The sequence below is a fragment of the Zalophus californianus genome, unplaced genomic scaffold (assembly GCF_009762305.2).
Source record: "Zalophus californianus isolate mZalCal1 unplaced genomic scaffold, mZalCal1.pri.v2 scaffold_23_ctg1_1, whole genome shotgun sequence".
NCBI lineage: Eukaryota > Metazoa > Chordata > Mammalia > Carnivora > Otariidae > Zalophus > Zalophus californianus.
Window position 1 is genome coordinate 2,055 of NW_023365531.1, and position 72,089 is coordinate 74,143.

The 72,089-nt window shown below is 39.7% G+C and overlaps 3 long non-coding RNA genes across 4 annotated transcripts in view; 2 read left to right on the forward strand and 1 right to left on the reverse strand.

Moving 5' to 3' along the window:
- The first annotated feature begins 4,444 nt into the window (after window positions 1-4,444).
- Window positions 4,445-9,413, forward strand: LOC118356672. The gene is made up of 3 exons (XR_004819879.1): window positions 4,445-4,501; window positions 7,780-7,919; window positions 8,888-9,413. It is a non-coding gene; the product is annotated as an uncharacterized LOC118356672 (long non-coding RNA).
- An 8,427-nt stretch (window positions 9,414-17,840) lies between these two features.
- On the reverse strand, window positions 17,841-33,528 carry LOC118356671. Of its 2 annotated transcripts, none has more exons than XR_004819878.1 (4): window positions 33,383-33,528; window positions 31,159-31,239; window positions 24,389-24,437; window positions 17,841-18,024 (listed from the first exon to the last, which is right to left on the reverse strand). It is a non-coding gene; the product is annotated as an uncharacterized LOC118356671 (long non-coding RNA). The 2 variants fall into 2 exon arrangements; XR_004819877.1 differs by lacking the exon at window positions 17,841-18,024 and adding an exon at window positions 21,517-21,786.
- A 26,924-nt stretch (window positions 33,529-60,452) lies between these two features.
- The window catches only part of LOC118356670, a 57,848-nt gene continuing 46,211 nt past the window's right edge, over window positions 60,453-72,089 (forward strand). The window contains exon 1 of the long non-coding RNA XR_004819871.1: window positions 60,453-60,657. This is a non-coding gene — a long non-coding RNA (uncharacterized LOC118356670). The remainder of the gene's footprint in view (window positions 60,658-72,089) is intronic.

Consider the following 72,089-nt stretch of genomic DNA (forward strand, 5'->3'; position numbering starts at 1 on the left):
CCAAAATCTATAAAGAACTAATCAAATTCAACACCCCCAAAATAAAAAATCCAATCAAGAAATGGGCAGAAGGCATGAATAGACATTTCTCCAAAGAAGACACACAAATGTAAAACAGACACATGAAAAAATGTTCAACATCACTCAGCATCAGGGAAATACAAATCAAAACCACAATGAGATACCACCTCACACCTGTCAGAATGGGTAAAATTAATAACTCCGGAAACAGCAGATGTTGGCAAGGATGCGGAGAAAGGGGAACCCTCTTACATTATTGGTGGGAATGCAAACTGGTGCAGCCACTCTGGAAAAGAGTATGGAGGTCTGCAAAAAGTTAAAAATAGAACTACCCTACAACCCAGCAATTGCACTACTAGGTCTTTATCCAAAGGATACAAAAATAGTGAAAATCTTCGTGACTGTGGCTTAGGTAAAGATTCCATGCATATGAAAACGATCTGCAAGAAAACTTGATAAATTAGACTTCATTAAAATTAGAAACTGCTTTTCAAAGACACTATAAGAGAATGAAATGAGAAACCAAAGAGTGGGAGAAAATATCTTCAAAGCCTACATCTGATAAAAGATACATAATCCAGTTTAAAAACAGGCAAAAGATTTGAACAGAGACATACCAAAAATATATTCATATATAAAATAAACAAAAGATGCTCAACATCATTATTCATCAAGGAAATGCAAATTAAAACTACAGTGAATACCACCACACACCTTTTAGAATGGTTAGAATGAAAAAGACTGACCCCATCAAGAGTTGAGGATGTAGAGGAACCAGAACTGATATATGTAAAATGGGAATGTAGGTGAGTACAACTAGTTTGGCGACTAGTTAGGCAGTTTTAAAAATGCTAAACATACTCTTACCATATGACCTGGTCATTTTGCTCCTAGGTGTTTACCTAAGAGGAAAGAGAGCTTGTGCCTATACATAGACTTGAATATGGTTGTTCTTAGCAGCTTTATTTATAATAGCCCCAAACTAGAAACAATCCAGATATCCCTCAATAGGTGAATAAATAAATTGTGTTATATCTACGCAGTGGAATACTAAGATATAAAAGGGAGCGATGAGTACAACACAGGTGTATCTCAAAATAAATATGATGAGTGAAAAAAGCAAGACATAAATCATACCACTTACATAAAATTCTAGGAGGTGCAAAGAAATTTAATGTAATACGGTGCCCTGATGAACATAGGGGAAGGGAAGGAAAAATAAGATAAAAACGGAGGCAAATCATAAGAGACTCTTAACTCTAGGGAACAAACAGGGCTGCTGGAGGGGAGGTGGGTGGGGAGATGGGGTAATTGGGTGATGGGCATTAAGGAGGGCACTGGATGTAGTGAGGAGTGAGTGTTTTATGCAACTGATGAATCACTAAATATTACCCTTGAAATTGTATACTATATGTTAACTAACTTGAATTTAAATAAAATCTAAAAAAAATAAAGTGATACAGTGCAGATCCATGGCTGCTTAGAGATGAGGGAGATAGGGCTAGTGAGGGACAGGAATAGAGAATACAAATAGGAATGAGGAAAAATTGTGCATGCCTATAAATATATGTTAAAACTTGCCAAATTGTACATTTATATATAATCGGTTTATTGTATCATATGGCAATAAGAGGTTATGTTCATTGTTAAATAAGATTGTTTTTTTCCCACAGAAGATGCTATATTCATTTGTTATTTGTTCAACTGATAATGGGTTATGATTGTGATAAAAAATGCTTGGAATATGTTTTGAGCTAATTTTTATATGTAAAATGTTAGTTTGGGAGAACACAAAAGTTCACGAGACCATCTTTTTTCATTGTTTCCCTTTGAGTGAAATACAGCAGTCTTACTATGCAATTATCTTTTGGTTATTATCCATGGAGTGTTAGCCAAGCGTTCTAGACCAACCACAAATTTCAAAATCTTTTTTCTTTCAATGTTATAAATAATAGTGATAAACACTTTCCAATGGTCACTTTGACAGAATGTGAAGACACCTGAAATTGGTTCATTATCTTCTCTGACTTGTCCCCTTTCACATCCTCAGCAGGCGGCATGTGCATGTCACAGAATTCTAAAAAGCAAGCACACTGAGGTGGTATTTGGGCTGTTTGGGTTCCTGGCAATCCCATGATGTTTTTATTCACACACAAAGGGGGTCCTGAATCACTTAATTGCAAAATCAACTGATAATCAAGATTATCCTGGGTGGGCCTGACTTATTCAGGTAAGAGCCCTTAAAAAGGAGGGTCTAGGCCCTCCTTAAGGTAAGACACTCTCCCCCTTGTTGGCTTTGAATAAATAAACTTAACAAAGCAAGTGGCCATGTTGGAGAAGCCCATGTGGCAAAGAGCTGTGAGTGACTTTTTAGGAGCTGAGGGTGGCCTTCAGGAAGAAACTAAAACCTTCAGTCCTGTAGCTGCAGGGAAGCGAATTCTGCCAACAACATAAGGGAGCTTGGAAGTGGCTCTTTCCCCTATCGAGCCTCTGGTGACTCAGCTGACACTTGGATTGCAATTTGGTGAGGCCTGGAAGCAGAGGACTCAGCTAAGCTCAGCTTCTACTCTATTGAAACTGTGAGCTAATAAATTGTGTTGTTTTAAGCTGCTAAGTCTGTGGTAACTTGTTACACAGAGATGGGAAACTCATACAGTCCCCTTATCTCTATTTTCTTCTAATTTTTTTTTCTTGTTTCAGCTAGCATGGCCTTTCTGAATGAAAATTTTGACAGTATTTCTCTTCCTGCTTAAAATCCTACAGTAGCTTCCTATGGCCTAAAAGATGAGGTCTAAACTTGCCACAGGTGTTAAGAGTCTTCATGATGGGCACTCACCTGACTTTTCCTCCTTCCCATGCTTCCCTTATGTACACCCTATGCTTTTATCATCAAAACCACCATTACCAAACACTCTTTCACTCCCATTCCTTTGCATATGTCCTTTGTCTTTGGTTTACTTATCTTCTCCACCCTTTGGTAAGCATTAGGGTTATTCTCTTACCCCTGGGTAGATAGTAGGATGGCACTTCCGTTCCCCATCAAAGCTAGGTGTGACCATGTGACTTGCTTTAGCAAATGAAAACAGAGCATTGGTGACACATTTGTTAGAGATAGAGACTTGGAGAGCCAGTGCAATATTTACGACATCCCCTTCTGCTTAGAGCAGCTGGTGATGCTCCAGATGGTGGAAGCTCCGTCAGTCTGGGTCCCAGAGTGAGAAGACATGAAGAGCCCCCAAGCTAACCTGATGGGTTTTGTGAACAATTATAAATCTTTTTACAAATCAACAAGATTTGGGGGGTTTTGTGTCCTGTGGTCTATCTTACATTATACTGACTGATACATCCCTCCTTCTTGTGGACATATATATCCTATAGGACTCAGCTCAATTGTCTGGCCTATCTAGATAGAGTGAAAGGGCTTTCTTTTCTGTGTTCCAACAATATACCTCTTTATCTCTTTAGTATCTATCTCATAGATTGTTGTGAAGATTACTTGAGTAAACATATAAGGTGCTTATTAACAGTGACTGGCACACTGCAAGTGCTCAAAAAGGATTAGCTGTTATTATTTTATGGCACTTCCCTTGATTGCAATTACCTTTTAAATGTTTGTCTTCTTTTAGACTGTGCTCATTTGGAGGGCAAGGACTATGTTCTCTTTCATTGTTATATCATAGACACCTGGTCCAGTGCCTAGAACATGATAAATGTATATTTAATATATACCAGAAATCCCTATTTCTAAGTTCCTTCATTTGGAAATGTAGTGCCAATGTGTATTTGGTTACCATAAGTCTTAGTGTGAATAAGAAAGTTATGTTTTTCATAGCTATTGAACAATGAGGAACAGTTGCTAGACTACACTGAAGATTTGAGTAAACTTGAATTCAGTCTGTGACCTTGGAGAAGTTATTTAACCCTTTATTTAACCCTTTAAGCTTCTTTTTCCTCATTTGTAAAATGGATACCTACCTACCTCATGTGGGTGTTATAAGGAATTAATTAAGTAATTTTTGTAAAATAACACAGTGCTTGGCACGTAGGGAAACATTTATTTATGATTTTTTAATGGCTTGACTTACATATATTGTGAAATAATTAACGCAATATCTTTCGTTAGTATCCATCAGATGGATATAATAAAAAAAACCAAAAAAAAAATTTTTTTTTCTTATTTGTTATCACCTTTGTTTTTGTTTTCACCTTTGACTTTTCCCTCAACTATTTGTTTAGGTATCTGTTTACAAAAGTACGAGTCTAATACTTTCCTCTTTCTTTTTCTTTTTCTTTTTTTTTTTTAAAGATTTTATGTATTTGACAGAGAGAGACACAGCGAGAGAGGGAACACAAGCAGGGGGAGTGGGAGAGGGAGAAGCAGGCTCTCTGCAGAGCAAGGAGCCCGATGCAGGGCTCGATCCCAGGACGCTGGGATCATGACCTGAGCCGAAGGCAGACGCTTAACGACTGAGCCACCCAGGTACCCCTTTCCTCTTTATTTTTCATAGAAATGATTGGATAATAAATAACTTTTACCACACACCTTGAGTTTCACACTCTAATTGCAAGTAACATGAAATAATACGGCGTATATTTAACCGTTTGAATTAAAAATGACACCAGGTGTTTCTACTGTCATTGTATAAGAAATTCACTAATGTACTTAGCATTCTCAATGTAATAAAATTCTATAAAGAAAACTGTGCTTGTCCAAAGAGATGTTATAAGTGAAAAGCACATCTTACATATCTTTCCTGCCAATATCACAATTACACCGTTTCTATCTCAAAGAACCAAGTATTATCTGTATTAAATCTAGATGTACCATTTTTTACAGATCCTTGCATCTTTAAAGGTAGCTGCCAAAAATAGTCTCAGTGGGTAATCTTTAACTCATTCTAGAAAGCCTGTTCAATTCTTTTCAGATGAAATTGCAATCTAGTTAAAACTAAGTGTCCCTTTAGAAACAGAATAGAAGAGTGAAGAAGATTAAAAAAGAAAACGGTCCCAAAATGTGACTCATTCCTCTGGTTTGAGGTTTTAAAGAGACATGCAAGGGAGAGCAGAATATAGATTTTCATTTCGTGGTGAGTAAAAAATTACCTTAGTGGTAAAGTGGATACCGTTTTGCATGAAATACTGCAATTTCTTGAAAGAGTAATCTAAAAACTTATTTGGATTGTTGTTAGCAAAGTTCACACCAAGTTTCTTCAAAACATAGCTCCTAATCTTTTCCCAGACTTTTTGCAGTACTATAATGGTAGAATGAAGAAAATATTTTGATACTAGAAAAGATTTCCTCTGCATTGTAATGGAACCCCCAATTATCACAGTCCATTATTCTAGCAAGGTTTGTATTGTGAACTCTTAGTCCTTTTTTCTTTCATATACCATGTTCCAAAATTAATTGCAATACTCTGAAATGTTAATTGTGGTTAATGAGCATTTGGAGTTGATTTGTTTCTTATAAAACATTTTAAAAGTTAGAAGTATCCTTAAATGGTTGGGCCAGTTTTTCATTCACCTAACTTTTAGAAGAAATTGAACTACTTTGTTTCACCACCTCTTACAACTTTTCTGTGACACAGATTTTTTTTTGTAAAGTAGAAATAGTTTATTGCTGGGCACCTGGGTGGCTCAGTCGTTAAGCGTTTGCCTTCGGCTCAGGTCATGATCCCAGAGTCCTGGGATTGAGCCCCACATCGGGCTCCCTGCTCGGCGGGAGGCCTGCTTCTCCCTCTCCCACTCCCCCTGCTTGTGTTCCCTCTCTCGCTGTGTCTCTCTCTGTCAAATAAATAAAATCTTTTAAAAAAAATAGTTTATTGCTACCGTAATCAAAAGTGATACGATGGATATTTGAAAAATAGGATTCTTATAAATTCTTAACTAAAATGATTTAGTGAAAACTTTTGTTTATGGTTCTGTTATTTTCATATCAGGAAATTTCCAGATTAGAAAATTCATATGTAGAATTGGTAATTATATATTTATTTGAATACGTAATAGCACTTGATTATAGTGTTAACTGTCACCAATATAGTCTGGTGCCATAGAGGTTAATATCAAATATTTAAGAATCTAATTTTTTTGTAAGATTTTATTTATTATTTATTTATTTTGTAAGACAGAGACACAGTGAAAGAGGGAACACAAGCAGGGGGAGTGGGAGATGGAGAAGCAGGCTTCCCACGGAGCAGGGAGCCCGATGTGGGGCTCGATCCCAGGACCCTGGGATCATGACCTGAGCTGAAGGCAGACGCTTAACAACTGAGTCACCCAGGTGCCCCTAAGAATCTAATTGTTAACAAGTAATGATGTGACAGCTTGTGTTTATAGCACTTACTGTACTCATCTAAGCAACAAAATAACAAAAGCAGTTTCTTCTAGGGTGCAATATTTACTTTTCTATAAAAGTAAATACTGCATAAGAAGAGTCATTTGGAAAAGGCTTTTATGAACAAAACATGCCATGTTTCAGCTTTCTAATTTATAATAACATCTGCATTTTCAGACGTATAATTGTCAGTCATGAAAAAGCACCATATCTTTTTAAAATTTTTTATTAACATATAATGTGTTATTTGTTTCAGGGGTACAGGTCTGCGATTCATCAGTCTTACACAAATCACAGCGCTCACCATAGCACATACCCTCCCCAGTGTCCATCACCCAGCCACCCCGTCCCTCCCACCCCGCTCCACTCCAGCAACCCTCAGTTTGTTTCCTGAGATTAAGAGTCTCTTATGGTTTGTCTCCCTTCTAGTTTCGTCTTGTTTCGTTTTTTCCCTCCCTTCCCCTATGATCCTCTGTTTTGTTTCTCAAATTCCTCTATCAGTGAGATCATATGATACTTGTCTTTCTCTGATTGACTTATTTCGCTTAGCATAATACCCTCTAGTTCCATCCACATCATTGCAAATGGCAAGATTTCATTTTTTTGATGGCTGAGTAGTATTCCATTGTATATATATACCACATCTTCTTTATCCATTCATCTGTCGATGGACAGCTAGACTCTTTCCATAGTTTGGCTATTGTGGACATTGCTGCTATAAACATTGGGGTGCATGTGCCCCTTCGGATCCCTACATTTGTATCTTTGTGGTAAATACCCAGTAGAAAAAGCACTGTATTTTAATATGGGAAAAAGGTCATCGCTGCTGTCACAACAATCCGTCAATTAGGTTAGTGTGGGTCATGTGCTTGGGTTTGGAAATCAGACAGACCTGGGCTTCTTCCTTGGTTTCTCCTTCTTGCAGTGTGGAACAGGCAAGTGCCTCAGTGTCTCTCAGGTTTGTCACTTCTAAAGTGGCAATGTTAGCATCTATCTCCAAAGGTTGCTGGGAGGTTTAAATAAACCCTTGTCGAACATATTGCCTGGTACAGGGTAAGCACTTAATACCTATCACTATTATTATTACAAGTGTAGTACTTTATACTTTACACTTTACAAAGTACTTTCACATACAGTCTCTCATTTGAGATAATTAGTTCCTGGATGACGGTACAAATTTTATCACAGAAAGAACTACGTGCAAATATTTAATAAGCATGATTGCTATTGGATTTGTTCAGATGGAAAAGCAGCAGATTACATTCCCTTTGCTTTGATGTAAGATCACAATATGTTAAAGGTACTTTTTTTTTTTTTACTTAAATTGCACCTGACTTCAAATCGTTTAAAGACACAATTTCATTCATTCACCCTTGCCAGCCTTTATCCCACATAGCTATCTTTTATCCCCACTTTATATTTAGGGAAGAGAAATGTGAAAAAACTTCCTGAGGCCAGAGGGCAGTCAGCTGTATAACCAGCCGTCACCAGATGATGGAATACTCAGAATACACTATCTTCTGCTCTGGCGCTGGACGAATCCTGAAATTTTCAAATCTTGCTGGTAAGCATTTGAATGCACAGAAATGAAAAGCAAGACACCAAAACAGTGGTGGTGTGAATGAAGGCTGATATCCAGTCTTGTCCATTTATGCCTTTCATCTTCTCAGTGATCAGCAAGTGTTAAACCCATGTTAAAAAGTACCCTGTAACCTCCGACCTTAAGAAGATGAACAATGGTGTGGGGAGCAGTTAAAGGCCCCGTTATACAGGAGTAATTTTTTTTTTTTTACGAGATTTCCAGAAAGTACTCACATTTCACCCACAGGTTGAGAATTTTGTTCTCTCTTGGTCTGTATGGAGTTAGGTTCTTGCCAGAAGGAAGCAGGGAAGTATTAGTAATAGTCTCAGAATAACCTGTGAGGACACTGTGCTGTAGGGGTATTTCTAGAGGCAGAGGACAATGGCTGCCATTCTCTCACCCCGAAACGTGCTGGGGATAGGAGTGGCCAGTTTGCATACTCAGCAAAGGTTACAGTTGAGCTTGTTGACAAATTTCAGTTTGTTCCTGGGGAAAAACTGTTCTAAGAGCCTTGTGGGAAAACAGGACATATGTGGAGCCACTGTTATTCCATTCCGATTTCAGCACATTGCTATTTATGAATGGCTTCCTTTTAATTAGGTGTTTAATTTAAAACAGAACTAGTGACTATAACAACCCCCAGAGCACAAACTTGGAACATTAACCATTTGATGGTGGGGGCAGGGGTTCAAAAAGTCTTTCAATCATAAGGTTATAATTGATTGTGCAGCACATGAAAGAATTCTGTATTATTTTACAGGATAATTAAGAGAACATGGAAAACAGCTTCCCCTGCTAAATAAACCGAATTTGTTTCTCAGAATTACATTTTTTTTTTGGTAAAAATTTGTACCTCAATGAGCATTTATTTTTAATTTTTGAGTGGGGGTAAATTAGAAGGGATCTTTAATTTGGGTATAAGTATTTTTAAATTTCTTGTTCCTTTGCAGGTAGTTTCTAAATCTAAAGCCATGAGGAAGGACAAAAGCAAATGGAAAGGGACATTACATTACTAATGGTCACAGGAACAAAAGTGCACTAAACTGAGTCATCAGTAAATTACTATAACCCCAGGACTCTAACACCCTTAAGGAAAAACATGGCATGCATGGCAAATAATGCTTTAAGGATTTATTTAACAATTTTCTCCCCAGATGAAAATTAAAAGTGTTTCATGGAGTCATTTTGAGATAATCTCAGAAGTATTAGCAAAAAGGAACTGGTCTTTTTTATACTTAATGGGGGAAAATGTTCGTATTTTAGAATAGCATTCTGTGATTATTTTTAATGGGAAAATAAAATATAGGTGACTTCTCCAGGAATCAATATCCTCTTTTCTCCATCCGTGGTGTTTTGCAGGCTGATTAATTTGCAGAGGTTGGGTTTGATTGCTGCTGAAGTAGAAAGTGTTATAGATTCTCTGTTACTCTTCACTCCACTTGGCTGAGGTCTGTGGTTCTATCTCTATGTATTTATCTACCTTTCCACATGGTGCTTAGCACTGTAGCTCTGGGCCTCTCCTAAATATATTGTGAAAATCTATTGTACTGAACTCTCAAGTCTCTTGCTGTGAATAGGTAACTACTCTGCGTGCTGCCACCCCCCCCACCCCCCAGAAGAGCTGTTCTGTTAGGTAAAGGTAAATGAGCCAGACAGAAACAGGCATTTAGAAAACAGCTTTGTGTGTATACGAAGGATGTATCCAGTTAAGTTTTGAAAGCGAAAAGGGGAGGCACTGAAGGTCATACAATTTATATAATTCCTATAGCAATTAAATGATGACAGAGGCAACTTGCTCAACATTGAACGTGTGGTATTCATAAATGGTTGAAAGAGGAGCTCGGTATCTCCAGTCTCTGACACTCTGGCACACTTTCCCAGTTACGGTTATCCCAGATACAGATTTTTTTCTGTTTCTGGTGAATGGCTAATTCCATGAACTATATCATCAATATTCTCTACATCACCTCTTTTCAAAAGTTTGAGAGAAATAAAGCATAAAAAAAGGGTTGGTGTTTTTTTGTCTAGCCTAGCCAGAAATGTTTCTGACAGATCACTTCTTTAATCAAGTATTTCTCTATATTTGAAATATTTCAACTTTAACTAGCTGAATTATTGAAAGTCCTCTCACTTTTAAGTGTAGGTATCTTGAAGTTGTGTGAATGTGTGTGTTGAAAAAAAACTGGGTAACGTTTGTATAGCTTCAAAGGGTAAGTTGATGTAAATACAGACTGAATCAAGTATAATATAAAAGCCTTTCAGTATACTTGATCCATTTTTTATGTACTTATTGTACAGCTTATTAGAGTGACCATCAGAACTGCATTAAAAATGCAAACTGTTTAAAGTCATGCCATTTAGAAGGATAACTTGATGATAAGCTAAATATATCTCTTAGTCAGGAAGAGACTGATGCCTTAGTAATTATGGTGATCTATAAATAATGAAAAATTTAAAAATTCCTCAATTGGGGTTGTTGAAAATAATAATTTATAATATTTAATTCATTGCATTTTCTGAAAAATATAGCATTAAGTATTTTGATATAAAGTCTACATATAAAATACTCTGAATTCTTTCCCAGAAGCAAATCCAGAATCATATTGGTGAATAAACACCATTATTGCTTCAGTAAACAGCTACTTAAGAAATCTGCTCCCAATTAACCTTATAGACAAATGAAAAGCCATCTTCTAAAAATGGACACATTTATTTCTGTAAATATGTGAATTCCTTAGCATTTCTACAATGTTGAAATAAACTGTTTTCCATCTGTATGTGTAGATCAGAGTTGGGAGCAATCTCTCTGTCCCTTACAAACAGCCTTGACTGCCTACTCTGAGTTCAAAACTGCCTTAAAATGTGTCATTTTTTGGTATACAAAAGGCATTCTAAAATTGTATTATGCAGTTATTGTGCTGAAAGAATGACCCTTGCCATGCTTTGTTTACTGAATGTCAAATTTTCATTTGTATTACAGCTGTGCACCATAGCAGTTTCGGTTTTGTATGAAGGGCAACTAATGCACAAAACAGTCAAACCACAGAGCAGTAATTAGTCTGGAAAAGATCAAAGTGTGCTCTTCTAAATCCAGCCAATTTGCTCTGGGTGTGCAAAACCAATAGTCTTTCTTTTGCTAAGGTCTCTTATTAATTTTTGCTTTCGTTTGTTGCAGAGCAGCTGCTTTACTGTCAATCCAACATCCTGCTTTAAAAAAAATCCATTTTGATGCCACAAATGCAATTTCAGTGGGTTTAGGAATAATAACCAGGTTTTTTTTCACGCCACTTCTAGGAGATAGAAACTTGAAATGAAAGTTTTTAGCATCTGTAAAGTGAAAGAAAGCAACATAAGGCAGAGCCCTGTTTAGATTCGTTGCTCTAGAAAGAGCTGAAGCAGTGTGATCTGTAAGTACTTCTGCTTTTAGTGCTTTTAACCAGCTCTACCCTTATCACTATATGTTTATTGCTCTCTTCTCCTCTTAATATGAGTTGTTTTTTTTTTAATACCAGCAGAAAAAAACAATCCTTAAATGAATAGTTCACACATCTCAGGATAAAAACACAAAAATAAGTACTATTGCTTGCTATTTTCTTGATGTAATTATTATTATTTTTGAATGAGTATGGAAGTGGTAGTTGAAGATGTTGAATAAATTTCATCATAGGAGGTAAGTGAATATAACTTGTGAAGGGAAAGAGTACAATATCATCACTTACAAAATGAAATATGATCTTGGAGAACATATTTTAAGTGTAGTGTATACATTTCTCCCCTTCTACATTTTTGTCATTTCTCCTCTCAATATTCTCTCTGGCAAAGGGAGGGAGATAAACAAACTGGTTAGTTTATTGATTCCTATTAATATGGCAGCTTTTCTGTAATTGTTACCTTGAACTCTGCTCTCAAATATTTTATATTTGAATGTATATTTAAATTTCTTGAATGTTAACATGTATTAGCTGAATGAATATATTTTTATGTGTCTGGTGTTGCAGCAGTTTTCCTGGCTTCACAACAAACCATTTAAATTTGATTCTGGGTTACAGTCTACTCCAAACATGTGCCAAATATTTTGTTTAGTGTGAATGTCACTAGCTAACTAGACACTAAAATACAGCCAAGTAGGATGCCTGAGTGGCTCAGTCGTTAAGTGTCTGTCTTCGGCTCAGGTCATGATCCCAGGGTCCTGGGATCGAGCCCCGCATCGGGCTCCCTGCTCAGCGGGGAGCCTCCTTCTCCCTCTCCCACTCCGCCTGCTTGTGTTCCCTCTCTCACTGTCTCTCTCTGTCAAATAAATAAAACCTTTAAAAAAAATAAATAACATAAAATACGGCCAAGTAAAACAAAAAATGTAATGATAGAATTAGCATAATGAAAAGAAGCATATATAGCAATTTTACAGTAATTGATTCATAAACAAATACAGAAAAGACAACTAACAGACTCTTAAAACTAATAAAAAGAGTTCAGTGAGGTTGCTGTATAGAAGACCAACAGTAACAACAACAAAAATATCAACAGAGTTCTTCTATACTTGCACTAACTAAAAATAAAATGGGAAATATGATGCCTTGCATTATAGCAACAAAACTTGAAGTATCTATCTAGAAATTGACCTAAGAAAATGTAGAAAATACTTTTGAAAAATATTAAAATTCTTATATTAAAAGATACAGACTTTTGTCTAATATGATCATAGCTTTTAGAGGAGAATTTGGAACAGGGCAGCACTGAAGAAATATTCATTGAATGAATGAATCTGAATAAATGGAGAGATGCCATTCTCATCAATGTTAAGTTGTAGAGCACTCAATTATTTTATTTTTTCAGTGCAGATCGAATATGATGGGGGAAACTAGAAGGAAAAGAAAAGAGTTTGGAAATGTGGTATAAGGAAGAACAACAAAAAAGGTAAAAATAAAATAGTTGGCATGCAGCTTACTGATGATGATAGGGTGCCATAAACCAATCAATTCAGTAATAGGTGCCTGAGAGCCAGGAGGGGCAAAAAGACATGCCATGAAATTTTCAATTAATAGACATTAGCAAGTGATGATAGGAAGCTGGAACCTGTGGTTGGTGTGCTTGATAGTCATCACCATCCAAGGAGAGCTTCATAAACCTTTTGGTGTGTTGACTTGAGCGAGGCAAAATGAGATAAGCACAAGGGGAAAGTCCTGTTCTTAGGGCCATATACTTAATGGCAAATACACAGCATAATGAGAAGTGCCTTAACAATATCACATGTGAAAAAGATTTAAAAGTTAATTTTAAACTCAGTATGAATTAGCAGGATGATATAACTGACTTTTCCTCTCCTCAAAATAAAGAAAAACAATCTATTTTTAAGCTTCATTAATAAAGTAACGAAGTGTAATCATACAAGCTGACAACTTTCAACTCTGTAAGCCCAGCCTTCTGCCATCAGTATTGATCTCCTATAGCATCTTAGATTTAGCAGGTATATTAGGTTTTTCTCCTAACCCTGATGTTCTCTTGGTATTTTTTGTCTGGGAGGGCCTGTCTTGGTGAGAACACTACTACCAATGAAGTCACTTATGCCCCAGACTAGGGAGTCAACTCATCCTTATTTAGCTCTTTCTCTGACCCTCACCTGCAATTGGTCTTCCAAGTTCTAGTCACTTTAGCCACTGTTCATCTCTCTCAGTAGCTACTATTTTAATTTAGGACTAATTATCTCTACTTGATTGTCAGATAGTTTCCTAATTCATTTGTCTCCAAATTTGCAAGGCTATCTACACCATTTCTAGTGTATGCATTCAAAACACAAATGTGATCATGTTATTTCCCAACTCTAAACCACTTCAGTAGACTTTCATCCGGTCTTCCCATTGTCTATGTGCCATATCTATAAGAAATGTTTGGAGGGGCACCTGGGTGCCTCAGTCGGTTGAGTGTCCGACCCTCGATTTCAGCTCAGGTCATGATCTCAAGGTTGTGGTATGGAGCCCTGCATCGCCTCTGTGCTCAGCGTAGAGTCTGCCTGTCCCTCTCCTTCTCTTCCTCCTCTCTCTTGCTTAAGTAAATAAATAAAAAAAAGAATGTTTGGAGGATGTATATTCAACATAAATATGTAAAAATAAGTATACAATGTAAATATTTCACACGTCATAAAACACAAAACGAATTTAAAAAGGATGCGATACAATAGGGATTTAAATCATGCAAAATATCATTTACTAATAGAACAAATAAAAATAACCTATTTTTGCAGTATTCTGAAATGTGTTGCATTATTTTTTTAAATGTGTTTCATTTTTTAAAAACTTGGCTTAACATTTTTTTGATACAGTGACTCAGCTCAGTTTATTTTGAGATTTGCTTTTGATTGCTGCAGTGATTAAACATAGGATACTTCAAAAACAAATAGAAGTGCATCAATGGCTATAACTATAATATAATTTTTATTTTTCAGTCCCATCCATCAGTTCACATCTTTTTTTCTGAAATTTGGGTAATACATTTTTATCTTCCATAATTTCAATCAGTTCTTGTGAGCTAACTAAAGGTGTTATATTTCAGTATTTTTTAACAAAAAAAAGCCCCACTGAAACCTTTTATTTACAAAATTTTAGAACAAGTTAAACAATTTAATTTTCATGCTTTTAAATGTGGAGACATGAGAACGATGCTTTTGCATTGCTTTTGGTAATGAAATCACACAATAATGGAAATATTGCCATTTCGAGTATGCTCTGTCATCCATACATGTTTCTTTTGAAAAACAGTTGCTTTTTCACTAATTGCTAAACTCTCACCTTTATTCTGAAAAGACAGATTGTCTATTTATTAAAGACTTAATTTTTTAGAGCAGTTTTAGGTTTACAGCAAAATTGAGAGGAAGGTACAGAGATTTCCCATATGCCTACCGCTCCCACACATTTCCTCCATTAGCAATATCACTCACCAGAATGATACCAAAATAACAAAATGATATCAAAAATGATATTTATCAAAGATGAATCTGCACTGACATTATAATCACCTCACCCAAAGTCCATAGTTATCTTAAAGCTCACTCTTGATGTTGTATAATCTGTGGGTTTGGACAAATACGTATTAACATACATCCATCATTATACCATCATGCAGCGTCTTTTCACTGCCCTAGAAATCTGTGCTCTGCCTATTCATTTCCCCATCCCCCACCCCTGAGAACAGCTGATCTTTTTACTGTTTCCATAGTTTTTTTGCATTTTCCAGAATGTCATATAGTTGGAGTCATACAGTATGTACCCTTTTCAGATAGGCTTTCAACTTACTCATATGCGTTTAAGTTTCCTCCATGTCTTTTCATGACCTGATAGCTCATTTCTTTTTAGTGCTGAATAATATTTGATGGTCTGGATGTACCACAGTTTATCTGTCCATTCACCTACTGAGGGACCTCTTGGCTGCTTCCAAGTTTTGGCAATTGTGAACAAAGCTGATACAAATGTCCCTGGGAAGATTTTTGTGTGGACATAAGCTTTCAACTCCTTTGGTTTACATACCAAGGAGGGTGATTCCTGGATCATACGGTGAGAGTTCGTTTTGTTTAATTTTGTAAGACACTACCAAACTTTTCCAAAGTGGCTGTATCAGTTTGCATTTCTCACCAGCAATCAACAAGAATCCTTGTTACTCCACATTCTCTCCACATTTGGTGTAGTCAGTGTTCCAGATTTGGGCCATTCAAATCGGGGTATAGTGATATCTCATTGTTCTAATTTATATTACTCTGTTGAAATATGATGGGGAGAATCTCTTCATATGCTTATATTCTGTTTATGGTGAGGGGCGTTTCAGACTTTTGTCCATTTTTCAATTGAGTTATTTGTTTTCTTATTGAGTTTTAAGAGTTCTTTGTATATTTTGAATAACAGTACTTCATCAGATGATGTCTTTTGCAAACATATTGTCCCAGTCTGTGGTTTGTCTTCTAATTCTCTTGATACTGTCTTTTGCGGAACAGAGGTTTTAAATTTTAATAACGTTCAGCTTATCATTTATTTCTTTCATGGGTCGTGTCTTTGGTGTGTTATCTAAAAAGGCATCACCATGGGCTCCTGGGTGGCTCAGTTGGTTAAGCGACTGCCTTCGGCTCAGGTCATGATCCTGGAGTCCCGGGATCGAGTCCCGCATCGGGCTCCCTGCTCAGCAGGGAGTCTGCTTCTCCCTCTGACCCTCTCCCCTCTCCTGCTCCTCTCTCTATCTTCATTCTCACTCTCAAATAAATAAATAAAATCTTTAAAAAAAAATTAAAAAAAATAAATAAATAAAAAGGCATCACCATACCCAAGGTCATCTAGGTTTTCTCTTACGTCATCTTCTAGAGTTTATAGTTTTGCATTTTACATTTAAGTTTATGATCATTTTGAGTTAATTTTTGTGAAAGATGTAAGGTCTGTGTCTAGATGATTTTTTTTTGCATGTAGATGTCTAGTTGTTCCAGCACCATTGCTCCTTTCAAAGTCAAAGAGCAGTGACTGTATTTATGGGGGTCTGTTTCCGGGCTCTCTATCCTGTCCATTGATCTATTTGTTTACTCTTTTGCCAAAACCACATTGCCTTTATTACTGTAGCTTAATTGTAAATCTTTGTTCTCCTCCTTCAATACTGTGTTGGCTATTTTGGGTCTTTTGCATCTCCAAAATACCTTAGAATCAGTTTGTTGATATTCATGAAATAACTTGTTAACACTTTGATTGATGTTTATTTATTTAAAAAACCCCATCTGCAAGGTAGTATGCTAATGGCAAATTATTCTCATCATAGGAAAGGTAAGCAAATTTTGACTGCTTGTAAAAGGAAAATGTGCAACTCATCTTTATATGTGAAAGTTCTTTTTCAGTTCTTTGCTGTGAGATAAAAATCTCTGTGTAATACCTCAGATTTTCATGATAATTTTTTACCTCATTAAAAGGTGATATTGAAATATTATCAAGACATGGACATTTTAAAGTCTTTGTTTTTATAAAATTAATGCCATCAACAAAATAAAATGTTCATCTGCTTTACCATTTTTGCACCTAAATTTGCTTATAATAACATAGTTAATGAATTTTGCTATGGTGCTAACTTTGTCACTTTACCCTAGGGCCTTTTTTCTCTTTCTTTTTAGTCAACTTTCTATTTATACCCACTATTTCCCTGACAGAGTGTTTTCGAAAGATATCAATACTAATGAGAATATATATATTCTTCGCTACATTTCACTTTACTGGCTCACCAAAGTTGTTCATGTATTTCATTATTGAGAGAGTAACAAATATCAAGAAGAAACATTTTAGAAACATCCATAGTTTTGTTCTCAAGTGTTTAGCGAGTGTCTGATACTCATTTCTTCAAATATTTAGCTTTGTTTTCCATTTATTTATCTGATGCATTTTTTTTTAAAGATTTTATTTATTTATTTGAGAGAGAGTGAGAGAGCAAGAGAGCATGAGCCGGCAGGGAGGAACAGAGGGAGAGGGAGAAGCAGATTCCTCACTGAGCAGGGAGCCCGATGCAGGGCTTGATCCCAGGACTCTGTGGTGACCTGAGCCGAAGACAGACACTCAACCAGTCGAGCCACCCAGGCGCCCCTTATCTGATGCATTTTAATCAGTCACTGTCTTAGGTTGGGTTCCCAAAGAAGTAAATCTTGAAAGAAGGATTTGAGTGTAAGGAGTTTATTTGGGAGAAGGAGATCCCAGAAAGCATGGATAAGGGATGGCAGAAGTGAGAAAAGGAAGAGAATGATCCAGTAAAGGAGGTGTCACCAAGCAGGTTCCTGCTATGAGCAAATGGAGCTCACTCCAGCTGGAGAGCTCAGGAGCTAGCATAGAATTTTTCTGAGTTGTTCCACTTGAGACACAGTAAATATTCTCCAACTCTTATCTGTCATCAGCAGACAAAAGTTACTGAGCTCTTCTGGCCTACCTATTTGCGGATCTAGAGAGCCCTCAGATGGAGGGCTACCGTGTATTAAGATGCAGTCTCCAAGGCTCAGGGACAAGGTTATGAAGAAGGTATGTGAACAGGGTCACTGCATCATCTGCTAAGGTCAACAGAGGGCTTCAGAATGCTTTGGACCATGTTTCTAAGGAAGAAAGAACAAGTATTTTTAACCAAAGCTATTACTGTTAAGTAAGTCCTGCAGAAGAGGGGTGCCTGGGTGGCTCAGTCGGTTAAGCGTCTGACTTTGGCTCAGATCAAGATCTCAGGGTCCTGGGATCCAGTCCCGCTTCAGGCTCCCTGCTTGGCAGGGAGTTTGCTTTTCCCTTTCCATCTGCTTATCCTCTTGCTTATGTGCTCGCTCTCTCTCAAATAAATAATTTTTTTTTAATCCTGCAGAAGAAGCTATTAATCTTTATCAAATTTAGAAAAAAATTTGTAAGGTCTTCATATTCTAGATGTAAATCTATACCTTAAATAAAAATATACCTTCTTTATGTATATATACATATATATATATATACACACACATATATGCATCTATATGTCAATGATTTAATAGATCTGAATGTATCATTAGTATTTTTACCTGACAAAGAGTTTATACAAGGAGTAGAAGGATCAGCTCTGCCCTTTTCTTAGGTCTTATTTTGCTTACCCTGTTAGTGTTATCTTCAGTTTGGGGTTTCTTTGAAGAGATCTTTCTTAAGTCAGTTGTCTATTTTATGAGGGTTATTTACTTAAAAGTAGATAATATAATCCATACATCTACTTAACTAGGCACCATAAAATGCAACATTTTTGATCAAAGTAAAATGAATAACAGGGTGATGGCCAACTGTTCAGCCCTCCATGTTGTGGAATTCCCATTTTTCCTTCAAGATGCTTTGCTTGCTTACGGTGTATGAGATGTGACAGTTGATATTCAAACTTATTGAGGTTGCCAGTGTCAATTCCAGTGAAATATTAGTAAAGCTTAACATTTTCCTAATTCTTGGGGTAAAAATCAAATAAACTGGAAGTTCTCATATTTTACCCTGCTGGATCATTTCCTGCATCCCCTGTGGTATGTACACCCGAATTTGGAGACCACTAGACTGTAGGACAAAGTTCAGATGCCTTAGTTTGGCGCACACAGTCCTCCACCATCTGGCCCTTGCCTACCTCTCTAACCTAAGGTCTTGCTTTGTCTTGCCTTATACCCTGCATTTCCGTTATAATGAACTTTTTGGAGTTCCCTCAATTTATCATGTTGAATCATAATGTCAGAACTTTTGTTTATGCTATTGCTTCTTCCCAGAATGCTCTTTCTCTTTGGACTACCTGGGAAAACCTCCTCTCTGAAACTTTTTCTATCCTTTTTCCACTCCCCAGGGAGCACTGAAAACATACTCTTTGGAACATTACTGTATTGTCAACCTTAACTTTTGTTGAACCTCTTTGCTAACATTCTTGGCTCCTCCTATAGATTATCATCTCCCTGAAATCAAAGATGTTGTCTAGTTTGTCTTTGTATCTTCAGCATATAGCCTCAAATAGGCACACAACCATGCTCATTGAATTAACTATGGGGTCATAGTCCTATTGTACATAGTCTTGATTAGCCAGCTCAGAGGATTGTGTTTAGGTCATGATGTCTCTTGAAGAAGTACTTGGAAACCTGATGTGTAGTCAGAGGAAAAGAATTCCAAACAATGTTATGAGAGCAACTGTAGCCTGGGACCAATGTATAGAGTAATAGGGAAGAAGGATTTGGTTTTAATATAAGGAAGAATTATCTAACTAGAGCTGCTTGAACACAGGATGAATGGCTTTGGGGTATGGTGAGGGTTTTTTGGGGTTTTTTTGTTTTGTTGTTTTGCCAGTGGAGATGTTGAAATAAAGCCTGGATGGATAACCTTCTTGAGCAGACTGAACAAGCGCTTAAAGCATCTGGAGTGATCATGGTAAATGGAGGAGAATTTAGCTGATCTTTCGATTGTAAACAATCAAGTTGTGACCTGAAATCATTTGGTATGTCGAGTGATAGGTCTAAACCTTAATAGATATTGTTTCAAAAAGAAACAAAAACAAAAACAAAGCGGTGATGGTATTTTAAGTAAACAATTCCTCTGTAATTCAGAATGTCTGGATCTGGGTGAGACACCACCATAATGCTTCTTTGCCTTCTTATGAGCCAGGCTAAGCAAATCTTTGAGCATGTGCTAATGCTGTTTATTTTTCTTTGTGAATATACTCACAGACATTTAACTTGCTTCCTCTCTTCTGAGAGGTAGGATACTTTCACTCTGCCTAACCATGGATTTAAAATTTATAGTCTGAGAGTCCATAACAAAGTGATAGTGTCTCTAGAGTATTGGAGAAGTAGCAGGTACCTTAATCTAGATGTTCAGGGCTGCCTGAGACAGAATTCTAAAATAAAATATTGAATCAATTAAATTTAATTCAGGACATACATAATAAGCATATATCACAGGTTTAAATAACACTGTTGATAGTATACCATAATCTAATTTTAACACCTTTGAAAGGCATGAGTCTTATAATATGGAAACTGAGGTTCAGTGAGGTGGAAGGCACTTGGCTCAGTGGTGTACAACTAACTGGTTTCCGAACCTAGGCCACAATCCATCACATCTAATTCCTCTTCGATGGGTTTCTCCGTTTCATCACACTGCCTCCAAAGTATAGCGTGTGGTCCTGACCCTGAAGAACTTTTGCAGTCTCATGAAGGGATAAGACATATCCATAAAACAATTAGAGAACAACAGAAGTAAAATCAAGTGCAGTAAGTGCATTAGAGCCGAGGAGGAGTTTGGAAGGTCAACAAGGTGAGAAATCACAGGCTAAAGGATACGGAAATTTTTATTAAGAGCAACTTTGAAAATAGCTCTGAAAGATAATTAGGCTTACAAAATTTTTTCTTTGGTTCCTGAAGTGCATGTTGGCTTTGTCCACATTCACCCGTGCCTTTCCTTCTCTTTTACTTCTTTTTAGTTTTACTACTCTCTATTATACTGGCCAATGGGACGCAAGCATCTAATTGCAGCAAATTCTTATACATTCCAAGTGACCCCCACAAAAACAGGTTGCCATGGTAACCAAACAAAAAGGGACTAGAAAACACAAGCAAAGTATTTACTTAATGTCTGATGGGCTCTCTGCACGATTTTCATTAGACTTGTTGCTGGCTTTCTTTTAGGTTTGGGTGCCAGTCACTGCTTATTTTTTTAAACTGTTAAAAAAACGAAAACTTTATCAGGCCCTTTCGTATAGAAAATTGTATCAAGCTGTGAAGTCACAGCAACTGATTTTTTAAATATATGAATCTTATTTAGAAATGTTGATTTATTACATAGAATTAACCCAGAAGCTTGCAACTCTTGCCAATGGCATTCGAGAGAACAGCAGGGCCATTTGATGATAGTTAAGAGTTGTTTAAGAATGCTACAAAAAAGGGAGGCTCATAGTAGCTTTAAAAATAATTTTGTTAAAGATCCTATTTATTTTTGCCGCCACATCAATAATAAAAGTCTACACTAATCAGTTGGCATAGATACTTCATTGCTAATTATTTTACATACAAAGTCTAATTAATAGACTATATAATTAATACAATCTACTGTGTTCTAGCTAGTTTTAATCTTTTGGTGAAGAAAGATTTTGACAATGAGACACAAAGTCCTTTAGGCTCATAAAATATGTCTGACATTTTTTGAATTGGGGAGGAGGACCCACTCCCTTCATCCCTACTATTGTCTTGGTACCTTTTTGAAGTGCTAAAACATGAGATTTCAGAGACAGTCTAGGAAGATGGCATCTGTAGCTATGGCAAGCTCTGAAGGTGTAGACAAATACACTGCGTGTCACTAGGTGGTAGGTTTGCTTGGGATCTTGGCGTAACAGACTCTTGTAAGAAAAGATAATTAGAAGCTGCATGCAGTAAATAGCTTCAGCTGACACTTGCTTTTAAGAATCACACTCACATATATCTTGCAAAAAAGTGATTCTACAACATCAGTGACATTTGTAGGAGTAGAAAACAAAGCTGGATGCTTGTTTGGAAGCCTAGTTAGGCAGGGGGAAAAGTTACTCCATAAAGGCATAGGTCTTCTATGCAGTGTTGCTGCTCTGTGATACAGGTCCACCCACTTGCATATACAGAATTTGCAATTTGCTGTATTGTACTAAAATGCCTTTTTTTGCATCTTTCTATGTTAATTCTCTTAGTCTAGCAGCTGAGTGTGGGGTTCTTAAAGCAAGATTCTCCTTCAATGAAGGGATTTGTCTCTTTGGAATAGAGTCAGTTCAATGCCAAGTTGATTCTACTCTTGGGTCACAAGAGAAAAAGGTAAGAAAATATAATGCAATTTTTTCCATATAAGGAACACTTGTTTGTAACAACAGTGACAAAATACATAGGAGAATGTTCATTATGTATGTCTGTATTAATGCCTCACATGTGATCTATCCTGTTTTTGTACTTTGGGATGTCTATCTAATCATTCTTCTTTTTGAATTGGGCTGTTTATGTGGAAGGTGTTAATGTGGGCTTCACCAGTGTCATTGCTACATTGTATCCATACAGGAAGGTTAGAGCCAGTTAGCCAACGGCTAATTCCTATCTGAAGTATTTCTGTGTTGCAGTCTCTACTTCAGTCATTCTTTGGAAAGGAGGTGGTAGGTTTGAGTGAGGATCCAATGAGAACACACAGCGTTGAGTTCTGGCCTAAAGGTGCGCTGGGGCAGATTCTGCTCCGAGGGCAGCGTTGGTAGGTATACCCTATCCGGAAGTTCGTGCATACGATCCCCAGGACGTGTACAGAAAAGGCCGGGCCTTAAGGGCCTGAAGTCAACATCAGAAGAATCCTGTGAAGAGTTCTTTGCTGAAGTTAGGGAGATTAGGAGTGTAACTTTGTCCTTTGTTTCCAGTGAAAAATGTAGGCTGGAGAAAAGAAAGGATTTCTTCTAAATTCAGCAGCACTTAAATACTTGGTTTTCTAACTTATGAAATGATTGCTATTGACTTTTTCTTGTTTAACTAGAATTTATTCATTGTTCCATCTCTGTCTAGTGAGCAAAATGCTAATGACTTTTCCTGGGTGTAGTCTTAATTAATAGTCTCAATTATCTGAAACATTTATTCAGAGTCTTCAGTAAGTGGCCTAAGGATAATTTAAAAAATTACTCCCCTCCCCCAAACAACAAACCACCACCATCTCCACTTCCACAGTGGCCTTTCCTTGAGTGCATAAAGGATCTAGTAAAACAACATCAGCTGCTTTCCATTTTTTTTTTTTTTAGTTTGTTAGCCAGAGTCTGCTGAGGCTCCTCAGTAATTCCCTTAAGTATCCAAAGGAATCCCTCTCTCTCTTCGGCTGCCTCTCTCCCACAGGGCCCATTACCTCTACTAGCCTGCCGTAGAGAAGACATCCGTGACATGGTCTAACTTCTCTGAAGTCAAGGATGCCTTCAAAAGCAAAGTCTGGGTGGCTGGGGGAGGAGAGCAGGGCAGGGCACAGCAGGGAGGAGGGAAGGAATGATAAACAAAGGGACAGCTGGGGATTGGCCCATTCTTTCTGGGCATTTTGTGGAGCCTCTTTAGAGGCAGTGAAGAACGTAAAATCTAGAGGCATCTTTTAAAAACTGCTTGATAAATTTGTGACGACTTTTTTTTTTTAAGATTTACTTATTTATTTGAGAGAGACGGGGGTGGGGGTGGGAGGGACCGAGGGAGAGGGAGAGAGAGAATCCCAAGCAGACTCCCCACTGAGCGCAGAGCCCTGGCTCGGGGCTTGAGCTCACCATTCTGAGATCATGACTGAGCCACCCAGGTGCCCCTAAGTTTCTGACTTCTTAAGCTGATCTACATAAGGAATAAAGATGAGAGAAATAATGCAAGCCAGGTGGCTGGGTATGAACCTAATCCAGTTTTCATGTAAGTTTGTAATAGTTTTGAAGGGATCCTTGCATTCTCTGTTTAGAAATATACCAGAGGAACTAAAATGGGTAAGTTCTAACATCTCATGGGTGTAGTTCCCTGGAGCAAGATCTAAATACCCTCAAATGCTACCCCAGTTAGAGGAGTGTGAGCTTTACAGATACCAGTTCCAACAAGAAGCCATAGATTTTTTTTTAAATTTAAGTTTACACCTTAAATAGCGTTGGGTGAAGTATGATCAAGGAGGAGGGAAATTATGGAGAGAGAAGACGGGAGATTTTTTTCTTGATTGAGTAATTTGAATTTCATTTTTCAAAAATTAGCCAGTAGTTTCTCTTAGTAGCATGTTACACAGATATTTAGTTTCTCTTAGGGAATTGAGGGCAAAATTCCACTTCCAAGGAATAAAAGATTGAGGATCAATTAACTTTCCTATTAAAAAAAAAACAAAACTCTTTTTCTGAGTATAAAAACAATCCATATCCATTATAAAAAATTAGGGAAAAGAAATGAATTCCACATTACATAAAAATTATAATAATTTGCAAAACCTTCTGTAGTTGCTTACCAACGTTAGAAGATGAGGGACAATGAGGGAGAAACCTTCTTTTATGTGGCTGCAAAGGAAAAAGAAAAAAGATTTTTAGGCTAGAGGCTCTGTGGGACCCCTTACCTTCTCTCTAGTGCCCAAGAACCACTGTCCTTGAATCTTATTCACCATAAACCCCTTAATATATGTGAGCAACAGGACTGTGTGGGAGTCAACTTGGGGCTGCCGTTCTAAAGAAGTCTCCTCCAGGGACAGCTGTCCAGCACCAGCTGCTGGCTTGGCAACCAGATATAAAGCCCTGGGGAAGACCTCTGTTCAGGGACCAGATAGACAACGTGGGCCTCAGAGAGTTCCCTCCACAAAAACCATCCCTCTTTAACCTGGATCGAAATGAGTTCTCAGGGCTTACTCTCTAGTTGGGAGATCCCCAAGGTTAGCACTCTGGAATAGTTAAGAATCACTTCCATGTGGGTTGAATTCCATTTTGGATATGTGTGTGCATCGTGTGCTTTGGACTTTATCCCCCAACAAAATGACAGTTTTCCAAAGTTAGCCGACATGGGGAGATATCCTGTACTCTTTGGCGTGTTGGTATTTTTTTTTTAAAGATTTTATTTATTCATTTGAGACACAGAGAGAGAGAGAGAGAGCATGAGCAGGGGGGAGGCAAAGGGAGAGGGAGAAGCAGGCTCCCCGCTGAGCCAGGAGCCCAATGTGGGGCTCCATCTTTGGACCCTGGGATCATGACCTGAGCTGAAGGCAGACGCTTAACCATCTGAGCCACCCAGGTGCCCCGGCTTGTTGGTATTTTTGATTCAGGAGTGGAAAAATGGTTTTGAGGGAGCTGAAGAAATGAAAATTGTTTTTGTACATGTTGACTTGTAGTGAGTGGCCAAGCAAAATGTTGGGTGTTCCTGGAAGGCTGAGGTTGTCATGACCGTGGCCTGGCTCTGCAGACTGTCACCAGGATTTAAGGGTTAGGAGTCTGGGAGGCAGTGGTACTGGTTCATGTTGGTGGCAAGTTTGGGTGACAGTGGGACTATAATTTTGGGCTATTCTTCCAGGTTGATGTGTGGGCATACCGTATATTGGTGAATAATTCAGAAATCCAGGGGTCTTCAGTGAATTGAAAAATAATTATGGAAATCCTGACTGGCTGGTTGCTTTTATGTTTCTTCTCAGACACCTTTAGAAGGAAAAATGGGAGTTGTGCCCTCCTTTCCTTTCCCCTTTCGTTTGCCCCAGTTAGAGGAGGAGGGGCTGCGGGATTGGTTTAGTCATCATACCTTCATAATTTCGTTGCAGTTCAAGATGTTCTTTTATGAGAATTAGCAGCACGGGGCTGTAATGTGACATCTGCTTTGCATGATCAAAATAGTCTTTTGCTGAGCGAAAATGTCTCTTTAATGCTTTGGGGGTGACCCTCGAGACAATGCTTTCTCTGCTTCTGTACGGTCCATGAGAAAATAGAAGGGCGCTAAGAAAGCTTTTCAACAGAAGTAAACCTCAGAACACTTGGAAACAAACTGCCCGTCCCCTTTCCCACCCAAAACGTCTTCCGTGAGCCTGCCCCACAGCCAGAGGGAGAAGGAGGTGTAACTGCACATTTATCTGCAGGTTGGAAGCTGGAGAGAGGATTGAGGTGCAGGTGAACTCTGCACTGTGATTTCATATTGCAGTGGCTGCATCTGTCCCACCTGTTGCTGGCATGATTGGAGCATTAGCCCTGGCTCAGCCTCAGCACCATTGCTAACTCTGCTTAACATCACCCCGGGGGAGGCTTTATCGGAAGCCCAGTCACTTTGCCTCGGCAATGGTGTACATTGGCGCCCCATTCAGCCCTTTTTTCTGACATTAGCACATTTGAATGGGCCACCAGTGAAGCCATTCAGTGAGAACATGCAACCGGGGTTTCTGGGTGGCCTGGGGCTGAGCTGAGAATTCTCGTTAATGGACTGCTAGACTTAGCCTATTGAGGTACATGAACTCAGTGACCAAAGAAAAGTGAGACAAAGATGTCCCTCACGGGAACATGTAGGTCAGAAGTGGACAAAAGCAGACATGGACCAGTCAGAGCTATTTGATTACTGAGCTGAAAAGGGAACACGGATCCCCGTGGGGGGGCAGTGCGACTGATTTGACAGAAATCTCAAAAATGCCCGCACACTCTGAGAGCGAGGCATTTACCAGAATTGCAGGTGGTGTGTGAAGTTATTTTAAAAATGTTTTTTTCCTTCCACTTGTCTTTGTGGTAATTTCCTGTTTGGTAGTACTTAGAAAAGGCTCCCAATAACTAGAAAGAAAAGAAAGGGTCACCAAATTGAACTGGAAAAAGCATTCTTAAAAGGGAAAGGTGATCACGGGCAACATTCCCCCTACTACTGGTGCTCAGGTTCAGGCTCTTAAGGGACGAGAAAATTTGCTTTGGGAACCAGAACTTTTACATGTGTAGGCTTATAACTTTAATACATGAGCGTAATTTCAAAACCTTTAACCCTAAGACAGGATAAAAAACATAAGTTTTTGAAGTTTTGCAAAAAGATAAAGGAAAAGAACAAGTGAAAAAGGTTAAGGGATCATTTTAGATCAACGTGGTCAATAACAGCATGTTTCATTATGATTGACCCCACACTGTTGCTTCTTGCTGTGTAAGTTTCTGTAGGAGAGACATTGGTCCCTCAAACTTAAATATGTGATCTATGCAAATATCTAGAGATCTAATACTCAGATGCTCATGAAATTTGAAAAGTGTTCTGTAATTTTTCAAAATGACATTTTAATAACAGTATGAACAATTCATGACAAACCAGGCTTACTTATTAAAACTTGATTAAAAATTTTACAGCTTCTTGGGAGGGGGGTTGAGGGATGGGGTAACTGGGTGATGGACATTGGGGAGGGTATGTGATGTAATGAGCACTGGGTATTATAAAAGACTGATGAATCACAGACCTGTATCCCTGAAACAAATAACGTATTATATGTTAATTAATTGAATTTAAATAAAAAAATAAACTTAAGAAAATTTTACAACTTCTTGAGATAGCAAGATATTTTAAAATGCTCCAGATTTTGGTTTTATAAGATTTTGGGAACCTAAAAATACTTGTAATCCTGTTCTGTAAAAGGAACTGAGAAGAAAGTGTGCTTTTTATTGTGTCATAATATAATGCAACTATTTTTACGAGGAACGTATTCAATTTTAAAAGTGTGACTGAAGGAAAAGGAAGAGGCACATCTTAACAAGAGAGTCATATCCATTTATGTTGAAACAGAATCTTACGAGGGAGACCACTTCAGGGTCCATTATAGTCTGTCGTATCCGTACTGTGATTGAGATCAACAGAGGCTTTGTGGGTTGCCAAAGGCCTACCTGCCTGGACTTAAAAGTAACACTTTATCTCGTTATGTTTTATCTAGAATTGCTTCATTAGAGTGGGAATTAGTCTTTCTTTGTTAGGGCTAGAATCTTTAAATTTAGATGTTCTACCTCATGTTGAATTTACTAAAGGTAAAATTGATTTACATGTTATCTATCATTGTTGTGATACTTTCATTAAATGTTTTCCCAACATTTTAAACCTGTAGTAAAAGTTAACAAGAATAATATCAAAATTTTGACTACCCTGAAAAAAAAACCTTTGATAACCATTCAGCTTTTCTCATTTTAGCATTTTTTTTTAAAGATTTTGTCTATTTATTTGTCAGAGAGAGAGAGAGATTGAGTACAAGCGGGGTGGGGGGAGCGGCAGGCAGAGGGAGAAGCAGGCTTCCCACGGAGCAGGGAGCCCGATGCGGGGCTCGATCCCAGGACCCTGGGACCATGACCTGAGCTGAAGGCAGACGCTTAACTGACTGAGCCACCCAGGCATCCCTCGTTTTAGCATTTTAAAAATCAATTCCTGAGGTTCCTGGGTGGCTCTTGAGCATCAGACTCTTGGTTTCAGCTCAGGTCATGATCTCATGGGTTATAGGATCGAGCCCCATGGTAGGCTGCCTGCTTGAAGATTCTCTCCCTCTGCCTTTCCCCCCACTTGTGTGCACACTCTTTCTCTCTCTGTCTCTCTAAAATAAATAAATAAATCTTTAAAAAAATCAATTCCCTTTCTTTCTACCTTCGTGATAAGAAATCCTTAGCTTTCTTTTGTTATATGCTGTCTAGTCCACTTCTACTATTTCTCCTTTAGGGTACTTCAATTACATGGTAGAACAATTTTATCTATTTATGTTATTCAGAGCAACTTGCCTTTGGAAAACTTCAATGTGAGTCCACAGTTGCTTTCTAGTGAAGGGGTCCAGAATACACCACCCCCAGATATGTCCCATTGGCATAAGGGTTATTTTTGAGCTGAAGGCAATTGAGAAAGACATAGGAAAAGTCCTCCCCATTTCTGACTAAAAGCAGGGCAGAAATTTCCATTTGTAAAGGTGTTCCCACGTCCTGTACCAGGAAGAGCAGAGATAGCACAAAGATGAGTCTGCCTGACAAACCTTACTGACAGCCACCTTCCCACAATTTATTGTTCCTAGGAGCCCTGGCCTAGCGATTTCTCCCCAGTTCATCACTCTTGGTAAAATAATATATAAGCCTCCCCCCAAATGCAGTCTAACCACTTCTTTTGATTTTCACTTCTTTTCTGTGATGTCCCCATGCATGATGTTAATATTAATATCAGTACACTTTGTGTGCCTTTTTCCTGTTAATCTGCCTTTTATCTGTTTAATCTGAAGGGCTCCATGTTCTGATTCTGAGAAAGTAGAGGAAAATTTTTTCTTCCTTACATGAAGTAATCACTGAATTATCCTTCCTTTTGCTCCACTGAGGCTTATTGCTTTTTCTCCTTTGGTTTCCAACTCTTTAGCATATTGTTCTTTGATGTTGTCTTACCCAACAGGGTTTTTCAATCTCATTTGCATTATTCTTTTCAGTTAAAAATTTAAAGTCTCAGCTGCCTCACTGTTAGTTAGAAATGGCTTGGCAATGAGTGGAAATGGTCCCACTATAACATCACCTTTGTTATTTATTTGGAGGGCATGTCTTAGGTTTAGTTAGAAGAAATGGAAATTTGTAAAATTTGAAGCCATCTTTTCTAGAAGCAGTTAATCTTTGGGTTCTCTTTTCAAGGACAGTGGCCTTAAATACCTAAATTTTGTTTGAAGATACTGTCAAAACAAAGTTGGAATATTTCAGTCCATTACTATCTGCTGAAATTTCAAAGCTTTCTCGTACAAATTAACGGAAATAGGAGTTAATTTGGATTTCCATTAATTTATTTTATTTTTCTACCCACGAAACTGCTGGGTTTGGATTTATTACTATATTAATAATATTAGTTTCCATTTAGCCAATGATACTATGTATGAGGGAACTGTGTTAAGCATTTGACATGCCTTCTCTTACTGAATCCTCATAACAACCTATGAATTAAGCACTTTATTATCTCTTTCTGACAGACAGGAAAACTTGAACATTGAGAGAGAGGTTAAGTGACTTGGCCGTGGTTACCTGGCTATTAGTGGGGAAATTGGAGAGTTTTTGGAAGTAGTCTAGTCCTGATTCCTTTGAAGAAGCAAGTGCCTAATTAGTAATTATATCTTATTGTGAGTATCCTTTCTTTTTATATTTTATTGATGATCCATGGTGCCTTCCCAGCAGTTCAAGGCCTCAAAGGGCACAGCCAAGGGCAGGGAAACGAAACCTAGATATGTCAGACCACCGGGGTTGTAGCCAAGACTCATGACCGGAGGGGCTATCGTGGTTGAAGGACTGTGGGACATGCTCAGCATCCAACCAGCACCTGGGTATATTTTTATCAGGAACTTGGTTTTCAACATTGGCAGCTGGCTGGATAGATGTGCTATAAAATGCTCATGTTCTCATATTCTTATTATGCTTGCTGATTCTGATTTCCCCTCTTACACATCTCCATTTCTTTTATCATTCAAATGGTCTGCCTTCTGATTTGGTTTCTCTGGCGCACAAATGAAAATATTTTCTGAATTGCGAAAGCCCAAATGATCAATAATGCACTTTAACCGTTATGTTTGTGCTGTTCAGGCAATTATTAGTGCTGTGAAATCTCACCCAAACTTCTGGTTTAGTCACCTTTATAGTTTTACCAACTGAAGAAAGAGCAACATTAGGTGTAATTATTCATTTTGATAAATTGAAGCACCAATCGATCACATTTTATATTAACAACAGATGAGGTTCAGGACTCACTATCCCCAAACAGTACTGTGGCATATTGACTATTTTAAGCTGAAGGAATTTGAGAAACAGCATGTGAAGGAGGGACTTTCTGATCTTCCCCTGAAGCAGGTCGTGAAACCTTCATGTGAGAGGTGACTTCCCTATACCTAAAGGAAAGGAGCATCCTTCTTTCTCAAGATGAGGGGACACAGAGAAGGAGCTGAATGAACAGGCCTTTGCTAAGCTTCCCCCAGTTTACTACACTTACCCCATGTCCTTTGTCCCATCATATTTCCCACAATTTTCCACTCTTCATCAAACCTAATATAAAAATTCTCAGGTTTATTTCTTTGGGTCTTCAGTTCCTTATAAGGCTCCTGTGTCATGTAAAGTGTATGTTAAATAAATATGTATGCTTTTCTCTTGTTAATCTGTCTCTTGTTAGAGCAGTCCCAGAAGGATAGAGGAAAAAGATATTTTTTTCTCTCCTATGCAAGCTACACAAAGGTGTTACAAATGATCTGAGATTGCTCAAGAAGTAGGAGGATGAGCACTGATCCTAGAAGAAGGCAGACATGTTAGAATACACACCTACCTCCCTCTGGTTACTCCAGAGTAACCTCCAGGCTACTCCAAAGCTGGTAGAAAGTTGGCAGCAATAGCTGGTGTCATTTCCCTAAGGAGAAACACAGAACATAAACTTTTTACCATCACCATGGGAATTTTAAAAAATATTGAGGTCTAGGTCCCACTCCAGACCAACAAAATAAAAATACCCAAGATTTTTTTAAAAGCTCTCCAGGTGATTCCAATGTGTAGCCAAGATTGAGAAGTCCTGATCTAGCATAATATACAGGTGAAATAGTACCATGAATAACCAGGTATAACTAGGTTCTTTAGGAGATACAGAAATTAGGGTTAAGCCCTGATCCCTGCCTTTAAGGAAATTTTCATTTGGTTGAAGACACTCTTGCCACAAAAATGGTCACTCACGATATAATGCAGTCACTCCTTGTTAGTAAGTGAGGTCAGAGTTTTAGTAGAGGGTGCTTACCAGAGTGTGCAGCATGTAATGGAGGCTAAGTACCCTCTAAATCCTATCCTCATTCCATCAGGTAATCATAATAGTGCCTTCCCGTGTGCCAGACTTTTTTTTTATAAACTTATAGACTTTTTTATAAATCTTCTCAGCTGCATACCAGTTAGATACTATTCTCATTTCACTGCAGAAACCTAGAGCTTGGAGCCCTTCCTTGCCTAAGATCTGAGAGACAGGCATTGAATGTTGGTCTGTCGGTAACCGACATCCATTCTCTCTAACCATTAAGTTATACTATTTGGTCTTGGTAGGTGCACGGTCAGTAGTTAGGAAAAGCTGCATGCCATAAAATAGTAAACATTTTAATATCTTTAGATTTTTTATTTTTTAAACTGTATATTTTGAAAAACTCCAAACCACAGTAAAGTTGGAAGAATAATACATTGAATGCTGTGTACCTTTTATCTTTATTAACTATTAACATTTTACTCTGCTTTATTTTGCTCTTGATTTATTTACAGGAATACCCCATTTTATTGTGCTTCATTTTATTGTACTTTGCAGATACTGTTTTGTTTTTTACAAATCGAAGGTTCATGGCAACCCTGCATCGAGCAAGTTTGTTGACACCATCTTCCCAACAGCATTTGCTCACTTTGTGTCTCTGTGTCATATTTTGGGGATTTTCACAATGTCTCAAACTCATTATTATTATGATTTTTTTTAAGATTTTATTCATTTGAGACAGAGATACAGAGAGAGAGAGCATGAGCAGGGGGAGAGGCAGAGGGAGAGGGAGAAGCAGGCTACCCGCTGAGCCAGGAGCCCGATGTGGGGCTCGATCCCAGGACCCTGGGATCATGACCTGAGCTGAAGGCAGACGTTTAACCAACTGAGCCACCCAGGCATCCCTTGTTGAACCATTTAAAAGAAAGTTGCAGATATGTGATAATTCACCCATGAACACTTTAGCATGAACTGTCTGAGAATAAGGACAATCTCCCATATCACCACTATACTATTCACACCTAAGAAAATTAACACTAATTCAATTTTTTCATCAAATGTACATCCCCATTTTATAAAGGGTGCCTTTTAGTTATGGGGCGCCTGGGTGGCTCAGTCAGTTGAGCATCCAACTCTGGGTCTTGGCTCAGGTCTTGATCTCAGGAACCTGAGTTCAGGCCCCACGTTGGAGCCTACTTAAAAAAAAAATTTCCCCAGTTATACCAAATATGTCCATTTAGTTGCTTTTGTTGAGGCAAGACTCAAGCAAGGTTTATTAGTTTCATTTGGTTGTGATGTTTAGAGGCTTTAAAACTAAGTAGTCTCTTCTGTTTCTGATACTGACTCTATTTTGAAGATCTAGGTCAATTGCTTTTTTAAACGTCTCCCTTTCTTGGATTTATCTCATTGTTTTCTCATGACTGGATTCAGGTTAAACATTCTTGGCAAGAATACTGCATAGGTGATGGACATTTCTTATTGGATCCATCAAGAGGTATATAAACGGTTGTCCCATTATTGATGGTGCTAAGTTTGATCATTTGGTTACAGTGGTGATGGCACTCCTAATTTCCCCATTGTAAAGTTAACCTGTGCGGACATATTTTTAAACCAATAAACCCAGTGATTTTAGCATCCATTAGTGATTCTTACATAGTGGGTTAAGAAATGGTGATTTTTTTTTTTCAGTTCTGTCATTTTCTTAATATTTATTAACTGTTGTATTAGCTGTATGGCTCAGGCTTAAATAGCAGAAAGCATGCATTTTTCTCACAGTTCAGGAGGCTAGAAGTCCAAGATCAAAGTGTCATCAGGGTTGGATTTTGGCGAGGCCTCTCTTCTTGGCTTGTAGACACCTGACTTCTCAGTGTCTTCATATGGCCTCTTTTGTATGGTGTGTGGAAAGAGAGAACCTTGGTGTTTCTTTTCATATAAGGACACCAGTTCTACAGGATTCCAGCCCTACCCTTATGACCTCATTTAACCTTAATTACTTCCCTAAAGGCCCCATCTCCAAATATAGTCACATTTGGAGTTAGGGCTTCAGCATATGAATTTTGGGTGGGACACAATTCAATCCATAACAATTGGTATTCTTCTGTAAAGTAGAGCTTTTCCTCTTTTATTTTTCCCTTTCTGTCCTCTTCTCTCTTCTCTCCCCCCACTTTCTTATTCTTGAGTTTCACTATGGACTCATGCATTTATTTTTCATTTAATGTATTATTTCTGTCATTCATTTTGATGCTCAAAGTGGGATATGGCCGCAAACCAACACCAGTATTCTTTTGACATGTCTCTATTGGTGTTTAAGCATTTCCTTGCTTCCCTTGAAGAACAAGATGTTCAAGGCTATGAATCAGTCATTTCTCCAAGGAAACTTGGTTTCTTTTAGTGAGAGATGCCACTGTCTGTATGGTTGTTATTACGAGCTATGATTACCTTGTAACTCTGTTATTTTTTAATACAGTTCTCCATATCATAGCTATAGAAACTGTATCAGTAGAGACTTTATTAGAGACTAAGACTTCAAGAGTACAATCAGGCATTTAGTAAGCATTTGAAAAGCTTTCAGGTGGCTTGAAACATAACATATACCTAGTAAATATTGATGAATGAATGAATGGCCTTGAATTATGGGGTTTGCTTGGTCTGCTGGGAGGGCCTTCTAAGCCAAGTGATTTTGCCCAGGCTCTAGTGAGTGGAGGAGATTGGGATTCATTCTTATATTTTATCTACATTTTCAGCCTGTAGCTCACTCTCTTGTTATTGAGCAAAATCCAGATTCCCATGTCCTGACCCTCTATAAACTCTTATGGTTGTTTTCCCAGGAAGCGATTCTGTGGAGCCTCTCACTCCTCATCTGTGGTTCTCAGTGTGTCCCTTCAGATTTCTAGGGGGATGAGATAACTTATCTTGAAAAGAATACTTGAAAAGAAATATTTTCCCTGGTTTTACAAAATAGCTAGCTAAGGAATTTTTTTTTCATAGATGAAGAGAACCCAGTTAAAATGAAGCTAGGAATACAGATTTCAGAGCTCCTGACACTCTCGTATATTTAACATCTATTCTGAGGAACAAGGATTCAGTCACAACCACTCTTTGAGGATCTATTTACTGTCAAAGTGTAATTGGATTTTGATATAGCAGTTCATTTTGGTGGGGGTGAGGATGGGAAGGTGATTACAAAGTAACAAACAAAATGTAAGTGATGGTACCTTTGATTTTTTTTTTTTTCTTTTCCTGCTCCTGGATCTTTATAGATACTGGGAATAAACCCCTTGTCCCCCACAGTGGTCTTAGAAAACAAGGCATACACTTCAACTACTTCTGCTCTGAATAATCCATTGAAGCCAAACGGTATTATGCTAGATTCATCAGTGTTCACACAAAGGTCATATCCTTACATATCTCTTTGAATTTGTGGGACGCATATGGTGTACCACTTCTATAGAAGAAATATTTTCATTTTAGAATTCAACTTTTGTAACCTTTGGCAACATGTAGTATCAATGGCTCTTTGTTGTTCAAAAAAAAAGTAAAACTGTAAGCTATCCCCAAGGATATGCAGGGCGTTGCTAGAGCAACAGAATCTGCCTCCCAGCACCACAAGAGAAGCTATGAATAAAAGATGGTGTTCTAAGGACAACAGACTAGAAGAGGTTGTTTCGATCCTTCTAATACCTGAAATTTGCTGTTATTTTGTTAAATGCAAAATAAAAATCTTGGGAAAAGACCCAGTTCACTAAAAGGATGAATTTCTATATTGTACTTCAGATGTCATGGGGAAAAGTACATGCTGAATAGAGTCACCCCATGGTAGGAGGACCAGGGAAGGGCCCAAATATTTGATTTATGTTTTTCTGTTTGTTTAGTGTTTTACTTCAGATGAAAGAACTCAAAGACAAAGATGTTACTGGGACATACAAAAAGTGGGACTATTTTAAATTCTGACCCAAAATAGTCTTCTGGCTCTTATATTTGAACATAAGCACATTTTACATAAAAGATAAGGCAAAACAAAACGTTCTAATTTCAGCTTGCATCGTCAGTCTGAATCCAGTTACTTCATGTATACCCACTTTGGTCACAGAGTTCTAGTTCCTAGTCCTGTAACTGCCCATCAACCTAGCAGCCTAGCTAGATTTGTGACACTGGATGTTTTAGGACCCGAATCTTAAGGTGATAGCTAAAGGTTTCTGATGACACAGAAACGAATGAACCTTGAATCTCTCTCTTTCTAGACACACACACACACAATCTTCCGACATGTGTCTTTGTATCAAGTTTTTCAAAAACATTTTTTGTTGTGTGAAGTTATCGGTAAACTGTTATTCAGAGAAGAGGTAAAGAGCTCACCCCTCCGGAAGTGCTTATTTTAAATATATTGAGAGCTGAATGAAATTATTGCCAGGGAGATGACTTATCAGAGGAAAGGGATTGCTGTGGACTGAATTGTGCCCCTAGACCCCCCTTCATATGTTGAAGCCCTAGACCCAAATGTGACTGTATTTGGATAGGGCCTTTATGGAAGTAATTAAGGTTAAATGAGGTCATAGTAGTACGACCTTGATCTGATAGGATTAGTGTACCTATAAGAAGATAAAGAGAGACCAGAGCTTTCTCTCCCTGGGTGTGCACACGCCAAGAAAAGGCCACGTGATCACACAGCAAGAAGGCAGCCATCTATAAGCCAGGGAGAGAAGCCTCACCAGAAACCAATCATGCTCGTACGCTGATCTCAGACTTCCTGCATTCAGAATGGTGACAGGATGAATTACTGTTGTCTAAGCCACTCATCTGTGGCATTTTGTTATGGCAGCCTAAACTGACTAATGCAGGGATTAAACATTTGGTATGATTACTGATGTAGGAAAGAGGTTAGGGTTCGAAGCCCACAGCCAAGAAAGAATTCTTGAGACGTCTTTGGTGCAAAAAGGTGATCTTAATGAAAGCCCGGGGACAGGACCCGTGGGCAGACAGAGCCGCACTGGGGTTGTGAGGGGTGACTGATTTTATACCTTCAGAATGGGAAGGGGTTAGGGACAGCACATGCCTCCAAGGTATTTTGGAAACCAGGTTTCCAGGATCCTGAGGGGCCTAGCTATTGTTAGGACAAGGTCATTTATTACAGTCTGATAAAACCTTAGTCGTGAGACCCTTCAGATGTAGCTCAGTGGGCCACGTGCTTGGGGGATGGTTGCCAACACGGATCTTGCGGGTAGGGATAAAGGAAGTTTCCAAAGGAATCTTTATATGTTAAAGTAGACTTACAGGATCCTGGGGTGGGTGGGGGTGTGGGGGTGTCAGGCTAAGATTGCTTGTTGCCGTGAGCAAAGCGTCAACATCAAGGCAGCTGAGTCCCTAGAGGAAGGTCACTCTGCCTGTTTCAAGGACTTGTCAGTGGGCTGTAGGTAGTAAGGAAATTTAATAATTTCTCTTCTGCCTCTGTTTCCCTCATCAGTGACTTCCTTAGTTTTCCTTCAGAGTCAAAATTCAGCCTCTGTTTGTAGGGGAACAGGCATGCACACGACTCTTAAAAGTTATTCTAGGACTTTTCTTTTGTTACTGTCACCTTGGCAGCTTTATACAACTGAGGATCAAAAGGTTACTAATAAAGTTATTAAATGGTTATTAAAAACCATTCTTTTGGCTATGATACCTAGAAAATAGGACTTTCTGTTTTAGTTGGAATGATTTTTCCACTGAATATATGGGTAAATACAGTTGTAGAAGCTTAACAGAAAAAGGTAGCATTTTGTTTCTCAGCTCTATCTTTTTAAAGATTTTATTTATTTGCAAGAGAGCGAGAGTGAGAGAGCACAAGCAGGGGGAGCAGCAGAGAGAGAGGGAGAAGCATGCTCGCCAGGATCCCGGGATCATGACCTGAGTTGAAGGCAGCTGCTTAACTGACTGAGCCACCCAGGTGCCCCTCAGCTCTATCTTAATTTAGGTGTGGGTAAACAATATTGGGGAAGGATGGACTAATAGACTGTCTCTTAGTCCTAATATGAGTAAATTCTGGAAACCATTGTCAAAATTTCAAGAGATCTCCTTTTTTTGTTGTTAAATGTTTTCTTCTCCTTGGATTTTCCCATAATTTAAAGGCTCCAGGGATTTTTTTGATTAGCAAGGAGTCTATTCAGTTGAGCTGATTATATGACTGTTGTTTCTCCTACATTTAAAACTAAGCAGTACAGGGTGCCTGGCTGGCTCAGTCAGTAGAACATGCAACTCTTGATCTTGGGTTGTGAATTTATGTCCCACGTTGGGTGTGAGATTACTTAAAAAAAAATAATAAAATAAAAATTTGGGTGCCTGGCTGGCTCAGTCAGTAGAGCATGTGACTCGATCTCAGGGTTGTGAATTTAAGCCTCACATTGGGTGTGGAACCTACTTAAAACAAATAAAGACACAAAAAACTAAACAGTACACTAAAATGTTAATAATGGGTGGTAGGAACATAGGTGATTTTTCTTCTCCTTACTTTGCCACTTATTTTCTAGATTTTGTATAATAAGCACTCATTACTTTCATAATGAAAGATGTATACAAGTTTTAAAATACTGGGTATTAGAAAAACCTGTAAAAATTCTCTCTCCTTTCAGGTAGAATTTTATGGGGTTTACGACAATAAAGCTAGACAAGCCAGGAATTAGAAATCTAAAAGTATACAAAGAAGGAGGAAGTAAATACTCTGACCATGAGATTTAATATAGTTATGGTAACTGAACATTAGATTTAGCTCTGAGCTTCCTGGTAGTCAAGAGAAAGAAATAGTGGATTAGAAAATTCCCATTATCTGATCCAAAGAAAGTATACCAGCACTTTGTGAAAGAACATTTTTTCCTTGATAAACTCCTAAAAACACTTGTCATACTATGTTCTTATTTGCGTAAAACATGAAGAGAATATTTTTATATGCTTGTAAATACAAAGAAAATACCCAGGAAACTACTGATGGTAATACAGAGTCGTCAGACACTTCGGCTGCTCCGCACACTTTCCCCTTCTTTTGGTGACAACATCCCTCTCCCTCAAGGGAATTACCCCTCTCCTGTTTCAGTCATGAGTTACTGGGGCTGCCACCCACAGTGCTCCCTTGACCTAAACCAAGCCCGTCAGAGTAATTCCCTAACATTTTTTCAACGGGAGGAAAAAAAACAATCCCTTTTCCTGTCAGATGACAGTGATGCAAGGGTAAGATCCCTCAGTCACCTGAAGCCCTGCCCTCCACGACCTGAGAAAACTGGGAGACTGACTATACCATGCATGTAGAAGCAGAGACAAGGAGTTCATGGCCAGGTCCGTTCCCTGGGGCCCTTGGTCCTGTCCTGGTTTTCAGGGTGGTTGCCTTGGTTCCTTGTCCCGACCTAGTGGCCTTCAGAGTCCCCTCTTGCACCGAGTGTCCCTCAAGCTACAGGTCTGTCCCTCGCAATGGAAAGAATCTCGACTACTTACATACCTCTGGATGGGGCTGTGTGGGCAGGAGAAGAGGGATACGGGAGCTTTTATATGGCTTGAAAAATATTTTTTTCACAATAAACATATACTACATTTATAATAAGAATACTAATGGAAATAAAAATGAGAAATTAATCATGAAAAATTTGTCTAAGAAACGTTGAGCAATAGAGACCATATCTACAGAAAATCGAATGTATTGGGGCTTTATTCATGTGTCTATTTCTGAGATTGGGCTTTGCTAAAGTCTGAAAATAACACTGAAGTTGTCCTCAGTGAAGGGACTAAGTTAATGTGGTGCTCTACATTTATACTAGAATATACTGTAGAATACTTAAAGGAGTGGACAGAGAACAAATCTCAGGCTAACAGCCTAAGGGTCCTTTGACAATTCCAGGTGAACTTTTCTGATGAGATGACTGTATATACTGTTGAAGGCACAATGACATGCTTTGGATTGCAGATGAGGAGATGGCAGGGGTGACATTATTTTATGAAAGAAGATATACTGAATTGTGTTCTTACCTAAATGAAACATCACTTCGCTTGCAAATGGAGGTGGGTCATGAGGTCCCTGTAGGCTGGGGCCACATTTTCTTCAAGAGGCACCTTCAGACCAAAGCCCTTGTAAGTATTTTACTGAGACCTTAGGTTAGCATAAGATGGATTCAGCACATCACAGGGGAAGAAGACTTGAACTCTACATGTTTCCGCTTTGACTCCCTGACACCCATAACCTTAGCAACCTCTCCGGGCTGGGTCCCTTTTGTGCAGCTACACATCCAGAGATCCAACTTTTTTTTTGGACTAATCTGCCTAATAGTACTTCAAAATCGGTATGTCCGAAACTGAATGAATTATATATGTCCGAAAATATCTCTTTTTTCCCTGTCTAGTTTTGGAGACCTCTATATATCCAGTCATCCCAGCCAGGGACCTGGGAGTTATTCTAGATTTCTCCCTTTCCCTCACTCCCTATATACAATTGATGCCTCTCTTCAGTGTTTATAAATTTTGTCTTTCTCTTCTTCATCTCCACAACCTGTTTTTGGTTCTGCCCTAAGTATTTCTCATAGGATTAATTAATTAACTCAACAAGTATTGAGCATCTTTTATGTGTCAAGCACGGTGCCAGGCTCTGAGGATTAAGGGGGTTGGGCAAAACCAACAGCCCCTGACCTCATGAGGCTTATAGTCTAGGAAATCACTGCAATACATCTCAACTGGTGTTCTTGCTGAGAGAACGCAGGCTCGGTTCATCCTTCACTGTACTGCTTGAGTGCTTTCTAAAATGCAAGTCCAGCATGCAAGCCTGATTTAATTAATTGCTTTAATTAGGAGGATAAAATAGAAACTCCTTAGCCTGGCACACAAGTCATGCGTGACTTGGCTCCTGCCTCTTGTCTTCAGTCTCCATTTTTTCATTATAGCAGCACAAAGAGTGACTTAAGACTGACCCTTTCTCCGAAGCCACCCCTGAACATGTGTCATTATTCATACAAGACCTCATAGTAGGGGTAAAATCATGTGGTAGTCTGTATTTATAAAAAGGAAAAGGAAAGAAAATATATATTTCTTTCCCTCTCCATTTTAAGACTTTATATTCAGTTCCTTGGCTCAGAAGATAATGGATTCAGATACTTGTTGGAGGTTCCTTTGCCCTTTGTTCAATACTCTTTTACAAATAAAAGGAAATTTACAGATTAATTATTAGGACTCACCAGAGATTTCGTCAGTGTTATCAGATATAAGTTAAATATACAAAAAAATTTAGAAAATACAAAAAGTAATGTCATTCACAATAATGAAAGAAGCTTCAAGGTACTGAGAATATATTTGACAAAGGATGTGTAAGACCTTAAAGAAGTCAATGATAAAACTTTACTAAAGTAAATAAAGTAGAATTAAATAAATGGAGATATGTAACAAGTTTATGGATGAGAAGACTCAATATCAATGTTATTTCTCCACAAATTAATCTATAAAGTCAATTTATTCTAATAGAAGTTCCAACAATTTATCTTGAAACAAGTTGAAACCAAAGTTCATATGGAATAGTAAAGTGCCTAGAAGAGCCAAAATAATTCAAAGAATTGGAGGAAGGAGACCCTATTGGATAGTAAGGTTTAATGTGAAGTGATAGCAATGTTAAAACAGTGTAATATTGGCACAAAGGTAGGCAGTTAGACCACATAGACATACATGTGGAACATTGGTATATAACAGCGATAGCAGTGTAAGTCAATAGGGAAAGTACAGATCTTTTTATAAGTGATACTGGGACAATTGACTGTATGGGAAAAGAACTGGATATTTATTTTGCACCACACACAAAATTAAATACTAAAGGGATTAAAGACCTAAAAAGAAAACAGAAACTTTAAAACTTGAGGATATCTTTAATCCCCAGGTTAAGAGAGAATTTCTTACACTGAAAGCACAAGTCAAATGGGAAAATAAATATATTAACTATATGAAAATTTGTATGCAAAAGGCATAAAATTAACCATTTTGAGCAGATATTTGCTATGTATTACCCCACACTGAACTCATTAACTGCTACTGGAAAACGTGCCTGAATTTATTTTCTGTCTGGATGAAGAGCATCATTATGTACCCAGTAATTCAAGTAATTATTATTATTAAAATAATAATTTCATTTTATATGGATTAAATTAAGGGGCAAGTCAGTAGGATAAACACAACTCCACAAAAAAGGGCAAATGCTATAAAAAGCTGAATCATGGAAGAAGAAACCCTAATAATTAATAAATGAAAGATAGTCAACTTCACCTGTGTTAAGGTAAATCCAAATTAAAACAGTGAGGCAATTGATGCCCATCAGATTGGCAAATTTTTACCAGTCCGGTAGTCCCGAGCATTGGCAAGAATGGGGTGAAAGAGGAGCTGTCCTATGATGGAAGCAATTTGGTAAGATCTGATGAAGTGATTCCACTTTTAAATAGCACCTTAGAGAGACTGTCACACACTTGTTTCATTGTTGCCTTATTGTAATAGCAAAAATTTGTAACATCTGAAACCTCCTTGAGAGTTCGATAAGTGTGTGTCAGTCCATTCAGCTACTCTCACAAACTACCACAGACTAGGTAGCTTATAAACAACAGAAAAATTTCCCACAGTGCTGGAGGCTGAAAGTTCAAGATCAAGGTGTTAGCTTTCTGGTGAAAGCCCCCTTCTTGGTTCATAGCCAGCACCATCTTCTTGTGTCTTCACATGGTGGATGGGGCTTGGGATCTCTCTGGAGCCTCTTTTCTAAGGCACTGAATCTGTTGAGGAGAGCTCCAACTTCATGACCTAAGCCCCTCTGGAAGGTCCCACCTAATGCCATCTCCTTGGGCATTAAGATTTCAAACTGCGAATTTTGAAGGGATACAAACATTCAGGCCATAACAATGCATTATTATATATTCCCACATTTAATGTATTTACTGATGTATTTGGGTTATATATACACTGTTTTATCGTATTTTGTATTTTTCCATGTTCTTGTTTCTCCTTCTCTTCTTGGCTTATATGAATTAAATATTTTAAATTAATTTTCCCCCTCTATTAGCTCAATAGTTTTGTTTGCCCAAGTTATTCTTTTAATAGTTGCTCTTGATATTACAACACATATCATTGCTTGACTAAATAGATCTATAAATTAGTATTTTTACCACTTCCCAATCAATACAAGCTCTGTAGAACACTTTTTCTTATTTCACCCCGGCTTGCCTTTTGTGCTATTTGTTATTTATTTCACTTCTACATATATTTTAAACCTACATTATCATTATTGTTTAACTTTTTTTTAAAGATTTCTTTATTTTGGGGCACCTGGGTGGCTTAGTCGTTAAGCGTCTGCCTTCGGCTCAGGTCATGATCCCAGGGTCCTGGGATCGAGCCCCACGTCCGGCTCCCTGCTCCGCAGGAAGCCTGCTTCTCCCTCTCTCACTCCCCCTGTTTGTGTTCCCTCTCTCGCTGTGCCCTTCTCTGTCAAATAAATAAAATCTTAAAAAAAAAAAAAGATTTCTTTATTTGAGAGGGGGAAGGGCAGAAGGAGCGGAGGAGAGAGAATCGCAAGCGGACTCCCTGCTAAGCACAGAGCTAGACATGGGGCTCCATTCCAAGACCCTGAGGTCAAGACCTGAGCTGAAATCAAGAGTCAGACGCTTAACCAGCTGAGCCGCCCAGGCACCCAGTCATTATTGTTTTAAAAAGTTAATAATCATTTGAATTTGACCCACATTTACCTTTTCTTTTGATTCTGTTCTCTTACCTTCTCCATTCTATTGTGCATTCCCTGTGCTTCCATCTGAAATCATAGTACTTTTGCCTGAATAACTTAAACATTTATTTTAGTATGGGTCTTTTGGCAATAAGTTCTTAAGAGTTTTTTATTTGCCTGGACATATCTTTATTTTTCTTTCATATTTGGAGGATATTTTGCTAGGTATGTAATGGCAAATGGAAGTTACCTTCTTTTGCCCCATTCAGTGATATCACTTCATTTTCTTTGGTTTCCTTTTTTCTGTTGACAAGTCAACTAAATTATGCTTCTTTAACTGTAATGTATCTTTCTCTCTGGCTCCTTTTAAGATATTTCCTTTGAATTTAGCTTTAAGCAGTTTTAACATGATGCATTTGAGTGTGGTTTTCTGGTATCTCTCCTGCCTGTGTTTCTTTAATCCAGGGCTTGAGATGGCTTTTGTTAGTTTTTTGAAAATTCTCATTGAGCATCTGCATGATTTCTTTCTTACTTCTCTGAAACTTTGCTTGTGCAGGTATTAGCCGTTCCCATGTTCTACACATATCTCTTGAGCTCTTTTGCATTTTTAAAAAGATTTTATTTATTTTAGAGAGAGAGCACTGTACGTGAGAGGGGAGGGATAGAGGGGGGAGCGAGAGGGAGTCGAGACCTCAGACTCCATGCCCCTCCAGTGCCAAGCGGATGTGGAGCTTGATCTCAACACCCAAGATCATGACCTGAGCCGAAACCAAGAGTTGGATGCTTAACTGACTGAGACACCCGGAGCCCCTCTTTTTGCATTTTCAATTTTTTTCCGTGTTTAGTCTGATGTTCTCCAGTCCAGATAGGAGTTAGTTTTAGTTTTTTGTCTTAGTGGTACAAAGAGTGAAGGAAAGTCATTGATTGAATTAGGGAGAAAGATGTTTCAAGGATGGATTTAAGTCTTTGTGGGAGCTGGTCTATTTCTGTTTTCTTTACTGCGAAGGCATAGCATTTGGGGGGTCTGAATTGAAAGCTTGGGGTTATTTATCAGATCATCTCTTCTTACTGGGCCTCAAACTTCAGTTTTTATCTCTCCCAACACCAAAAGACAGTTGACAGCTTGGCTTAGATTTAGCTGTTGCTTTCTGGTTGGCCTTCCTGGCTTCTCACCTTTTGTGATTTTAGGAATTAGTAAATTGCTCACAGGGAAAAGTGGCCAGAATTTTAGCTAGTTTTTCTGTGATTCCCTTTTCTCCGGATCCTGCTCCGAATTCCTGATTGTCTAAATTCTAATTTTTATTTTTCTGTCCTATAAGATTGACAAATCTCTGAGCCACTTTTTTCAACTTGACATAGTCCTGAGCCTTTTAGGAGTTGGTAAATGCCTTGAAGAAAAGGTGATAGGAGGTGTCATGGTCGTTCCAATGCATTTACCTTCTCGAAGGATTAGCCCTCAAATTCTGGAAGCCTTGGTTGCCTTCCAGTGCTTTAGGAAATGGACTTCTGTGGGGCACCTGGGTGGCTCAGTCGTTGGGCGTCTGCATTCAGCTTGGGTCATGATCCCAGGATCCTGGGCTGGAGTCCAATCGGGCTCCCTGCTCAGCGGGAAGCCTGCTTCTCCTCTCCCACTCCCCTGATTGTGTTCCCCCTCTCGCTGTGTCTCTCTGTCAAATAAATAAATCTTAAAAAAATGAAGTAGGATAGGGTGCTGGGTGGCTTAGTAGGTTTAGGGTCTGCCTTGGGCTCAGGTCATGATCCCAGGGTCCCGGGATCGAGTTCCACATCCAGCTCCTTGCCCAGCCAGGAGCCTGCTTCTCCCTCTGCTTGCTCTCTATCTCTCTGTGTCAAATAAATAAATAAAATACTTCTTTTTTTTAAAGTAGTTTATGGGGTACCTGGATGGCTCAATTGATTAAAACGTGTGCCTTCGGTTCAGGTCATGATCCAAGGGTTCTGGGATCAAGCCCCGCATCTGGCTTCTTGCTCTGCAGGAAGCCTGCTTCTCCCTCTCCCACTCCCCCTGCTTGTGTTCCCTTTCTTGCTGTCTCTGTCAAATAAGTAAATAAAATCTTAAAAAAAAAAAAAAAAAGAAAGAAAATGACTTCGCTTTTTAGCTTATTGAGAGTTTCTTGTTATTCCTGCCATGAGGGTTGGTCATATAGGTTAGTCTGCTAGCTACTCAAGCAGAAGTCCTTAATCTTTTTATTTTTTTATTCTTCTTTTCTGTTGCTGATGAGTTACATCTGATTAAAGATGACACTTTCATTACAATAGGTAACCTCTAATTGATCCATTACTATTAATTTATATACTAGCAGAGTAAAATATCTCAAAATGAGTAATAATGTTAAAATTTAACATGGTCAGAGAACTAACTATGCTAGATTCCTGTGGTTAGATGTTTAAGTCACACTAGAATCATTTGTATTACTCCCTTTCTTTGAGAAAAAGATAAAACTATGTATGGGAAACATATTCATAGATTTTATAATGTCTTAGACTCAGCAATGAGGAAGATTAACTTGAAAACTTTCCTTCAATGATTTCATTAGCTTTTCTGGTCTTGAGATTATTCTAAAAATGCCTTTCATTGCTCTGCTGGCGAGTAGTAGTTCTTTGTGGTCTGAATTTACTAAATCAAGAAAAAATTATCTAGAAGTCAGACTTTAATTATACTAAATACTGTTATCCATTAACTCTGTAATTTCACTGGTGTGAATTTTTAAAAAATTAAGAGGCAGGGTGCCTGGGTGGCTTGGTGAATGTCTGACTCTTGATTTTGGCTCAGCTCATGATCTCAGGGTCATGAGATTGAGCCCCACGTCAGCTCCGTGCTGGGCGTGGAGCCTGCTTGGCATTCTCTCTCCCTCTCCCTTCACCCATCCCCTGCTCTCTGTCTGTCTCTTGAAAAACAAAAAAAGAGGCAATGTAAGTTAGTGGGAAAGAACACGGACTAGAGTTCAGATACCCAGTTTCTAGTCTTGCTCTGCCATTGATTGTGTAATTTGGACCATACAGATTTCTCTGGGCCTCTGTTGCCTTACCTATAAAATAAAGTGGTCAAATTTGTCAGTGGTTGCCACAGATTTTATGTTCCAAAGATGGCTATACCAATCAGTATATCCTATTTCACATGTTCTTACAATGTTACTGACACTGTTTGCTGAGAGTGGGGTCTGTGTTGTTCTTCTCCCCACCTTCTGCCTTAATCTGGGCAGGAACTTGTAACTACTCCAACCAATAGGGTATGGTAGAAGTGATGTTATGTTATGTTTGAGACTAAATCATTTAAAAAATACAGCTTCCCCTTGGCTCTTTCTCTCTTCGGGCCACCTTGCTTTTGGACCTCAACACTCTGCTGTGAGGAAGACAAATTAGTTCTTTCAGAGAGACAAGATGGAAAGAGACCTAAATGGAGAGAAACTATTTTTCCCATTTCAGCTTCATCCAGTATTCTGCCTTTAGAGGTAACTGGTATCTCCAGTTCCTGGGTCCTTATGTAGAATTGGCTTGTTTCTTGTTGGCTTTCCTTACTGTAAATACTTAGTTCTTAACTTTCTCTGGTCTGCTAGGTTATTGGCCATTCATCCTTCTGCTTTCCAGATGACAAAATTTTGTCTTTATCTCTCATTGGCTGTTGTCTCTTCTCCTTTATTCTTTAGCCTTGGGGCTTCATGTCTTTTTATTTCTTTATTTGTTTATAGGGTTGGAATGAAAGCAAAGATAAATGCTTATATTCTGTGCTCCCTCATGTAAGTGGAAGCATCTTCTTTCCCCTTTGATATAAAATTTTCCCCTCTAACATGAAATTACAACTCTCTTGAGCGTTCTGATTATAACAAATACTAAAACTTCCTGTAGGGTCAGGTATTTGCTATGATGTTTCTAATGAAATCCACTGTTGGATGCTTTGTTCTCAGTAGCCCATGGAGAAAAGAGTGGGAACTAAAAGATAATCTCCCACACATGTATGATTAGTTGATTTCTTTTTATTTTAAAAATAACTAGTAGACTTTTAAAAGTAGTTTTAGGTTCTAAAAACCTTAGTGGAAAGATCGGTAGTTTTTTTGTTTTTTGTTTTTTGTTTTTTCTTTTTACAAAAGTGCAAAGCTAATTCAGTGGGAAAAGGATATCCATTCAACAAGTTGAACAAGTACTTTTGATACTTACATAAAAAAATAAACTTCCATGTCTACTTCACACAATATACAAATAGGAACTCAAATGGATCATAGACCTAACTATAAAATCTAACCCATAACATGTAAAGAAGAAAAGAGGTGAAAGCCTTTATGACTTGGGTTGGACCAAAGATTTCTATTTGTATAAGGGATTGACCATTCCAAGTGTTAGTGAGGCTATGGAGCAACTGGCACTCTTACCACATGCCGATGGGAATGATACAAACACTTTGGAAAACAGTTAAAATATGCCCTACCCCTATGATGCAATCATTGCACCTTAAGGTATTTACTCAGAAGGAATGAAAGCATATGTCCCACTACATTGTACACAAATGTTCACAACAACTTTATTTGTATAACCATAAGCATTTGTATAAACTTCAAGAGTATGTAATCTGTAGTGATAGAAGCTGATTGATTAGTGGTTGCCTGAGAATGGGGTGGGGCAAGAAGAGGAAGGAGGGATTATGATGGGCAGGACGAAGCAAAAGAGATCCCCCCAAACAGATGATGGCTGTGTTCCTTATCTTGATTGTAGGTGATGGTTTCATCTGTGTATACCTATATTAAAAACTTACCAAATGGTACACTTCAGATATGTGAGTTTTTTAATGTCAATTATCCCTCAATAAAACTGTCAAATAAGGGCAACCTGACATTTATGCCTTTGAATGTCTTTTAGTGGTTTTAAGCGGGAAAAAAAAAAAAAAACAAAACCCAAAGTAAATGAGAAATTCTGTCTGTGAAGAGTTAAAAGTCATCACCTAGAAAATGCGCCATTAACCCTGAAGTGTTTCTTTCCTCTTATTTGGAAACATAAATGATGACTAAAAACTACTTGGTATGCATGCCAAATTGAAGTTGATTAACCTCTGACCTTTACACATCATTTAATGAGGCAGCATGCACACTGGCACGAAGACGTCTCTGTCAAAATGCTGAGTTTGAGATGATTCCTTTTCTGGATCTCTTTGATTTGCTCCCAGCCCACCTAATTTCACTCTTGTCATGCTCATGGGAGGCTGGGGCTTTATGTGAATCCCAATCAGTCACAGTTGTTGGCCAGAAACAGCCTGTGGAGAATGGTCAGTGACGTGGTTTTTCATGTATAAAAAGATGTATGTGATCAACAGAAAATAAAATTTCCTTTTGTCTCTGGTGAGTCCAATTTAGCAATTATTATGGTATTTGAAGGAAATGTCAGTGTAGGTCCATTTTGTTGAGATGATTTTGTATTCTTGATGAGCTAAGAAAGGCGAGCGAATGCCAGGATAGGTGGTGTGTGACAGAGAGCCGACTGGATTTTCTGTGCTGTACACAAAGACTGAAAACAAATTGCCCACAGATTGAAATAATTTCCATGGGGTCACCAATGTCAACAACATCTTTCAGAATTGGTTTTCTTTTTAAAACTGAGAATTTCTTTCATGATGTTGTCCAGGTATGAAAACGAGCCTCGCATAAAACATGTTTAGAGCTTTCAGAGGTTAACCGAGCTCTTGGCGATGTGGCATCCTTTTAGAGTATTTATTTCTCTTGCCATTTTATCGTGATCATCCCCGTTGTCATTAAACATTTATTGATTGACAGTGTGCGGGGGGCAAACAAAACCCCACAGAAACTGAACATTTAAAACAATGTGAAAATTAAAGACTCCCTGTAGATAGTCTCAGTGAATCACGTGACAGATCTGGGTATGATGAAACATTAATAATTCTCACACAAGCAATGAAAACTTTTTAAAAATCAGCTTTTAAAAGCAATAAGTACCCCAGTTAGTGGATGAGGACGATTATAGAATCTTCCCATCTCTATTACATAAAGTTGCCCCAGGAACTATTAAGGCTCTTCAAATGGAAGCAGTAATTTGGGCCTTAGTTTCACAGAAACTACTTGTTATCGGGAACAGGCTCTGATGTAAGATGATTTTCTTATTCATTCATACGGTTGAGATAAACAAACTCACAGAGGAAAAGTCCCATTCTGACATCTCTGTCACTTCTTTGGCAGGCATGTGTTCATTTTTGGTGTGCGTTCATTCAGTAATACTTACTAAGTGGCTGCTATCTCGGAATACACACCGGTAATAAGCAGTTACTTCGGTAAGAATAGGGTAGCACAGAGGTATGATCTAGGCATTATGCGAGGCACAGAGGAGGTGCCTAACTTCATGCTAGGGGTGGTAGTGGTGCTCAGAAAAGGCTTTCTGGAGGAAAGGATGTCCTAGCAAAGCTCTGAAAGATGAACAGGTGTTAAGGGGTCCTTAACCCAAGAGGGGCTAAGCAGGTAGCAGAAGGTTGAGGCAGAGGCCGGCACACGTGACCGCTCAGAGGGGAGACGGTGCTTCGTAGTAAAGCAGAGGTCGTTCAGTCTTGCTGGGGAAAGAGTGAGGCCTGTGTCTGGTGAGGTAAGCAAGGGCCAGCGGAGGGCCTAGCATGCAAGATCAACGGGGAGGTACCGGGGAGTCACTGGCAGATTCACCTACTTAATTTCACTTTAGAAAGGACTTAATATTGTCCGATGAGAAGATTTGAAAGTAGATTATTGCAAAACATTATAATGAAAATTTGTTAAATACATGAATGCTAATAAACATGTTCTAATTTATTTGTCCCTTTCTAGTTATTTGTTTGGGGTTGTTTTCATTTTATTTTATTGTAATATGCCTTTTAAAATAGACTCATATTCATCTCTGAATGCATCATTCAGAATTTAAAACCACAGCTAGCAGGCTACTTCCCCTGGAAGTAGGGAAACTAAGGAAAAAATCTCCGTGGACCAAACACATTCATAGTGTTCTCCCAAGCACAGGCTCCATGAAAACCAGCTAAAAAGGGCATGGAAAGGACAGCAGAATCCTGTCAGACTTCCTTATCCTGTGAGTTGGGTTTGTATTTTTATGACTTAATTAGAAAAACTCAATGCAGTTAAGAAGTGGAAATTAGAGCTAGAAGTATCTATGTTTTGAGACCGAAGTTTTTCTGCATGGTTATGCAGGAAGTGTGTATGAGATAGTTAATTCATGGACCCAGCAAACATTTGTGGGTGCCAACCTTGTGCCAAGCACGGTGCCAGAGGCTGAGCAAACCGGACAGATGCAGCCCCTCACCCTCATGGAGCGTACAGTAGGTCTGTGAGGAAGAGACATGTTGCCCAACCAGTAAGTGGGATGTAGGAGGGTAAAATGTTCTCATGGTCAGTACAGAACTTCCCGGTGCCTGCGGCAGTAGTGCATGTCCAAGTCCAAGGCAGAGGAGGCTTATTTGGATACCTCTCTTTAGCCTCTAAAGAATCCCTGTGAATCCTATATATTTTTATGTTCACTGAGCTTCTGGTCCTTACTCAGTCATCAGCACTTTATTCCTTTTTTGATCTGGCTTCTTGTATCATTCCCAATTTTTGAATATTTTTCTTCCCCTATAAGCTAAGAGTTTTGCTGTAAGAACCTCTCCATTGGAGTAGTAGGAGGGCTGACTCAAAAGTCAGTTGATCACTATATAGGATCAAAGAAGGGGCTGGAAGTTAGAGTTTAAGTGGACCTTGTGTAGAGAAGTCGAGAAGCTTGGACATGGCCTGTGCACGCTGTGATTCCGGGTGGTGGTCAAGCCCCAGACTGTGTTAGTAAAGTTTTGTTCCCCAGTTAAAAATGCCTTTCAATTGTTATTATTATTTTTGCTTTACAAAAGCCTGGTGGGTTGAAGCCCATAGCCTTGTTTAACTGATGAATAGACTTGGATCCATGGAGATTAAATGGAATGACATGTCTATGGTTCTTGTATTTTCCTTAAATCATGTCTTATTTGCCCATGCTAAGTCAGGGGATTGTTTTGATTGTAGAGTAGGCTTTTTAATTAAATGCATGGGTATGAAGCTGGGCCTATTGTGGGTTTACTATGCTAAGCCATGGGTAGACCTGTATCTTAAAAGCAATTTATGCATCTTTGATGGAAAGAGAATAATGTTAGGTGGCGAAATGTCACAGGGGTGACTTTTGTTTTAATTTCTTTGAATTTGGTGGGTAATGAGATTTGTTTGAAGGTATATATAAATGCGGGAGAGCAAAGATGTAGCACTACGGTGTTTTTCATGAATGTTTTCATTATGTTTCCTTTCTCATTACTAGAAACAAAACAGTCTTCCATCTTAACCTCCCTCTAGCATGTTCCTGAGAAGTTTGTGCCTTTAGCTTCTGGAGCTCTGTGATTAAAAAAGTCATACCCAGCCAAAAGGCATGTGTGTTAGGTTATTTGATACGTTACAAAGAAAAAAATATATATATTTCACTAAAGTTGGCTTCTGTAAGCTGCATGTCTGAACAACTAGTCTTTTTCATAGAGAGAAAACGATTTCCTATGGTTATGGAGTCTAACAATTCAAATCCATTTGCTCACTCTTGTTGGTGCATGACTCATGGAAATGGATTTTTTTCCTTTAAGGCTGCACTGTGGGTATTCACAGTGAAGACAGTCTTAAATGCTTCTAAGACTTAATTAGTGGAACCTTGCAGACACACGGGAAATCCCCTTGCGGTAGGGTTCTCTATTACGCTGCCATGCCTGATATGCTTTAAGCATGGTTTCTCCACTTTAGAGAGAAACTGATGGATAAGGTGGCTCTGGGAATTAGTAGAAACCTCTTAACATTTACATAGAGATATAGGCACAGTATAACTAATGGTTCCTGTTTGATTTAACAGTATTGTCACTTGTTTCCTAGTTTGCAAAACCCAAAAAAAGTGATTTAGCAGACAGAGCCTAGGCATAAGGATAAATCCTTCCCATCTGACGGTATCATAGTTACAGAGTATGTAATAATCCTATGTGACTCGTCTGTGCCAAAGCTCTGGTGTCATCTCAGAAATTATGATTTCAGAAATACCAGTACAATCAGTGGCTTATTGTGTTATGGTATCAAGCAGTAGCGCTGTGGAAAACAGTTCTGCATTTCTGGCTTTCTTGTTGAAAAGAGCTGAGTTTAAGGCCTGGACCTACCACCTACCACCTACTGAGATCCTGGACAGTTTTTTTTTTCTTTGACCTCTCTCAACTTGTGTTCCTCATCTGTAACATGGTGATAACAAGGGTACCCATCTGAGAGGGCAGCTGTGAGGATTCAATGGGACACTGTAGGCAAAGCACTTAGAGTAGGTCTTGGCACAGAGGCAGTCCTAACATTTGTGATTATGCTTCTTGCAGCCTTTTATGTGTCCAACCGGGCCCTGAGCAAAGAGGACCTTCTTTGTAAATTTGCTGTGGTGTTCTTTTTTTTTTTTTTAAGACTTTATTTATTCATGAGAGAGAGAAAGAGAGCAGGAGGAGGAGCAGAGGGAGAGGGACAAGCCGACTCCATGCTGAGTGCCGAGCCCAACACAGGGCTTGATCTCAGGACCCTGAGATCATGACCTGAACTGAAACCAAGAGTTGGATGCTTAACTGACTGAGCCACCCAGGTGTCCTGTGGTGTATTTTTCAATTAGGAATTTGTCTGCCTGAAGATAAATGCCATGGCAGATATCAGCTCATGTTCTCAGAGTAAAAGGGACCTTAGTAGCAGCGGGGATGGGATGGAGAATGCCTTGGCCAGGGGTCAGAAAATATGGCTGCTGGTCTAGGGTTTGGACTAACTGTGAGACTTTAGACTCTTGAGACTTAGTTCCTTACCTATCCAGTGCCAGGTACACGGGGACTTAAACCTATTTGTTGTCTAGATTAAGGAATAATCTGCAAAACAAAGTGATTGGATGGAACATTCCAATCCAGAGCCTCTTTCAGGGCTCCCATTCCTACTGGAGAAATCTCCTCAATGACTGGACATTTGTCCTAACACGGCCACATGGAGCTTTCTGTGGGGGCACTTCCATGATGCCATAGGCACCAGCTTGGGGTGGCGGGGTGTGCTCATGGGAATGGCAGTGTTTTGTTTTGTTTAAAGATTTTATTTATTTGAGAGAGAGAATGAGAGAGAGAGAGCATGAGAGGGGAGAGGATCAGAGGGAGAAGCAGACTCCCCGCCGAGCAGGGAGCCCAATGTGGGACTCGATCCCGGGACTCCAGGATCATGACCTGACCCGAAGGCAGTTGCTTAACCAACTGAGCCACCCAGGTGCCCCAGGAATGGCAGTGGTTTAAGAAAATACCTGCAGAGGGATAAAGAGATGGTTTTGTCAGAAGATGCTAAAAAAGAATTGCCAAAGCAGTGGTTTGTTATAGTTTCTTATTCTCTTCAGCGAGGAGTAGGTTCTTTCAAGCTCTACCTTACATGTTGACTTGAATCTTTTGGTAATTCTTTTCTTTTTCTCTTCAATATTGCCCTTAATATTATAACCCAGTTTCATGAAAGATTTTCAATGAGGGCAAGTGCGGAGGGAGGGGGACAGTAAAATGACTTAACCTCATCATGGACTCTTAGGCATGGTTCTGAGTCCTTAATAGTTTCAGGGATGATTAGATTACTTTCTACTCTTTTGGGGTCAGGCATAAAAGCAGCTCATGAGAAGTTGCACTTGCCCTCGTGTCCAGTTAATTTGAGATGTGTTTCTTCCATGTCCATCATACCAGGGTGTGTGAGGTTGCCAGGATCATCCATAGAAACTGAGCTGCCTGTTCTTTCAGTCTGGAGTGAGCATCAGCAAGAATGGTTCACTCAACAAAGTAGGGCTTGAGAGAGAGGAAAAAGGAACCAGAATGGTGACAAATGAGCTTGAGGCTGGTTCTGTTGAGGTCAGCCCCTTAAGGAAATAAAGTTGTAGAGATATGCATCATATATATGTGATACATGTATGACTTTTAAAGAAAGACTTACTATGTCTCAGGTACTATAGAAGCCCTTTAAATAAGGCCCCTCACTTATGTTCAAAATACCCCATGAGGTAGATGCTGTATTTATCCTCATCTTATAGATAAAGAAACTGAGAGACAGAGAGATTAAGTAATTTGCTCACGGTCACACAGCAGGTAGTGAAACTGGGATTTAAACTCAGAGCGTCTTGCTCCATAGCCTATACTGGAGTGTAGTGTAGCTTTAGTACCGATAAAACTTATTATATATATGTCATACTCTGGTTGCCCTCAACTCAGGCAACATGGGGCCAAGCTTTGCAGGGGTCCTGCATCTTGAACAATGCCCCAGGGTTATGCAGGAATATAGGGACTGTCACTGGGGCCAGATTAGACCCAGCAAGGGCAAGGCACTCTTAGAGCTACTTGTGAATCTGGAGTGCCCTGCATTGTCACCCTACGTTTCTGTTAGCATACTTGCCTTCCTAGGGTCATACTACAGTGGAAATGTGACATCACCTTCCTCTGCCATTTAACTCCAGTGTAGGCAGAAGCTTCCACCGACATTCCAATCACTGTCTTGGTTTTGAGGAGAATTCCGTACTCGAATATATCTGCTCTTTGTTCTCAGTACCTTAGAAAATACCAAAATCAAAAAAACTAATGCCTATACCTCAGTACCCTTAGAAAAGTACCATAATCAATAAAAATAATGCCTATGCCCTCACTCTTGTTTGCATCCAGGTACGGCCGTGTGATTGATGTTTGCCTGTGGAATGTGAGCAGATAGGGGCCACTCCTGAATTTGAGTCTCAAGACACTGGACATGTTTCTACATGTCCTCTTTCCCTCCTTCTTCTTCCTTCCTCCTTCCTCCTCCTCCTCCTCCTCCTCCTCCTTCCTCCTTCCTCTTCCTCCTCCTCCTCCTCCTTCTCCTCCTTTTTTTTTAAGTAAGCTCCACACCCAGCATGAAGCCCAACGCGGGGCTTGAACTCACAACGCTGAGATCAAGACCTGAAATGAGATCAGGAGCTAGATGCTTAACTGACTGACCTACCCACCCAGGCACCCCTTTTAAAAAAAAAATTTTTTTTAAGTAGGCTCCATGCCCAACATGGGGCTCGAACTCATGACCCTGAGATCAAGAGTCATCTGCTCTTCTGACTGAGCCAGCCAGGCGCCCCTCTTTCCCTTCTTAAGAACTGGAAAACAGAGATGCCTGTGACCCCAATTTCATCAAACAGGCATGAACAGTGCCCTACACTCTTCTTACTCAGAGTATGGGTCCACAGCCTGGCAGCCTGACATCATATTGGAACTTGTTAGAAATGCAGAATCTCAGGCCCTCCTCTGACCCCTGATGAGAATCTGCATTTTTAGCAAGAGCCCTAGCTGATGCACATGCACATGAAAGTCTGATGAACCAACAACAGAAAAATCCTGCTTCTCTGAGTATCACATGGAGTGTGGCTTTCCTGATAACTGGTCTTCTCATCTCAGGACTGTTAGGTAAGAGAGGAATAAGCATCTATGGTGAGCCACCATAGTTTGAGGTCTCTTTTTTATAATAATTTAGCCTTCATCCTAAGGAGTACAGTACTGTTATCCTGATTTTAAGGACAAGAAAACTGAGATTTGGAAAGTGTATCATCAGAGTCCTCACAGGAAATAGAATTCAACTTGGGTGGTTGGAATAAATGGATTTTCATAAAGGGAGCAGGACAAGGTTAAGGATAGAGGGCTAGTATAGGGTCCCCTTTCAAGAAGTTGAGCAGTAAAGGGAAGGAAGCCAACTGGGAGCTAGAAGTTACAGTCTGGGGGTTGAGAATCTGAATGTATTTGTGAGCAGTGAAATATGAGAGAATTAGGTGAAAGGAGATGATCAGTGGGATCTTGAAGAAGGCAAGGGGCAGAATAAAAGCATGACTTGTGGGGAGAAGAGGTCTGCTTCTCTGAGATGGGGGGAAAGGAGGAACAGATGTGTGTGGATGTGGTCAGTCTGGGATGTGCATGTGTGACTAGCCTGCAGGGAGCTCACGCCTTCTCTGCATAGGAGACCAGGTTTTGTGCTGAGAGAGAAGGGACCATCCTCTGTGCTTGTTGAGGAGATTGGGTCTGAACCAGGTGGGGGAAGGTGATGAATCGGTGTGGGGAAGGGCTGAGTCCAGTCTCACAATCTCTCCTGCTGTAGGACTTCTGCTTTGTTCCTGGGCACAAGGGGTTAAATTGGAGAGCCTCTTCTGGTGTGGTAAAAAGCAAGGATCTGGTGAGGAATCCCCTGTGTGAGATAAAATTTGGTAGAGAATTTCCTCCGAGTAAAACTGGGCAGTGGTATCGTAACCTGAACTACCATGTGTATATTTGAGGCACTAAAATTTTTTATTATTTCTTTGTCCATTGGCAAAGCTGCACCCTGGACCCAGGGCCTGGCCTGTGTGCTCACCTGGTTGCTTCAAGAGAATGAGCCCGTGTATGATAATAGAGCAGCCCACTTCCGCCTCCCTCATTGGAACCTCCGTTCAGAGTCACATGTGGGAAATTTGTTTGGAAGTTGCCATAATCAGAGTTGGCTGCCAACAGTTCTCTGTATTCTGTGCCAGACGGCCTGCAAAGATGGGGACTTGCCCCAAGGGATTCCAGTTGCTGGCCACCTACTTTGGTTGGGGATGCTCAGGCCCCCGGGAGGCTGCCATTGTATAATCATCTCCACGTTAGGCAGCTTTGCTGGCCAGATCATCGGGCCAGCTGGTGGCTTCTCTTTGGCAGCTGTTTTAAGAAAAGGATTTCTTTTACAGAGACAATGGATTTTTTCATCCATGTTTGAGTGGATTTGTGATCTCTCTTCCAGTGCGGAATTGTTTGCCCAGTTAAAAAAAAAAAAAAAGGGAACAAGGACACTTAATTCTCAGTCTTTCTGTAACTTCTGACTCTTAAGTCTCTAGGGTAAAAGGACTCTGCTTTGTACTTGCTGGGGACATAACCATTTCTGAATCATTTTTTATGTTGGTACATCATGTTGTATATAGGCAGGGGATGATTTTGGAAGCATTAGTCAAGGTTTTCACAAGTCACATAAGGAAAGATTTATACCAGCATAAAATAGTATTATTAGGCATTATGCATGATAATTATGCATTGTGCAATTACTAGACATTTATTTAATCATATATTGTTTTTGACATGAATACATCAAATAATTTTATATAAATGCTTGGTCTTGGGGAGCCTGGGTGGCTCCCTTGGTTAAGTGTCTGCGTTTGGCTCAGGTTATAATCCTGGGGTCCTGGGATTGAGCCCTGAGTCAGGCTCCCGGCTTGATGGGGAGTCTGCTTCTCCCTCTCCCCTGCTTTTGCTCTCTCTTGCTGTCTCTCTCTCTCAAATAAATAAAATCTTTAAAAATAAACAAATAAGTAAATTCTTAGTCTTTTTCTTAACTCTGAGAACTAAATAATTAGGTCCTCTTGGGAGAATGACCTAATTCTGAATGCTGTTTCTTTTTTTTTTTTTTAAGATTTATTTATTTATTTAAGAGAGACAGTGGGTGGGTAAGCGGTGGGGGCGGGAGGGCAGAGGGAGAGGGAGAGAATCTCAAGCAGACTCTCTGCTGAGCGAGGAGCCTGACGAGGGGGCTCAATCCCACGACCTGAGCCAAAATCAAGGGTCAGATGCTTAATGGAGTGAGCCACCCATGTGCCCCTGAATGCTATTTCTTTTTCTTTCTTTCTTTCTTTCTTTCTTTCTTTCTTTCTTTCTTTCTTTCTTTCTTTCTTTCTTTCTTTCTTTCTTTCTTTCTTTCTTTCTCTTTCTTTCTTTCTTTCTTTCTTTCTTCTTTCTTTCTTTCTTTTCTTTCTTTTTCTTTCTTTCTTTCTTTTTCTTTCTTTCTTTCTTTCTCTCTCTTTCTCTCTCTCTCTCTCTCTCTCTCTTTCTTTCTAGGTATTATTTATTTGTCAGAGAGACAGAGAGAGAGAGCACAAACGGGGAGTGGCAGGCAGAGGGAGAAGCAGGCTCCCTGCTGAGCAAGGAGCCTGATGTGGGACTTGGTCCCAGGACCCTGGGATCATGACCTGAGCTGAAGGCAGATGCTTAACCAAATGAGCCACCCAGGCATCCCATGAATGCTGTTTCTTTTTAACAGAAAAGCTAAACTCAATTATTTAATGGTTTGCAAAACAACAGAAAGAAACAAATTAAAATTTGGTTAAAGAAACACATTAAAATAAATTACTAATAGAATAATTCACACAACACACTTTGAGAACTTTTTCTCTGTGACGACTTATGCATTTGTGACAAAATCCCATTGTGCTGTCGTGTGTTCTGTTTGCCAGTGTCATGGACAAAGAAGATGCTTTTCATAAGTGACACTCGAGTAAAGGAATGATGTCTAAATCCACGGCTTTAGTTTTTGCATGTATTTCTGGCTAGATAGTACATTTGTTTTGTTTATGAAAACTTAAATTTATTTTTTAGTTGTAGGCAAATATATCCCAAAATAACCAAGCATGAAAAAAGTGTTCATAGATGTTGTGAAATGGAAAAGTGAGTTGTAATATGTATAGTATGATTCCCAAACTTATAAAACAAAGAAATATATTCCTATACAAATACACAGAAATATATTACCATGTATGTAAATGCATAAAAAAATAATCGGAAGATAGGCTGAGATTTAATTTCATATTCTGTAGACTCTTGCTTGCATTTACTGTTTTCCTGGATTGAGGTACTTCTCGTGTGTGTGGGCAGATGGGAGTAGGTCCTCAGAAATAAAGGACGTGATGCTTCTCAGATGAGGGTGGGGACTGAGGTCTCACGACGAAGTTGAGGTGTTAAGAGATACCACATTATTTTTCAGAGAAGATAAAAAGGTGCAAAATTAGAAGCCTAAAATAACTAAACCCTATTTTTTCCTAAAAATAAAAAAAAATGCTCTACATTCATTTATTCCCAATTGTTATATTGTCACCACTATATATTTGAGGTTTGGATAAAATTTACTTAATCAAAAAAAATATTACAAGCAAAGGAAATTTCCAAGCAATGAATACCAACAATTTGTTAACCTGTGGAAAATGAGCTTGATTTAAGTCAAACAGATCCCATTCGCTGTATTAACAGGTATTCTAATGAGAAGGTGGTTTAAGAGAAAAAGAGAAAGGCCAATGAAGAAATACAGCATATATTGCTACTGTGTGTCTCGGGCTTATCTTATAGCCCGTCATAAATGTGCCTGTTTAGGGCTGTGTTAAATTGTTACAGAAGCGATGCCAAGTGCTGAGCAGATTCATAAATATAATAACAGATTATTATAGCAAAGACATTTTATTGCAGCCCAGGAGCCAATGATGTCTGATTTATGAAGACCTAAAACACACCTACAATTTAAAGTAGGCCCCCGGGGAAGCTCTTGGTGAGTCATCAAGCCCAAGGCAATTATTGGCAGAATTAAATTCTGGCTAATTTCCTTAGTGCCGGCGTGTCCAGTGCTCTCATTAACTGCACTAGTTACTGATGGAAACGACATCGTCTTTCAGTGCAGGGCACTTGGCTGAAGTGGGGCCAGCCTCCTGCAAAGTGCCTGCAAGATTGGTTTGGAGTATTCTGAAGTGGTTTGGGGGTCCCCAGAGACTCGTAGGCATGGTATAGTGACTCCTGTCAGGGCTTCCTTGGCCTCAGTGGAAAGTTCTGAAGTGAGACTGTGCTAATGCCAGGCTCGGTTGCTAAGACAGCTTGTGTGTATTATTATGTGGGAAGAAGAGATTCAGCAACACAACTCACCTCCCCTCGCGGGGAGAAGGATGTGAAAGGGAGGGCAGGGACCCGGAGGAGAGAGATGAAGTAAAGGAAGGACAAAAGCTGGAGATGAGTCTGGAAAAGCCTCCAGGCACAGTCACTTCCAGGGCAGAGGAAGCTGCAGTCGAGGATAATTGCAAGCCAGAGAGCATACAGTGTATTGAGTTCAGGTGTCTTAGGAAGGTGTCAAGAAGCGAAAGGAATGGGAGATGAGACAAAGATGCCAAGGTTTGCTGCAGCAAGCTGGAGGAGAGGGGACACTCGGTGGAGCGGGGTGGGGGAAAATAAAAAATGCCTTTGCATTTACGGGGTGAGTGTTTACCCGCACAGCACAGGCTTTGAGAACTTTCTCTGTGACGACTTCTGCATTTGTGACAAAATCCCATTGTGCTGTCGTGTTTTCTGTTTGCCAGTGTCATGGACAAAGCAGGATGCTTTTCATAAGTGACACTTGAGTAGAGGAAGGATGATGTCTAACTTCGGTCTCTAAATGGCTAAGAGCTTAATGCCATGGGACAGGGTGGAGAGCCAGGATGCAGGAAGATTGGACTTGAGCCAGACCCGAGAACGTGGCTGTCACAGAGATGTGGGCATCACACTTGTGGTAAAAGACGTGGCAGAAATACGTCAGATTGATTCCAGAGTACTTCACCTTTTCCTTGCAAGCAAGGGGAGAATAGTTTGTGTATCACTTGAGGCATAGGTGTGGCGTTATCAGGGATGTGGGGAACTCTGAGATGAAGATAGAGGGCGAATTGAGACCAGGGGTGTCATTGGAGCCAACAAAAGAGAGTGTAATTAGAATCCTGAGAGCACCACCAGAGAGTCGCAAGCATAAAGAGGAGAAAGAAAGGAAGAGTCAAAGATTCTCCTAAGGATTGTAGTACAGCTCTAGGAAATTGAAGAAGTTAAATAACGTAGATTTATCAGCAGATGTCTGGAGGAACCAACTAGAATAATTTGCTTCATATGCTTAAGAAAAACAGCTGCAGAAAATCAATAAAGGGACTAGCAAGGAATCAGGATGGAATAGGGAGGCATTTTTTAAAGGATCCTCCAAGCCCAGGAGGCATCAGAGAAAGTTATTAGATCTATTATGACAGACTCCGTGTTTTAGGATAAGAAATTACACCTTTAGTGATTATGGCATATAGTGAGCTATGGGCAGCAGGTTGGTGAAATTTCAGTGACTGCCTACTGTTTACGTATTTGCCTATGCTCTGTGGTTCAAGAGAAGGGGCTCGCTCATATTCTCACTCGCTTTATGACGCTCTCATCTCTGTAATTCTTTGTGTGTTAAAGTGGCATACTTTGGGCAAAGTATTATGAGAACTCTTTCAGCAGTGTCTAATCTGAAGACAAAAAAGATGATTTTCTAAGAGTTAGATTATTATATATATATATTTTTAGATATTTAGTGATCATACTTTATGCATATTTTTATTTGTGTTATGAAAGCTACTATAAAGTTATTAATATCTCTCACTTTCTAGGTTCTATAGCTATAGGGCAATACTGACATCTTATTTTTAGGGTATACTTTTAAAGGTGACATTTGAAAATTGTGTTAATCTTTTCATTATTGGATTGACTTTCCAATACAAGAGAAAAAGCATACTGGAGTATCTGATTTTTGGTTTTGCTTTTGTTTTTGCTTCCAATATCTGAATTCCTTTCCTATGTTAGGGTTTCTGAAAGTTGACAATCACTGATGCTTAATTTCCCCGCTTTCTACAAAGCTGTGATCTAGAAATGTGACCGAGACTAGGCCAGTCAGAGGCATGTGCCCTGGACTTGGAATTGGGAATGAGTAACAGAGAAACAGGGAAAGTTGGGAGTTCTTTTGCCACCAGTAAGAGTGACAGCAACAGCCACTTGCTGGGGCGTGGGGTCAGCAGTGTCAAGGGTGGTGTAAGCTGGAGCGTTGCCTGCTTGGTAGGGTGTCACGGGTGGGGTCTGTGGTATGACTTTATTTAGCCTGTTAAAATGCATATTCAGTGTTAAAAATGCTTCTTAAAAGTGCAGATTTCTGGGTTCCACTCCCAAATTACTGAGCAAAAAGTTCTGGGTGTGAGTCTCAAGAATCTGAGTTTTAAAAAGTTTTCAGTTGATTCTAATCCACACTAAGATTTGAGGATCCCCACCTTAAGCGGTGAAGGAAGAGGGGGGTAGAATACCGTTTCCCCTTATTACTGCCCCTGAGTCTGCCCTGAGTTCTCTGTTCTGAAGACCACATTTTACATTCTTGCCGAGCAAAGTGTGGGCTGGAGACCAGCAGCATTGGCATCACCTGGACCACCTGTTAGAAACAGAGACTCTGGGGCCCTATCCTGGACCTCCTGAATCAGAATCTGCAGCTTAACAAGATCTCCAGCTGATGTACATGCACAGTAGAACCTGTGAAGCACTGCTCCGTATTAAGTTAATATCAAACAGAAGGGGAAGGATTTACCTGTCAGGTGTAAGGGTTAGGCCAATAACTAACTCTGCCTTCTTCTCCATGCTCTCAGCCAATGGGGAGTGAGACCCAGGAATCAGATGAAGGTGGATCAGAATGCCAACCTGTTTACTGAGAAAAGCTGCGTTGGAAGACATGACTTAGGTGGAGTCAAGCATGCTTGTTCACCCTTTCCTGAATTGAGCGTAACCTCCCGAATATCAGACCTCCCTGGCAGCTCTGCCTCACTAAACTCCCATGTGGCCAGGGCACCAGAGCGCAGCATACCCTTCCCTACAGACAGACAGAGAAGGGTTGACGAAGGCTGAGAAGCTGGGAGGGGCTAAGGCACGGCTGCCAGGTTTCTGCTTCCCACAGTGAGGGGAGCTGACCGGATTTACTCCTCCTTGCCGTGAGGGACAAGGCAAGCCACTCCACCTGCTTTTCCGTCGAACATCAGGATGCAAGACGACGATGCAAGAGCCTTCAGAGACTTGGGAGACCACGAATCACTTTGGGCAGCCAGCCCAGGTGGCCTCAGAGTCACTTTGACACATGGTCTGCGATGACATCTTGTGGAGTCTGGGTAGGCAGCCCCTCTCTCCTACCCAGCTGCCTCTTTCTTCTGTCTTCCTAATACATGCTGGTTCCACAGCTGCCAAGGGCGGGGAACCCCATGGAAACCCAGCTGGTGGCTACATCTGTAGATGAACCTCTGGAGGCAGGAGCCATTTGGCAAGTTGTAGATTTTTGAGGCGAGAGGGCTGCATTTCACCCCTTGCTAAGATCAGGTCACCTTGAAATCTTCTTTTGGGCGCTGAGGAAGCTGCTTTTTTTCCCACGCAGAGGCTTCTCACCTCCATTACATGAAAATGACTCTGAATTCAGACTGATTGCCTTATGCCTAATAGTGTGTTAGTGATATGCAAAACCAGGCATGGAACCCCAGTGTGTCTAGCATCATGTAATCGTTTAATTGGCCATAATGATTTTATTATCTGGGTTTTAAAATGGGACAATCGGCAGTTTTTTCACAGTGCTTCCAGGTTGATTACATATGTAAAAGGGGAGGAGGTATGTAATATGTATATGCCCGGGTAACTGCTTTTTCAAATTACATTCATTCCTCTTCATTTTATTTGAAAGTGTAGGCAGTTCAATATAGTTCAAGGAAAGCATTGTGGTAAACAGCCAGCTTAAATGTGAGCAGTGTAAAGAGCAGCAGCTTGCAGAAATATTGCTATAGATACTAAGACCGCATCCTGCCTCGATACAGACCGCACATAATGGACTCATGTTCAATAGAAGGCCATTACAAAACCGAACTTATTTGCAATGCTACTGTGGGGAAGACAGCTGTCACGGGGAATTAAATACGATCATTCAGAGCTTGAATAAATGAGGTGTCCATTATCTTCTGGCTGTGTTGCAGGCTGCTTGAAGAACACAAATAAATGATCCTGTTGCGGTAACCAGCCCGTGGTTTTGTTTTTTAGTCATAGAAATATGAGAGCGATGGAGGTGGGGGTGAGAAGATAGGGGCACAGAAAAGAAGCCTGGCAGATAAAAAAGGCAAGTGGGCAGAGTTTTATTTTCCCCTTACCCTTCAGAAACCATGGATGCAAGGACATAATCAGAATTCTATTTTTGATGCCTGAAATAGATTTTAATTCTATTAAAGATCTTTTTCAAGATTCATCCCTTCCCCCGAAGACTCAAATCATAGCCAACTCACAAAGGAGGCTGAATGTGAAAGGGTAGAGTCGGGTGTAAACAAAGCTAAGCCTTTGTCCCTTCCCCAAGGCCTTCTCATCCAAATGGATAATAAAGATAACAGAGAACTTCTTCATGGATAATCAATCTGCCAATAAGCATAAAAGATACTTGGACCAGTGCTAGTTTTAAAAATGCCATGAATTATGCAATTAACAGAAAGGGAGGTTTTTCTTTGATCGGCTCTAAGCAACCTATCTGTAAATTCGTTTTCGTACATTAATAACGTGGAGATACTAAGCCCTCATCTCTTTGACACAAAATAGTGAGAAACAATCTTTTAAATATCTAATACAGGTGATTCTAGAACAGGTGGTCTTAGTCTGAAATTATATGACACTGTGGTTGAGGGAGAAAACCCAGCCTCCGGTGAAGAGTGGCTGGTAAGACTGGCTAGAGCTTCCTTCTGAAAGACAGCTAACTGGTGCATAATGACTCCTCGGAAGTAAACACGGTCTTCAAAAACGTCTTGTGTTCTCTAAACTGTCAGCAAAGTTAGCAGTCATCAGAAAAAAAAAAAGTCAATGGATTATGTTTGCATCTGTTTTTATATATCCTAAGGAACTTAGCATTGGACATTTTGTGTTTTGTGGGGTATGAATTTAGGCAGCATATAAATTCAATTCAAGAAGGTATTTTATTTGTAGCTTCTAAGGACTGAGTGCCTTGGTGCTGCTGGTCTGTTAATTCTAACAGTTTGGTTTCAGGCTTTGTATAATATTTTAGAAATGGAATATGAATACTAACTAGAATTCCAAGCACTCCCAGTGTGACAGAGCTGTAAATAAAGATTATTCCTCCAAATTCACAGTATCATTTCTTTCCTATCAAGGCTCATGTATTTTTAGGGTGGTTAAAAATCTATTCCTGTTGGGGTGCCTGGGCGGCTCAGTCGGTTAAGCATCTGCCCTTCTGCTCAGGTCACAATCCCGGGGTCCTGGAATTGAACCCCTGCGTCGGGCTCCCTGCTCAGAGAGTCTGCTTCTCCCTCTCCCTCTGCCCCTCCCCTCCACTCATGTTCTCTCTCTCTCAAATGAATAAGTCAAATCTTTAAAAACATCTATTCCTTTTGAGAGAAGACTGTTCGTGCGCTATTTATTGTGATGGGAAGAGGAAAAGAACATTGGCCTTAAAGTTCTAAAAGAATTCTCTCTAGGGCCGCATGGGTGGCTTAATCAGTTGAGTGTTCGACTCTTGATCTCTGCTCAGGTCTCAGGGTCCTGGGATCGAACTCTGCGTCTGGCTCCAAGCTGGGCATGGAGCCTGGTTGGGATTCTCTCTCTCCCACTCCTTTGGCCCCTCCACCATGTGTGCACTCTCTCTCTAAATAAAAAATAAAAGAATTCTCTCAAGAACCTTGGCTTGGAAAGAACTTTAAGGAGTCATTACATCTTAATGCCTGTGCTAGGAGAGTTGCTCCTAAAGTACTGAAGGTAGAAGTTGTCCTGTATTCAGGATTTCTTACTTACTAGAAGCTTGAATAATTTAGTGTGGGACTAAGTAGGTGTTCTGGCCAGAGCCTCAAGCTTTTTTTGAAATGGATTTTTCTATCTGATTGTAAATGTCATACATATTTATGGTAAAAAATTTCAAGCAATACCGAAATGTATGATGTAGTAAATGAAAGTCCCACATAATCCTGGCCTTCCAGAGATAACTCTGGACAGCCTCATGTACATCATTTCAACATTTTTCCTGCATGTACACAAATCTTTTCACCCCAAAGTTGTACCTATGGTATGATTCCAATGTTTTATTCACTTAGTTGTATGTCATAGACATCTTTTCATATTGGCACATATAGATCTGCTTAATTTTAAAAAATGACTGGATAGTATTCTGTTGTGTATGATAATATATATTCGAGTTTAACCCAGGGATTGGCAAACTATGGCCTGGTGGCTGAATTCTGCCCCCCTCTCCAGTCCGTTCATGTTTTACTGGAACACAGCCATACTCATTCCTTTATATATTATTGTCTGTGGCTGCTTTAGTGCTATAGTAGCAGAGTTAGGTAGTTACAACAGAGACTGCATAGCCTGGGAAGCTGAAAGTATTTACTGTATGGCCCTTTACAGAGAAAGTTGGCCAGCTTTTGATTTAACCAGTCACCTATTAGTTGGATGTATACATTGTTTCTAATTTTGTGTCCTAAAAGTAATGCTGCAATAAGTATATTTGTAAACCCATCTGTGTATTCACTCACCATTTCCTTAGGATAAATTCTGAGAAGTAGGACTGCTGAGTGGTGCCTTAATTTTTATAGACCATTAGGGTTCTAGTTAATAAATTCCTCTTATAAATGGTAACCTGTCACAACCAATTCTTCCTGGCTTAGATTTTAGAATCAGGAAGGAACTTATATTTTGGGCCTATAGTTATTAGCTGTGTGACTGTAGGATTGAATCAATCAATTACTTAATTTCACCAACATTATCAGATGTCGTACAGTTAAAGGGTAGCTCAGCAGGCCCAGGCTGCTCAAGTCGTGCATGTGCCAAAGAAAGGCCTGTCTTCAGAAGGCTTGGCCCTTGATGGGCTCTGGCAGCTTACCCCTGAGTTCTTGCAATATCCCACCTGGGAAGAGTGTGTTTGGATTTTGGTGCTTCGGGCCACTTTGTGTCAGTTTGACCCTACCGCTTCCGCCAAAAGTGTGACGTCGGGTGAACGGCTGTTTTTATCCGCTGAGGCCGCGGGGTCAGGCCAACCTCTGCAGGGCTGGAGACTGAGTAGCTCAGGTCAGTCACACAGGTGCCGCGGGCCCATGGGACCCTCATACGAACCGTGGACGCCGAGGTTCCGTGGGTGAGGAGTCATGACATCTTAGCGTGTCACGGGTGTTGTTGGCACACATGGCGGCTGGCGGAATTCGGCACGGTCCGCGTGGCTCCAGCAGGAGAGGCTCCTGGACTCAGCCCTCTGTGCCTTCTTCTCTGGCTGATCATCTGTATCCTTCGGCTGTAATGAACCACAACGGTGAGTAGAGCAGGTTTTCTGAGATGCGAGTTCTAGCAAATCTTCAAAACTGAGGCTGGTCTTGGGGACTCCAGACTCAGTTATATATATAGTGAGAAGCTCGTCTGTGAAATGAGAAGGCTAGAGAGTGAGGCTTAAACTCAAGACAGAACCTGCACAGAAAGCATGGTCCACTATACTTCCTGTCGGGCCAGGACGTTTGAAGTAATCCCGCTCTAATTTGTCTGTGTCTGTGGCACCCTACCCACGGGTCAAAGTTCCAGAAACGTCAGCTTCGGGCATGCACTGTCTGCCCGGCCCTGCAGTGCTGGAGGTGACGTGGGGGTCTGAACATGGAAGTCTCGAGCACCCTTGACTGTTGTGGGAAAACAGTGCACACATCTCAGTCAGCAGGCATTGATTATCGATTATTCACTGCTGTTCTAGGCACTTGTTCGAAACCAAGAAAGCATCCTTGCCCTCAGGGTGCTTACCAAGGGAATTGATGTGCTATTAGGAAGGAGTGATCGATGCCGGGTAGCCAAAAAATAGCAACTGTATATTTCAGTGTTCAGGTTGCTCAGTTGCCTCATCTGCAAAATGGGGATAATAATGACCATCTAATCAGACTACTGCATGGATTGTATGAGATAATCTTGCATGCTCAGTCTATAGAAAACCCCCAGTAAATTATGTTTATTGTTTGTGGCTAAGAGTGAGAGCTCTAAATTCTGAAGTCAAACCAATTTTTCATTAGCATTGATTTTATGTTACTTAACCTCTCTGAGTAGGAACATATTCTCTGAGGAGGAACCTATGTAGTCACACAGGGCCTTGTGCCTGGTTTAATGATCTCTTGCCACTGCCTTGAAATCTCTAATGATTTTGAACAAGGGGACCCTGCATTTTCATTTTGCACTGGACCCTACAAGTTATCCTGCTGGTCCTGTCTCTGAGCTTCAGTGTCCTCCTGTAAAATGGAGATAATAATATATACCATGTTATTTTTCAACCATCTCATTTTTTAAAAAAGATTTTATTTTATTTTTTACGGATTTTATTTATTTTGAGAGAGTGCATGTGTGCACAGGGGGAGGGGCAGAGGGAGAGAGAGAGAGAAAATCTCAAAGCTGACTCCCACTGAGCGGGGAGCCTGATGTGGGGCTCGTACTCATGACCTTGAAATTATGACCTGAGCGGAACAAGAGCTGGTCTGGTTGCCCAACTGACTGACTTACGCCTGGAGATTTTATTTTTAAGTAATCTCTCCACCCAACATGGGGCTCCAACTCACGACCCGGAGATCAAGAGTCCCACCAACTGAGCTGGCCAGACGACCCTGAACAATCTCATTTTTAACTCTTTAGTTAAAAGTTTTTATTCTTTTCCATTTGTCTCCTTTTTGGATATATCACACTGTGTGCTCATATGGGTCCATCTCATTTATTTTATAGAAAGAAAGCAAATTTCATTTCCTGTAGGAAGATGAAACGTAGTAAGTCCATACACACAGCCCCATGCTTTGCCACGAAGAATCATACACTGAACATTTCAGTGTCTTTCACAGACTACTTTTTATATGGGGAAATTGTTGCATTTAAAACTGAAGATGTAACAGAATGTGGAATAATTCATAAACTTACATAATAGGGATATAACCGGCCCTTGAAGATTGGTGCTTTGATGTGGAGTGTGTTATGAAAGCCAACTTCAGTACTGTTACATGCCCTCTTAGAACTAATTCTTGCAATTTAGGTCCCCGCTGTCTAGGGCAGAGAGAAATAAAGAACCATGTCCCACGATTCTGGAGAAAATAAATTTGAATGAAAGATTGAAAAGGAATAAACCATTTCTGAGTGCCTCAAGCACAATAGCATAGTTGTCTTTTTAAATAGAGTACTTGTATTTAATTTTCACCCATCAGCAGGTAGGAAGAGAAATGGGGAAAGTGGAAATAGCTTTACAGATCAGTGGAGACCTATTGAGGTAATAGGAGATCTGACGTAAGCATATATTCAAATCCTAGCAATTTAAAAATTTTTGTGTTTGGATTTCTATCTGCAACACTGGAAAATTAAGTGTTGGGTGTGAACTCTTATACCATTTGGAGTCTCAGCCAAATTTCCTTAGGAGCTCTGAGGTATCTAAACATGCCAGTAAGGGGTGTGTGTATGTGCGCGCGCGTATGCGTGGCGCATGCATCTGAGATAGGAAGGACTTGGGCCTGCCTCACGGTGAGGTAAAAGCACATTTCAGGTTTGCTTCCCTTAGTGGCTTTATGAAGGCCAATATGCAAATGCACAGATTTTTTAATTTGGCAAACAGGGTCTGTTTAAATTCAGAGAGAAGCTGTATTCAAAACTTAGAAAAAAATGTTTAAAAACTAATTTTAAAAATACCAGTGGAAGCAGAGTTTATAAAAAGTAAAAGCATCTGAGTCGAGTTAAACAAGGAAATTACTAAAATTCATTAAATTAAAAAATGTTCCTCCTTACTTCATGACCACATGATTAGAAATGAGAGAAGAGAAGGAAGAATGTGTAGAGCCACATAAGGTGGCTCTGCGTTATGGGGAGTGGGGGGTGGGGAGCATGAAAATGGTGGGCCCTTCTTCAATGAGGAGCTTTTTTAATTTTGCAAATTCATAAAATATGTTTTATTTTGCACCAAATTTAAGCTTACAGTGTTACCCCCACTTGAACTTTAACAAAGACGAGGAAAACAAGCAGTTAACATGGGGTCCTGGGGTGGGAGTGTGAGAAGAGCATGTGGCTTTAAAATTCGTTGTTCATTAGTTCATGTTTGTAGGCTGAAATCTTCTCATACAACCTCAAAGGTCAACGGTGTAATAATGCTTTTTTTTACCATGATTATTATAAATATTACCTTTTGCCAGTTTGACGGAGCCACTTTGAAAAATTACTTTGGAAAATAGTTTTTCTTCAGTGTTCACCAGCACCCTGCTCTGGCCAGAATGGCAAAAGGGAGTTAATGGCAGTGAATCATGACAGGAAGCAGGCGGATACAGAATCGGATGGGGCACAGGCCACACACAGTGCACGTGTCTGGGAAGGGGGTAAGTGCAGAGTAAGACAGTCTCAGTGGTTTCATTTCCTGCAGTGGGAAGGTGATTGGATTTCAGTTTGGAAGGTTGAGGGTTGCATCTGGGATTCAGTACAGCTGCTTATGGAACGTTGAATGACATATCCTTTGTGTGTGTTCTGTAAGGTATATACATGTGAGATTTTTCAAAGGCCCCAGAGATAACGTAACTTGAATCCATACCATGGAGTTAGTCGGAGTATTAAGAAGAAGTCCATCTGGGTTCTATGGCATACATGGGGATTTAAGCTGGGAGAATAGTCTTGATTTTAGACTTTTGTATTTTTCTTTTAAGATTTTATTTTTTTGACAGAGAGAGACAGAGAGAGAGAGGGAACACAAGCAGGGCGAGTGGGAGAGGGAGAAGCAGGCCTCCTGCCGAGCAGGGAGCCCGATGTGGGACTCGACCCCAGGACCCTGGGATCATGACCTGAGCTGAAGGCAGACGTTTAACGACTGAGCCACCCAGGCGCCCATAGACTTTTGTATTTTTTATTGAGGTCAAGAGAAGGATGCCGGGGGCTGATGGTCAGAGTGAGGCCTTGGAAAAAGAGCTTCTTAACAATGATCCTAAAGAAGAATGTGCTAAATACCTTATAAATGGCAGAATTTTTCGGAAAATCACAAACGTGAGGATGAAACCAAAAAATGGAATGCCTCCTACAGCATGGAACATGGAAATTTTTCAGAGTGATTTTATATTTTAAAAATGAAATATTTAAATGGAATATTCCTGATAAAAATGTAACTTTTGCTATAATGTAATTAGGCAAACGGGTTGCCGCCCTGCTAACCTGGAGGCGTACTTCACTCCAGGCATTTGTGAAGCTGTAGCTATGCTAGAACTCTTCCTACTTGGTTTTGCCACTGGATGAACAGAGATCTCTTATACTCAGTGTTTCAAAGTTGAAGGTGTCACACAAGTACGAACTAAGACATACTATCATAGTTGTCTGATTTATAGAGTGGTACATACAGGGACAGGTGCCCAGACATAGAGATTTAGGTGTCTGAAAGATACTCAATGACACTTATAATCAAAATGAAAACCTTTCAACCATCTTTTCCTCCTAACTGTTGCTCCCTGATTGATACTCTGTAATACGCAGCCTTTTCTTCTTAACCTTGTCCCTCTCCTCAATAGGCTGGGTAATATTTTGACTTCTGAAGAAAGATGCAGGGCATTCCAAGCAGATCAAAAGGCACATGGACATGAAAGTGTGGGGGTTGGCAGAGTTGCCTGGTATCTGAGGATGTGATGTGATGCTTTAGTGGGGGCTACTGGGTGAGAGGTGAGGTTAGAAAGAGAACATTGTAAGATGGAACCAAAAGGTGGATGGAGGTCAGATTGTAAGGGCCATTCCAGGTCTGTGATCTGTGATTCTGAAAAGTGAGTCTGGTGGCAGTGTGGACGCTGCATTAAAGAGAATGAGGTATGGTAAGGTCAGAAAACCAATTATATTGTTGCCCGATGAGAGAAGACGAGGCAAACTCTGCATGTGTCAGTAGGAAGGGGAAGGGATGAGAAAGTTATTTCCTGGGTAGAGTTGAAAGGATTTGGTACAAGACGGGTGAGATGGTGGAGGAGAAAGGGATGGGTCAAAGGTGAACTGAACGCAGGTGGCTGGAAGATGACCCTGTGGGTCATCACTGACGTGGGGAGCTTGGGAGCAGGGCTGTGCTAGAGGCGGAGGGGCCTCAGGAGGGGTGAATTAGTTTCTCAGTGTTGCCTTAACACCACAGACTGGGTGGCTTAACCAGTAGAAACT